We start from the raw sequence: 72,089 nt of genomic DNA on the forward strand, positions 1-72,089 counted from the left end.
TTCAGATATGTTTTTAATAGGCTACTGACTGCAGTCATTTGATTTTTTATGTCGAAGTGTGAACATATTCAAATAATGTTGGATGAATTTAGAAAAAAAGTACTTTGAATTTCAATATGTGAGAAGTCCTAATATTTTATGTATGCCCAAAATATTATGCACTATAACAGTTTATTTTATTTTATGTTGAATTTAAAAATGTGTACCTTTATTATAAAAAATTTAAACGTTCTCACTTAATGCTTTTACAGCCAGAGTAAAACACATTGCTCATTAAGTCAAGATGTGCTTTCACATTTAATAAGCTTCAGTGGCTCACAAAAATGAGTTGACATGATCAAATCATACTATCTATCTAGATCTAGATCTATCTATCTATATATATATATATTAATTTTATGAGTATTTAGCAGGGATTCTCATGGTTATTGTGAGCCTGAGAATCCTGCTCTTTCTCAGCCCAATATAATTTGTGCATGTGTAATTCTAGAAGTTATTCGCAGTTGCAGTCACAAGTGCTGTCTCTCACATTTAGATAGAACAAACTCAAACTGCAATGTACACAATTCTTATAGAAACCTATAAAACCTTTTCTTTAACAATCAAACATTCTCATTAATTGCAAAAATTGATGAGTGATGAGTTTTTTTTGTGAACATTTTTAGATGGACAAGCGACAAATGAACCAGTGCTCCGGAACTATCCATAGTGATCCCAAATTTTCTAGCTTCATTTAGTCAAAATCTACGCAACAAGACTGACTAAGTGTCAGGTCAGTGTCTGTCAGGTCCAGATTACTGTATGTGTCATACAGCTTATTCAATAAGTCATGATACAAAATCATAAAGCTCCCTATTAAAACAAATTTTACAAGCGTCAATCATTTACATAAACACAAAGGCGCCTCAAAAGAGTGTGGTTTACATAAGAATAAATAATGGCATGATCTGCATTTCCTGTCAGAATGAATACATTTAAATGAAATCCTTTTGAAAGATTCTTTAAATAAATAAAAAGGACATCTGAAGATATTGACAATTTGTCACATAGAAAGACCTGCAGCTCAGTAATTGTATTTGTTTTTTGTATTGTGTGAGATGTGCATGTAATCCTTTCACCTGAAAATATGTCCTTCAGATCAGAGTGAAGTGAATAAAAGACTTAAAGCTTCTCAGAAAAGTTATTTTATTCAGTCAAAATCATCATATTATTTACAATGATGTTCCCTTTCCCAATGGTCACATAAAACCATTTCTTTCATGTTTCTCATTTAGAACAAAGTACTTTACATCTGTTGCTCTGAAGTGATCATTGCTGACATATGTGGCTAACTGCACTGCATATGACCAAGGAAAAACAAGGAATTTAGTACAACCCCAAATCATGAAACGGTGGGACATTTTGTAAAATGCTAAATTTTCTTAATTGTCTTTTACATTTATTTAACAAGTACAAAGAAAAGATTTCCTATTGTTTTCACAGAAGGAAGCGCCCGCGGCCTCAGATCACTTGGACATGGCTGTGTTACAAGAGGTAAAAACGATATAAATACTGTTCGTTTTCTCACACAAACCGCTCGTTTCGTGTCTTAGGCCATCAATGTGTACTTACATTTACGAGTCATTAAATCATGTTTAATTTGGACTTCTCTGTGCATGCTCTTTGAGGTGGACCCCAAAGACCTGTATGATATGACTGTCAGACAAGAACGGTTTGACCTAAAAATATCAAAATTGAAAATACTGTGGTATGAAATGTGCTATATAAATAAACTTGCCTTGCCTTGTGGTAACAAAGACACCTACATCTTGGATGCCCTTGAGGTAAGCTAAAACATATCAAAAATTAATTTCAAAGTGAACTATCCCTTTAAGTTGTTTCAAACCTGTATGAATTTCTTTCCTCTGCTGAACACAAAGGAAGATATTTAGAAGAATGTCAGTAACCAGACAGTTTCTGGTTCCCATTGACTTCCATAGTAGGACTGACATTCTTCTAAATATCTTCCTTTGTGTTCAGCAGAGGAAAGAAATTCACACAGGTTTGAAACAACTTAAGGGTGAGTATATGATGACAGAATTTTCATTTTAAAGTGAACTATTCCTTTAATATAATTTTTCAGACCATGGATGAGTGAAGTCATAAAATTTAACAAAAGCTACTGTGTGCCCAATAATGAATGTGTCAGGAGGGCACTGTTTATGCAGCTTTAGACTTACATCAAAGGTGTATGTAATACAAATTCCATTTTCTCTATAAAAACAGCTGCTGGTTTGCCTATGATGTCAGTTACTTGAGTTATGCTTCTACTGTTAAATGTTGTTATTTTAAGTAGCCACAGCTGTACATTGTTCCGCCCTTCAGCCTTCAATTATGTTAAGTTAAAGATGTAGCAATGCTCCGTATGTCCAGACCAAACGAATCAACTCAGCTGGAATTCTAGAGTTAACTGGTAACAGCCGAATTCTTCCGAGTCCCTTTCGAATCAATCGCTGCCTAGTTCTAGTGTTTCTCTGAAACAGAGGCCGAATTTGAGCCAGTATAGGTTCAGGAGACACTTTGATTTCAAAAGCAGCTCTGAAAATGCTCTGAAAAATGTTTTTAGACACTGGGTTTGACAGCCACTGAGAAACTCAAAAGCATGTTCGGCAGTATGAGAAACGGTATGTTCTGTTCCTTCAGTTGTTTGGACATAATAATTAGTAAACACAAGCACGCTTCTGTGTAATGTCATCTGTAATTGGTCATTTCGGTTATCTCAGCTCTCCTCGTTTGAGACATCATTATCTGCCTCGTTATGAGATTGTTAGAACACATCTGACCGTGACCTCTGAGGGGTCGTCGCCACGGTAACTAGAGTCCAGAGTGAATGGAGAGGCTCTGACGTCTCTCAATTTCCTGTGTTTTAAGAAGCTTATCTGGTTTCACACTCTGGGTAAAAGGGTTTGATAGAGGACACGATTTTACCCAACAGTTAAGAGGCAGAACCTCAAAACTCTCGTGAGACCAGCGACCAGCACTTTCATTAGCTGGAATGCAGAAAATGTACATTAGAAAGAACAGAATTACAGACATTTGCATGTTTATTCACTGCGAAAGATGATAAAACATTACTACAGCACATATAAACACTACTGTGGCACATCTGTCTTTCATTTTTCAGGTCATTATATTTGTGTGCGTAATGCTGGAGTGTTTCTTCCTGGTTATGTTTGCAGTCTTCCTTCTCTCTCTCTTTCTGCATTTACCAAAATGAAGAAAAAAACACTTCTTCGTCTTCATCTTCTTCTTCTTCTTGTTCTTGTTCTTGTTCTTGTTCTTATTCTTATTCTCTCTCTCTCTCTCTCTCTCTCTCTCTCTCTCTCTCTCTCTCTCTCTCTCTCTCTCTCTCTCTCTCTCTCTCTCTCTCTCTCTCTCTCTCTCTCTTTCTCTCTCCCTCTCTCCCCCTACAACATCCTTCTCCACCCTCCTTTTCCCAGTGGACAAACGTGGACGTAAAAACTATTTGAACAAACCCTACATCTGGTTGGCTGTTTACTCCCTCATATACTTACACACGCAGAGAATAAACTCCAAAATGGAAAAGTCTACTGGGGGCTAAGCTTTCTTTGGCTCGTTTTTCAGCGTGAAACGTGTGCCAGGAGTTTATCGACACCTCGGAGGGAGTCTTCAGACTTCTCTAACTTTGCACCGGAAACTGAAAGGTATGTTAAGCTGCAGAGTGCTGTGGTCATATTTTAACCTTGAAATAGAGTCATCATGCAAGAAAAATTACTAAGTTACCTTAAGTTAACTTCTTAAGATCCTGAATGTACAATTAGAAGTAGGCTATATCTGGAAAATATGTAAGGATGCATTAGCCAGTGGGATGAATTTCCTGGTGCTATTGCTATTATGATCATGTTAGATTTTTATCAAACTATTAATCTCATTATCTATCAAACTATTAATCTCATTTTCTCTTTCATAATTCCAATTCCAGCACAAAAACTGTCAAATCAGTTAATGAAATCGATATGATGTTAGCGCAGTCTATTTATCTTGGTACATGTTTTGCACTGTGGCGTCACGTTATTTCCTTTTCTTTACAGTAATGTATTCGAAATTAGGAAGTCTCAGTTTACTTATAAATTGTGAGTTTGAGTGTCATTTTTCTTTGGACTTGTAATATGAACCAAAAATGAGAGAAATAGTTTAGTGGTTAATCTATTACTGCATCATTCTAAAATGACATTTTTCATTTATTATATTAGATAACTAAGCTTTCCAACGACTTAAACTTGACAGGCGTATCATTCTGATTAAGAACATGTGCACCATTTGAAATATGACAGTACAGTGAATTATTTTCAACAGCTGTGAACATTATTTAGGGCTCAGAGTGTGTAATGTTAATCTTCATAAATGAATTATCATGGCAGTGGTGAGCGGATATAAATGATGAGAAACTTGTTCACTTTGTATATCCTATAACACAGGCGGATTCCTAATATATTCAACATATTAAAACTTAAAGATATTTTTAATATAAGGAATATGTTACTTGATGTGATTGGGATTTTTTTTTTCAAGGCCGGTGTGTGATTATATGTTGTGCAATTATGCATACATTACTTGAGCTCATTGGTAAAATATGAAAAGAATGACTGGGCACCTATTTTGTGTTACACGGTACATATTGGGGAGCAGGACTGAATCTTGTTCGTACTCGTACTCTACACCCCCCAAACTCCACAACTGATTTCCTAGCCAATCAAATATCTGCATGCGCCCCCCGCCTATGTTAACAGTAACCAGATGTGTTGTGAGCAGCCTACTGAGAGCTATAAAACACATCTGCGCTGGACCCAAACTCACCAGAGCTATGGTTACACACATTCACACACTCGCTTTCTCACGTTTCTTTCTCTCACTCACAGATTCTCTTTCTCACACTGACAAGATGTAAAGGAGAGGATGCAGCAACATCAGTCCCAGTGGACTGTCGATGGTCAGTATGGTGGGATTGTTTCCCTCTGGTTTATAGCTCTAATCACGTAACAGACAGACAATGAGGCTGTCCACAACCGTGGGACAAGTGCTTTAGGACTCAAAGTGTTTTCCTGTGAAATTCAGCCTGTGACTTATAGCTGTTTTATGACTTTTTCTTTGCTTTTGGGCGAAACGTTCAGGAGTTTCACAATCTTGTATTTTCTACTTGAGGGGATCAAGAAGTTTTAGTGAAGGAGTATGATAGATGATTTTGCATTTTATCACAAGGCTACAATAACATGTTTCATCATTTCTGCTTCACATGAGAACTTTTTTTTTCATTACAGAACTTCAGAATCATCTGCATAATCAGCAGTGACGCCATGGAGACAGACTCCGCCCATAACCTGACTTCACCCGATCTGTCATTGCTGCAGCATAATATGACGAATTCATGTGACTACATGTCCTCCTCAACTTCGCAGTACCAGAAGAAAGTGATCCCCGCCTTCTACAGCCTCATCTTCTTGCTGGGTTTTCTTGGTAACATGCTGGTGTTGTGCGTGCTGTATCACAGTTCAGGCCGAAGAACCGTAGCCAACACGTATCTGACGAATCTAGCCATGTCGGACTTGCTGTTCCTGAGCTCTTTGCCATTCTGGGCTGTGTATTATTCGCTGGATTACAACTGGGTTTTTGGGAAGGTTATGTGTAAGCTGTGTGGGGGTTTGGTCACTATAAACGTCTATGCTAGTATCTTTTTCATCACCTGTATGAGTGTGGATCGATATCACGCCATTGTCTACCCCCTGCACTCTCAGAGCAGTAGGAGCATAAACCAGGCCAGATGTGTCAGCGCCATCATTTGGGTCGTTGCGGCTCTGACCACGCTGCCAACAGTTGTGTTCCGTGACATACACACTCTTCCCAGTTACAACGTCACGGCTTGTGTCATTTATTACCCCAGCTCCATCTGGCACACTGGGTTAACTCTTGCAAAGAACATCCTTGGATTCTTCTTGCCGTTTGTTGTCATAGCTACTTGCTACAGCCTAATAGCCGTGCACCTTTTGGCCACCCCGAACCACCTGGAGCAAGACTCTGGCCGATTGGTCCACGTGTTGCGTTTGGTGGCCGCCGTGGTAATGGCGTTTTTCTTTTGCTGGTTCCCATTCCACGTGCTGGCATTTCTCGGAGCTCTGGTAGACCTGGGGGTGGAGTGGGATTGTTGGATGCTCCAAGTAATCCATAAACTCCTGCCATTCTTCCTCTGCCTCGGCTTTTCCAACTCTGCCATAAACCCTTTCCTGTACTGTTTTGTGGGGAATCACTTCCGGGAGAAGCTGTGGCAGCTTTACGGGGGTATGCTGACACAGAAAAGAGATTCTATCAGCACAAGACTGTCTTCCTTCTCCAGGAAACTGAGTGACTTCAAAGAAACCGTACCTATGGAGATTCTTGAGCAGCAGAGCAGCCCGTAGTGAAGTCTCGCTGTAACCTTTAAATGCTATCAATACAATCTACTGGGGACCATGGCCCTGTCCCAAATGGCACACTTCATATCGTGAGCACCCCCTTTGTGGTCGATATGCGTCCTCGATGAGCACTTTTTTTGAGCGAACGTTTTTAGGGTGCCATTTGGGACAGGGCCTATGTCAACAGTCAGCATCAGTCAAGTGCATTTCCATGGCCTCCCACTTGTTCAGGATGATCAGTTCATCAGATTATGTTGTTTGTTTAATACCTTATTTCTAATTATGCAGTGGTTGTGATTAGCCCCACCTACAAATAACATTTGGTTACATAATAAAATGTAGAAATATAGCCCAAATATTATTCTTGTGTTGTTCAGACTCTATCCAGGACGAGGAACTTCCTGATTTTCCTGCACAAATCATATATGATAATTATTATTTTTTTTAATACAGCTGTACAGTCTTAATTTTTTACTAACTGGTAATATCAGAGTTCTAAATAACACTCAAATGTTAGACAGTGTTAGTCGTGTCTTTCATTATATGGGCAATATCTGCCAGAAAGACCCAACTTCTATCTTTAAGCTGTAATATAAAAATTCACTGTATTATAACATGAGCTGTTTAAATTATAAATCATTGTAAATTGAATTATAATTCTATTATAATGGAGCATCGTTAATAAATGGTGTTAACAAGTAAATAAGTATATCTATCTATCTATCTATCTATCTATCTATCTATCTATCTATCTATCTATCTATCTATCTATCTATCTATCTATCTATCTATCTATCTAGGCCCTATCTATCTATCTATCTATCTATCTATCTATCTATCTATCTATCTATCTATCTATCTATCTATCTATCTATCTATCTATCTATCTATCTATCTATCGATCGTTGGGCCTACTGTCTCAATGGTTTGTGTGTCACTTATCTTAAGAGTAGATGCTTGAGTTAACAGAACAGATGTAGATCGACACAGCTTTCAAGTCATGTTGGGTCATCTGAAACACCAGCTGGAGTAATGAACATACTTAACATCAGTTCTTCTGGAAGGAATCTGGAAGAACCCGCTTAGCATTTAGTGATAGTATTCCTTCTGTCCTTCTGAGTTTTAGCAGTAGTACAGTAGGGATTTGTAGCATACATATTTCTCATATTTTACTTAATTATTTCCATTTAATAAAGTCTGTCTTTTCCTGTAGACGCCCTTGCATTTCCTTGAAGGTCTTTTTCTCACATTTCAGGAATCCTGTTGTCTTGGTTCCCTGTTGTCATTTGTTGTTTCTAAACCTCCCGTCAATTAAATATTCGGACATCAGTTCTCCTCTGTCAGTACTTAATTCAATTTCAGTTGATTTATAGAGACAAGATCAAGATTCTGGAACTTTTTAGTTGAAGTAAAATGGATGAAAAATGTTGTAGATGCACTTCTGAGATGTGATAAGAAGTCTGAAAGTGAAACAGGCTCGCATGAAACTGTAGATTCGTCATTAATTCGTAAGAAATGGAATGCCGTATGAGCGTACATGAGGAGGATGTTTTTGATAGATAAAAATGTTGATAGGTAAGATAAACCAGGGTGTTGCACAATAGTTAAGAATCTGGACCGTTTGGTGCAAAGGTTTCAGGTTCAGATTTCAGTAAAGATTTACGGAGATAACTGTTCCATCACCACTGTGCCCTGCAGCACTGAACTGCTGATCCTCACACATACCTATTAGTGCACTTAGTTGGAAACTGCTACATGACAGTAACAGTTTCAAGTTTTCACACTCCAACCTCTAAAATCTCAAATGTTGTGACTCACTAGAGCAACATGTAAAATATCCACCTACTATATATTGTTCTTGTAAATGTGTAAAGAATCACTCCAATGTATTGTATATATTATTATTCATTTAACATCTGACTGTGGCGTTGAATGTGACTGTTAATCAAATATATACTTTTGAAAATCTGAGAATAAAAAACAGAATCTACCAGAATCTTAATTTTTCTTTCTGTGAGGTTGAATTTAGGCTAATAAGCCACAAAATATAGATACTTTCTAATTGTAACTTTGTTGTGTTGATGTATATATTTTTTTAATACATTTATTCCTGCAGGTATGTTCCAGCCAACATGCATGTTGCACATCTATGCAAATAGATGTCTGTTAACTTAAGAGGTTAGATGGTCTTTGGTGCACCCCATTTGTCTAACTTTTTTTTGTTTCATAACAGTGTCTTGGAACATTCAAACTAACTAAACTGCAGACAAAACCCATGCGCACACACAAATATGAACACAGACATCACTATCTTATCAAGGAAATAAATTCAAAGGTGTGTGAATGTGAGTTCCCAGTAAGCAGTTTTGCATTCAAAAGACGTGTAACAGCCGTCCAAACACAGCACTGATGTAGGCTTAAACAAGGCAAAATTTGGGCTGTCAGTGAAAATTTAATAGACGTCTAACCATAGCCCAAGAATAGACGCACAGGCTACGCATAGAACATGTCAAAGAAATGAAACCAAACACCTTGTAATCACTGTTGACTTTGCTTACATGATGGAATATCATACATATCGCAAGTTATTGTAATCAAATTCAAGATTATTTTGTCTAGAAGTGGGTTACTCATAGCCGGACTATATAGGTTTTGTTAACCTATGGTGAAATGACGGCTATTACTTGCTGAGTTATGTCTAGTTTTTTGTATTATTATTATTTGGTTTTCTTTTTTGGAGGTGTGTGCAGGTGCATGGGAGGTGTGTGTTGTGTGTGTCTGCGTACATATAGTGGTTGCAGTCTTAAGTTTTAAATATCTTTTTTACAGACTAAACTGCACAGATTTCTACACACAGGTAAGACACCATATCAGAGAAATCAACTGTCTTGTATGTTTAACATATTTAGGGTGCGTGTACAGTTTTGGCTGTAGGCTATCTGAGGGCCATTTTGTAAATGTCCTCTAATTATGAAGTCTGAAACCATGCTACTTTAAGTGCTCCTTATGAAAATGATTGCGTACATGAGATGTCCTTACTAATATAGGCATAGCTTTTAATGTCTTGGTGTAAGGGTGTAAAAGCTTTTCGTTGTGTGTCAAGAGTTTTTGTTTGAGTGGGTTTGGATTATGTTGTAGGGGTTCTTCCTCTGACTGTGATCAATGAAATTTCAACAAAACAAGCATTGAAGATAATTTCACTGTTCTGGGAAGTGAGGAGGACATCCTGCCATTATGTTTGAGACTTAACCAATAGTGTGTGTGTGTGATATTGTACTTTTTGATCCAGAAATGTTTTAAGAAGAGGACATGGCTTTTATTATATAATTGACTAATCTTGTGATGGCCAGAAATTAAAACCACATATAGTGAAATATGGCAAAAAAAGAAAACGACGACATTTGAAGTGAAGTGAAATACAATTTGAAAGGCTACTTTTTTTATTTATTTTTTGCTTTAAATCTAATAATGTCAAAAGTTTTTGATTAGGGTTAGGATTAGCGATAAAGCATTTACATTATATTTAATAAGACAATGTGTTGTTTTAGTCCGACTTGAAGGGATAGTTAAATAGATACATTTTGGTATGTTTTAGCTTACCTGAAAAGTGCATCCAAGATGTAGGTGTCTTTGTCTTCGCAGTAGTTTAAATTTTTATATTTTTAGGTCAAACCGTTCTTGTCTGTCAGTCATATAATGCAGGTATAGGTACCGTCTCCAAAAGCATGCAGAGATGTCTCTAATAGCATGCAGAGAAAAGTCCAAATTAGAAAATTCCCTATCGTATGCACATTGATGGCCTAAGACACGAAACAAGCGGTTTGTGTGATAAAAGAACAGTATTTATATAGTTTTTATCTCTTTTACACAACCACGTCCAAGTGATCTGTTTACTTCTGATCTGATCTGTAAGCGGCGGAATGCTCTGGAAGTGGTCTCCCGGATGAGTTCGTGCGAGCTTACGTAATTGTATTTTTTTACATCGGTTTAAACATCCCAGATAAGCGCAAACTAGTACCATTTCTATTAGCCGTCATACCTACAATCTCTGTTCTGTGCATAGGTTCTGGTTTAAACAATGCGTGACGTACACGCGCGAGAGATCACTTCCGGAGCCTTCCGGCACTCTACGGCGCTTGCGCAGACTAAGTAAACAGATCACTTGGACGTGGTTGTGCAAAAGAGATAAAAACGATATAAATACTGTTCGTTTTATCACACAAACCGCTTGTTTCGTGTCTTAGGCCATCAATGTGCACTTACGATGGGGAATTTTTTAATTTGGACTTTTCTCTGCATGCTATTAGAGACATCTCTGCATGCTTTTGGAGACGGTACCTATACCTGCATTATATGACTGACAGACAAGAACGGTTTGACCTAAAATATCAAAATTGAAACTACTGCGGAGACAAAGACACCTACATCTTGGATGCACTTCAGGTAAGCTAAAACATTCCAAAATATTATTTCAAAGTGAACTATCCCTTTAAGTCAAACCTTTAAAGTGCATGCACGCACATTATTCAAACAGCAAATGTGTAAGCAGAACAGATCATGTAGGCCTAAGTAAACTGAAATAAAAACACCAATGAGGTAAATGTGTGAATATACAATACGTGGAATATATCTAGCTTCACATTACTTTGATATCATGTAGGCTAATTAGCTAAAACAATTAAAGAAAAGAAAAAAGAAAAAAATAAACATTCCACAAACACATGAGCAAATAAACAAACAAAACACAAGGTCTTATAGACCAAATACTCATCACTTGTGTTTGTGTTGCTGTGTGTTTTATGACCTGCTCTTCCTCTTTGCCATTGTCTTCAACGTCTTCCAGCTCATTTATTTTTGGCTACTTATGTCTTCACTACTTAAGTCCTAAAGGACTAATACATCACAACTATGTCAAGTGCAACTCCAAACAGTGCATGAAGACAAAAAATATTCACCACACATTTTACTGCGACAGCATCAGAGTTTCTGTAATAGATGGTATGCGAGATAATGCACACACCGTAGACAAAAAAAAAGTGGTTGTGCAGCATTTTTGTTGTTTGTATGTGCATGCGTTTCTAGGCCTACAGGCACCAAAAAGAAAAAGAGCACATCAAACAATATACCTGGCATAGATTATAATTAAAATGCGATATAGAGAAACTGATGGATACTGTAAAATATCAGATTTTTTACTTCATGTGTTTCTAATATAGGCCTGACTGAGGAAGAGGATCTCACCATGTCCAGTGGTAAAACATGCACAAACACAAACAATAAAACATACACTTGTGAACAAAACACACTCTAACAGAGGTTTTCTGTGATTGTAGATAACAGGAAGGCTGTGTTCAAGACGACAAAAGTTCGAACCCATTTGAAAAAAGATGGATGTTGGATTCACAAATCTCAAGAGGATCTGGACACTCAGTCAGATGTAAAATGGTAAACGCACACTTACGCTGTCACCTGCTGGCTGAAAGTGGTAGTATCAACCAGTCAAAGGTCTTTCCTGTGATTCCATGAACACTGAAAAATGGATCAATGTTAACATCATTGTCTCTTTCCCTCTCACTCTCAGTTCATCTCACTCTTTTTTCTGTTCACTCTTTAACAGTAAACCAGTAAAGCTTGTAAAGCCTAAGAATGAATCATCACCTGAGAGCAGTTTGGTCACTTCCTCCATCATACCATGTTCACAGAGTGGCACCACCGCCTCCTCCAGCCTGGACAAGTCCACACCCCCTCAAAGCTCTTGTGTCAAGTCAGCCATAAGGATGTTTGAGTGAGAGCTGTTCTTATTTTCCTTGTGTGTTATTTATGTATGCAATGTTTCTGCATTCTATAAATGTTTCCATCATAATAACTCCAGCTATCTGCACTCCCTTAGGACCCTTAGCGCAACAGGAAAAAAACCAGTCAAGAGAGGGTCTCATTTGGCCAAAAGGTCTGGTGGAGCTCTCTGTACTGCATGGAGCCTTTTACCCTTTAATTTCCTCATTTGCAAAATCGAAAAACTAAAGCAGAAATTCTTAATGTTCACACTTATTAATTCATAACAGACTATTTAATATTTCATGAGGTGTAGAAGAACAATCAGATGCTTCATAATTATTCTGAATGTGTTTCAGTCCATTTACTGTCCTTGAGGACTCCAAGAGAGCACATGCAGAGGACGTAACAGTCAAACCTGTAGAAGAACCACCAAAGACACAAGCAGATGCTCTTAAAATTGACGAAGTGGATAAACCTATAGTCAAACCTGTAGTGGAACCATTGAAGACACCTACAGATGCTCTTAAAAAGGACGCAGTGGAGAAACCTATAGTCAAACCTGTAGAGGAACCGTTGAAGACACCTGCAGATGCTCTTAAAAAGGATGTAGTGGAGAAACTTGTAGTCAAACCTGTAGAGGAACCGTTGAAGACACCTGCAGATGCTGTTAAAAAGGACATAGAGGAGAAACCTAAAGTCAAACCTGTAGAAGAACAGCTGAAGACACCTACAGATGCTCTTAAAAAAGACATAGTGGAGAAACCTATAGTCAAACCTGTAGAGGAACCATTGAAGACACCTGCAGATGCTCTTAAAAAAGACATAGTGGAGAAACCTATAGTCAAACCTGTAGAGGAACCATTGAAGACACCTGCAGATGCTCTGAAAAAGGAGGTAGTGGAGAAACCTGTAGTCAAACCTGTAGAAGAACAGCTGAAGACACCTGCAGATGCTCTTAAAAAGGATGTAGTAGAGAAACCTATAGTCAAACCTGTAGAGGAACCGCTGAAGACACCTGCAGATGCTCTGAAAAAGGAGGTAGTGGAGAAACCTGTAGTCAAACCTGTAGAAGAACAGCTGAAGACACCTACAGATGCTCTTAAAAAGGACATAGTGGAGAAACCTATAGTCAAACCTGTAGAAGAACAGCTGAAGACACCTGCAGATGCTCTTAAAAAGGACGTAGTAGAGAAACCTATAGTCAAACCTGTAGAGGAACCGCTGAAGACACCTGCAGATGCTCTGAAAAAGGAGGTAGTGGAGAAACCTGTAGTCAAACCTGTAGAGGAACCATTGAAGACACCTGCAGATGCTCTTAAAATGGACGAAGTGGATAAACCTATAGTCAAACCTGTAGAGGAACCGCTGAAGACACCTGCAGATGCTCTTAAAAAGGACGTAGTAGAGAAACCTATAGTCAAACCTGTAGAGGAACCGCTGAAGACACCTGCAGATGCTCTGAAAAAGGAGGTAGTGGAGAAACCTGTAGTCAAACCTGTAGAAGAACAGCTGAAGACACCTACAGATGCTCTTAAAAAGGACATAGTGGAGAAACCTATAGTCAAACCTGTAGAAGAACAGCTGAAGACACCTGCAGATGCTCTTAAAAAGGACGGAGTAGAGAAACCTATAGTCAAACCTGTGGAGGAACCGCTGAAGACACCTGCAGATGCTCTGAAAAAGGAGGTAGTGGAGAAACCTGTAGTCAAACCTGTAGTGGAACCATTGAAGACACCTGCAGATGCTCTTAAAAAAGACATAGTGGAGAAACCTATAGTCAAACCTGTAGAGGAACCGTTGAAGACACCTGCAGATGCTCTTAAAAAAGACATAGTGGATAAACCTATAGTCAAACCTGTAGAGGAACCGTTGAAGACACCTGCAGATGCTCTTAAAAAGGACATAGTGGAGAAACCTATAGTCAAACCTGTAGAAGAACCACTGAAGACACCTGCAGATGCTCTTAAAAAGGACATAGTGGAGAAACCTATAGTCAAACCTGTAGAAGAACAGCTGAAGACACCTGCAGATGCTCTTAAAAAGGACGTAGTAGAGAAACCTATAGTCAAACCTGTAGAGGAACCGTTGAAGACACCTGCAGATGCTCTTAAAAAGGATGCAGTGGATAAACCTGTTGTCAAAGTGGTAGAGGAACTGTTGAAGACACCTGCAGATGCTCTTAAAAAGGACGTAGTGGATAAACCTGTTGTCAAACTTGTTGATGAACAGCTGAAGACACCTGCAGATGCTCTTAAAAAGGACGTAGTGGAGAAACCTATAGTCAAACCTGTAGAGGAACCGTTGAAGACACCTGCAGATACTCCTAAAAAGGACATAGTGGAGAAACCTATAGTCAAACCTGTAGAAGAACAGCTGAAGACACCTGCAGATGCTCTTAAAAAGGACGTAGTAGAGAAACCTATAGTCAAACCTGTAGAGGAACCGTTGAAGACACCTGCAGATGCTCTTAAAAAGGATGCAGTGGATAAACCTGTTGTCAAAGTGGTAGAGGAACTGTTGAAGACACCTGCAGATGCTCTTAAAAAGGACGTAGTGGATAAACCTGTTGTCAAACTTGTTGATGAACAGCTGAAGACACCTGCAGATGCTCTTAAAAAGGACGTAGTGGAGAAACCTATAGTCAAACCTGTAGAGGAACCGTTGAAGACACCTGCAGATACTCTTAAAAAGGACATAGTGGAGAAACCTATAGTCAAACCTGTAGAAGAACCGGTGAAGACACCTGCAGATGCTCTTAAAAAGGATGTAGTGGATAAACCTTTTGTCAAACCTGTAGAGGAACAGTTGAAGACACCTGCAGATGCTCTTAAAAAGGACGTAGTGGAGAAACCTATAGTCAAACCTGTAGAGGAACCGTTGAAGACACCTGCAGATGCTCTTAAAAAGGACGTAGTGGAGAAACCTATAGTCAAACCTGTAGAGGAACAGTTGAAGACACCTGCAGATGCTCTTAAAAAGGACGTAGTGGAGAAACCTGTAGTCAAACTTGTAGAGGAACAGTTGAAGACACCTACAGATGCTCTTAAAAAGGACGTAGTGGAAAAACCTATAGCCAAACCTGTAGAGGAACTGTTGAAGACACCTGCAGATGCTGTTAAAAAGGACGTAGTGGATAAACCTGTTGTCAAACATGTTGAGGAACCGTTGAAGACATTTGCAGATGCTCTTAAAAAGGACACAGTGCAGAAACCTATAGTCAAACATTTAGAGGAACCGTTGAAGACACCTGCAGATGCTCTTAAAAAGGACGCAGTGGATAAACCTGTTGTCAAACTTGTAGAGGAACTGTTGAAGACACCTGTAGATGCTCTTAAAAAGGAAGTAGTGGAGAAACCTATAGTCAAACCTGTAGAGGAACAGTTGAAGACACCTGCAGATGCTCTTAAAAAGGACGTAGTGGAGAAACCTATAATCAAACCTGTAGATGAACCATTGAAGACACCTGCAGATGCTCTTAAAAAGGACGTAGTGGAGAAACCTATAGTCAAACCTGTAGAAGAACCGCTGAAGACACCTGCAGATGCTCCTAAAAAGGACGTAGTGGAGAAACCTATAGTCAAACCTGTAGAAGAACCGGTGAAGACACCTGCAGATGCACTTAAAAAGGACACAGTAAATAAACCTGTTGTCAAACTTGTAGAGGAACCGTTGAAGACACCTGCAGATGCTCTTAAAAAGGACACAGTGGATAAACCTATTGTTGTCAAACTTGTAGAGGAACCGTTGAAGACACCTGCAGGTGCTCTTAAAAAGGACGTAGTGGAGAAACCTATAGTCAAACCTGTAGAAGAACCGCTGAAGACACCTACAGATGCTCTTAAAAAGGACACAGTGGATAAACCTATTGTTGTCAAACTTGTAGAGGAACCGTTGAAGATACCTGCAGATGCTCTTAAAAAAGACGTAGTGGAGAAACCTATTGTCAAACCTGTAGAGGAACCGTTGAAGACACCTCTAGATGCTCTTAAAAAGGATGTAGTGGAGAAACCTATAGTCAAACCTGTAGAGGAACCGTTGAAGACACCTGCAGATGCTCTTCAAAAGGACGTAGTGGATGAACCTGTTGTCAAACTTGTAGAGGAACCATTGAAGACACCTACAGATGCTCTTCAAAAGGACGTGGTGGAGAAACCTATAGTCAAACCTGTAGAGGAACCGTTGAAGACACTTGCAGATGCTCTTAAAAAGGACGTAATGGAGAAACCTATAGTCAAACCTGTAGAGGAACCATTGAAGACACCTGCAGATGCTCTTAAAAAGGACGTAGTGGAGAAACCTATTGTGAAACCTGTAGAGGAACCGTTGAAGACACCTGCAGATGCTCTTAAAAAGGACGTAGTGGATAAACCTATAGTCAAACCTGTAGAAGAACCACTGAAGACACCTGCAGATGCTCCTAAAAAGGACGTAGTGGAGAAACCTATAGTCAAACCTGTAGAGGAACCGTTGAAGACACCTGCAGATGCTCTTAAAAAGGACGTAGTGGAGAAACCTGTTGTCAAACCTGTAGAGGAACCGTTGAAGACACCTGCAGATGCTCTTAAAAAGGACGTAGTGGAGAAACCTGTTGTCAAACCTGTAGAAGAACCGCTGAAGACACCTGCAGATGCTCCTAAAAAGGACGTAGTGGAGAAACCTATAGTCAAACCTGTAGAGGAACCGTTGAAGACACCTGCAGATGCTCTTAAAAAGGACGTAGTGGAGAAACCTATAGTCAAACCTGTAGAAGAACCGGTGAAGACACCTGCAGATGCTCTTAAAAAGGACGTAGTGGAGAAACCTATGGTCAAACCTGTAGAGGAACCGTTGAAGACACCTGCAGATGCTCTTAAAAAGGACGTAGTGGAGAAACCTATAGTCAAACCTGTAGAAGAACCGCTGAAGACACCTGCAGATGCTCCTAAAAAGGACGTAGTGGAGAAACCTATAGTCAAACTTGTAGAGGAACCGTTGAAGACACCTGCAGATGCTCTTAAAAAGGACGTAGTGGAGAACTCTATAGTCAAACCTGTAGAGGAACCGTTGAAGACACCTACAGATGCTCTTAAAAAGGACGTAGTTGATAAACCTGTAGTCAAACCTGTAGAGGAACCGTTGAAGACACCTACAGATGCTCTTAAAAAGGACGTAGTGGATAAACCTGTAGTCAAACCTGTAGAGGAACCGTTGAAGACACCTACAAATGCTCTTAAAACGGACGTAGTGGAGAAACCTGTAGTCAAACCTGTAGAGGAACCGTTGAAGACACCTGCAGATGCTCTTAATAAGGACGTAGTGGATAAACCTATAGTCAAACCTGTAGAGGAACCGTTGAAGACACCTGCAGATGCTCTTAAAAAGGAAGTAGTGGAGAAACCTATAGTCAAACCTGTAGAAGAACCGCTGAAGACACCTGCAGATGCTCTTAAAAAGGACGTAGTGGAGAAACCTATAGTCAAACCTGTAGAGGAACCGTTGAAGACACCTGCAGATGCTCTTAAAAAGGAAGTAGTGGAGAAACCTATAGTCAAACCTGTAGAAGAACCGCTGAAGACACCTGCAGATGCTCCTAAAAAGGACGTAGTGGAGAAACCTATAGTCAAACCTGTAGAGGAACCGTTGAAGACACCTGCAGATGCTCTTAAAAAGGACGTAGTGGAGAAACCTGTTGTTAAACCTGTAGAGGAACCGTTGAAGGCACCTGCAGATGCTCTTAAAAAGGACGTAGTGGAGAAACCTGTAGTTAAACCTGTAGAGGAACCGTTGAAGACACCTGCAGATGCTCTTAAAAAGGATGTAGTGGAGAAACCTATAGTCAAACCTGTAGAAAAACTGGTGAAGACACCTGCAGATGCTCTTAAAAAGGACGTAGTGGAGAAACCTATAGTCAAACCTGTAGAGGAACTGCTGAAGACACCTGCAGATGCTCTTAAAAAGGACGTAGTGGAGAAACCTATAGTCAAACCTGTAGAGGAACAGTTGAAGACACCTGCAGATGCTCTTAGAAAGGACGTAGTGGAGAAACCTATAGTCAAACCTGTAGAGGAACCGTTGAAGACACCTGCAGACACTACTGAAGCTGGATTAAAGTAAGTCAGTCGTTTATGCAACACCTTCATTTGATATGACATTTGTTAGGCAGACTCATAGGCAGTGCCTAGAAAAGTGTAAGATAAGTTAATAATAGTCTGTGTATCTGTGTATGTCTCCCTTTGCAGTGTGGAAGGTAAAACCATGTGTTCCCTCTGCAAGCTGCCCTTAAATGGAAGTGTGAAAATTATCATCAACATTCCTGACATTTGCTGCCATCCGGATTGTTTCAAGGTTTACTTTTTAAATATCTTTTTCCTCTGTACTGAACCAGTCAGTGTCTCAACCTTTTTTAAAGTTGTTTTCATCTGAGCCTTGTCTATATATTTCCAACTGGTATTAAAGGTGCAGTAAGCAATTTCTAAGAAAAGCTGTTGAAAGTCGATCGTACCAAACTCTAAAACACACTTGTAGCCAATCAGCAGTAGAGGGCGTGAACACTCATGATGGGTGAGGAGAGAGAGTGAGCAAGAGGGAGATTTGAAGAAAGACTGTAGAAAAAGAGATGGCTGATTGACATTACAAAAGGGAAAAGGTCATTGAAAATAAGAAAGGTTATGATCAGGCAAGAGCCTTAGAACCCACGTTCCTAAGCACTCGAGACCTAAGCGAGAAGGCCTAAAAACGGACACTGAGGTTGAGTTGTTTCTGCATCACGAAATAAGAGGAGTGTCTGCAAAATCCGAACACAAGTTGTCACAGCAGACACACGTTAAAGGGTTTGTTCACTCAAAAATAAATATTCTGTCATTAATTACTCACCCTTAAGACCTTCATTTATCTTCAGAACACAAATGAAGATGTTTTTTAATGAAATCCGAGAGCTTTCTGACCCCCCATATACTGCAACGTTATAACTTTCAAGGCCCAGAAAGGTAGTGATAACATTTTTTAAAGTCCATGTGACTACACTATAAAAAAATTATCTTATTTACTCAACTTGATACTGTCCCAGACTTTCTTCAGATGAACAAACAAATATTTTTTGAAAAATAATCCATCTCTATGAGTCCATTTAATGAAAGTGTATGGGACCTCCAAAGTTGACGCTTCAAAAACCACACAAAGTGAACATGATGGTAATCTACACAACCACAGTGGATTAATAATATTCTGAAGCAGAACGAGATTTTTTAAACTACCGATATAAACTCTTGCTTCCAGCCAAGTGTCATATTCTGGTTCGAGTTCACACTTGGCATAAACGGCCAAAGACAATTTATCAACTGTGGTTGTGTAGATTCGGCCTCTCATGGTTTTTAAAGAGTACACTTGCTTTATATGGACGCAGAGATGGAATTTTAATTTGTTTGTGTTTGTCTGAAGAAAGAAAGTCATATACATCTGGGACAGCATGATTGTGAGTAAATGAAGTAAATTAATAAATGAAGAGAATTTTCATCAAGTATCCCCTTCATTTATTTTTCCTATGACAATCCACAGCTATAAGATGTGCTAAAGTGTGATCAGTGATGCTTTGTCTCTTGTGTGTTTTAGTGTGATGGCTGCAGCATTCCTCTGGGTGATCTCTCCTTATCTATATACCACTATGCTGGGAAAGTCCTCTGTGAGAGTTGCTTTGATGAAGCCTTCCAGCTCTGATGATTCATCCCCACATCCACCTACTGGACTACAACTTACAACACAGCTCATCTCAGAGTCTGCCTCTAAGTTTGCTTTAATTCAGCACTAATTTAAAATAAACGTTATCAGCGATGGAAATGCTGTCTAGAGAAATGGTTTAGAGCACATGAAAACAACACCATTTTCTGTAAATGATCATTGCTATGTGTGCATGTCTTCATATATAGTATATACAATTTCCTCTTGGGGGTTAATGAAGTATCTCTCTCTGTGTCTGATCAACATGTTCCTCATGTTCTTCTAACAATTCAGTTTCAATTGTATTTTAATATCCTCTTTAAATGTGATCTGTAGAATCTGAAGAATTGACAACACTGATCGTCATCTTTCATTAAAGTTTATTGCATGAGTTTCTATGAATTCAACACACAATTTTATGTAAATTCATGTTAGTTTGCATTATTTGTATGAATCATTTACAATTATCAATCTGACTGTAGATTTGTTTTTAGTTTTCTAAAATGAGCCAGAACAATAAAAAAAACATTAGTTCCTTTGATCGAGCACCATCATTGAACAGGTTCAGCATATTGCCACAGTTAGTCAAAATATACAACAAATACACACTGACACTAAGAGTGAAATTCAAAGTGACACAGAGAAACAGAGAAAGATTTCTTTGTGTGTCTCAGAAATATAAACTGACAACTGACTGAGGAAAAAAGTAAAACTCTCTCAAAAAGATGAAACGTTAGAGAGAGAAGCTAAAATCCTAGCAAACTGCAAGGCATTAATATGACCATGAGGCACACTGAATACAATCATTAAAATGAATAAATGGCCGTGAGAGAAAGGAGAGAGCGGTATGATAATGTGTGTGTGAATAAGACACAGAGAGAAGAGACAAATGAAGAAATAGAGAAGCTAGATTCCACTCCTCCAGAGATCAACAGTACAGTAGTTTGTGGTTTTATTTGTTGAGCTTCAATCTTTTATTTTTTATTTTTTTATCAGTGTTCTTTAGTGTAGTTTGTACTTATTTGTCTCATGAAACTAGTGTGTGTTGTGCTCTGTATGATAGACCTCTGCAGGGGCTTCATGGCACTCTCTTGCGTTTCCTCACGGGCCACAGTGATGACACCACTGATGCCGCTGCAACAGGAAAGCAGGCCTAGCAACACCGAACCTAGCAACGGATTCCCTTCCTTCCGAGAAACCTTAGAATAGCGTAGTTGTAGGTGGTGGCAACCACGTAAATGAACTAGAAAAAAGAAGAAAAGGAAAGAACAACCCATATGTCTGATCAGAAGGTGTCACTGACCTGTTCCTCTGCAAAAGAAGAAAATCTGAAGTTTCGTGACATTAGTGTTTATATGCTTTTGACACTCACTGTACTATAAACATCAGACCAGGCATGTGATTCTAATGATACCTCATCATTTATTTACAATCTAGTCCGTAGCAGAGTACAGTACTAATATTTTAGAGGAACAATCACTTTAGAGCAACTGAATTTAAGTCCTTTGCTCAAGGTAAATACAGGACTTGATTCTTTGAACAGGTTGTGAAAGTTAGTTAATGCAGTTATTATTTTTTACCATCTATAGCTAATAATTAAATATTATATATCATAAAGGCACATATTTAACAAACATTTAATAAAATAAATGTGCATTTGTTTGCAGATGACACATATCTAAAGGAGAATGTAAGTGTAGCTTAAGTGTCTAAATACTTTTGGGGGCCATTGAAACTTTTTACTTATTACATTGTTATTACATGTTTGCATCAATCTCACTGTGATCCTCAGCAGGACAGAGGGCTGTCCCGATAGTTAGTGCTCTATGATTCTCATTAGATAAAGCCTGAGAAATAACTACTGCCAAATACACAGGAAAGGGAGTAGAGACGCTGGGGATCTGCCAGTAGCAGAGAGGACAGTTACTGATTGTAAACTAAACATTCCCTTGCTGTACTTCCGTTATGAACTTCATGCTGTTTGACAGCTCTGCACTCTGACCTCAAAGAATCCAGTCCAAATTCAATGGCATTGGAAGTTTGTCAATAGACATAAATAAATGTGTAAATATAATAATCAAAATATGTGTAAATTACCTAATTTTGGTTCTCAGTAAGCGTCAAGATTGACCAATCATTATCATTGTTGTGATTCTTAATCTTAAAATCATGTCATAAAGATTTCTGAGGTGGATTTACCAATTAATAATGGATGCTTTCCAAAATGCAAAGCAAGGAGGCCGTTGAAGAAGGAACCAGTTAACCACTATGACCTCGCACAAAACATCTTCTACAGTAAATATAAAGAACTTTAAAGTTCACATGTGTAGAATATGAGATCACTAACCAGGGCAAGAAGGGTGATTCCTGCTCCAGCAAATGCACAGATGTAAAGGTCATAGGTCATGTGGAACTGGAAACATGAAGAGGGATATAAGTGATATGATCTCTTGAAACTCTTGAGTATGTGTGTGTGTCCAGGACTATAACCATCTAACCTCTGGTGTTTTGCAGATGTTGGCCAGTGTATTTCCACAAACAATCCCCGGCACAGCATTCCAGGGAAGAAACCCTACATAGAAAAAATAGACATCATGCTCATGAACACACACACAGATTCACACACACATGGGCGCCGACGTACCATACATCCGTGCGTCCATGCAGACTCTTGATTGCTGGTTGAACAAGGTGGTTTCCGACAGAATGTTGACTTTGTGACAGGAGCTTTTCATATTAATGAAGAAGAGCACGGGAACGGCAGTGAAGCCAAAGATAACCAGCCAGATCACCGCGAGAATGTACGTCAGGATTATCAGCTGGACGAGAGACAGATATTCAGATCATTGCAACATACCAAGCATGAACAAAAGCAAGTAAATCTTGATTTATATAGCACCTAAACAGTGTTTAGACTAAATCAACTGCTCATAGGTTATCAGGGAGTTTAGATACAACAATCAAGTTGCAGTTGGATGAAATAGTGATCTAGCTGGTGTGTATTTTAGTGTTCCCACACTTTCTGACCTAAGATGTTTTGCAAATCATTTTATAGATATCACATTTTCAAAATGTAATTTTAAGCTGAAAGAAAGGACTGAGCATAACTGAACATAGAACACTAAATACAGAAATTCCTCTGGGTTAAATAAAAATAATAAATATATAAAAAATTATAAATAATTTATGTTATACAAAATGTTATACACATGCATTCTTTATTTATTTATTTTCCATACCCTAATATTTCATTTTCAAGAAAGATGCAAAGGGACCATTGACCCAAAAACTATCTCACGCACACACACACACATGCGCACACACACTCACACTCACACACACACACACACACACACACACACACACACACACACACACACACACACACACACACACGCACACACACACACACACACACACACACACACACACACACACACACACACTCACAGTCAGGCTGAGGCCGCGCCCGAACTGGGTGCTCCTGAACTCTCCGAACGTCTGCTTTACTGCACTCGTGGTGTAAAAACCTTCAGCCAACAGCAACAATCCATAGAGGAAAAAGAAGGAGGCCAGACCGTAGATCACATACTGGAAATATTTTATACTGAAACACAAAATATGGAACAATGACACAAACAATCAAAAACAGACCCACAATCACAATGACAAAAAGAAAGAGAAAGACAATCACTCACAAGTCTGCCAGCACAATGAAATCCTGGACGTCCCTTGCGAAGTTGAGTTCTATGAATGTGTGTGTGTGAGTGAGCGCCTCATGCCCTCCCCCACAGAAGAGTGCCACACCGGTGTAGCAGAGCAGGGTGGCCAGCAGGCTGGCGTAGGGCACGGCGCCCAGGCAGCGGATGCAGCAGTCATAGCAACCTGTAGGTGAGTGATATATCAACACACACACTGCACATGCAGCACACACAATACACACACACATTTACACACACACTCTATTCTAACACTACACAAGCGCACTCATGATCATCTAGAAAAGCACACCGCTGACCTATAAATGAGCATGCACACTTAATACAAACACCGCTAATGTGCTTTTAAGAGTTAGTTGGCCTACTACAGTAAGTCAAGGACACACAAAAACATGCACACACATACACGATGCGCTCTATCTGACTGACACATTCACACACACTTTTAAACAGTCAGTGTATCATGGAATCACAAACGAACAAGCCAAACTGCAGGCGATCAAAAAGCCCTGCTCGAAATCTCGAACCACAAAAAGAAACCCGCAAGTAAAAAAGCAAACTTCCCGAAAAAAAAAAAGACGAATATGCGCAAAAAATATGCGCTATATGCACCAAACCATTTAACAGGCAAAATAACTATCAATAATAAAGCAACTTAACCAAAAGAAGCCAAACAATAAGCGGCAGAAGGCTCAGCTATGAAGTTCTGCCGTCCCCAGCGTGTGAGAGAAGATGATGCGCCTCAGGTCACCTAGCGCTTTACACAACCACGGCTGTTTCACTGGAAACATGGACACTGCTGAGCCGAACCCACACCAGGAGAGAGCCGTGAAGACGCTTGTCCACTCACTCCACAGAGAATTCTGTTCTCTGTTGCTCTAATTTCTCTTTCTTTCTTCAGATACACTCCACCGTCCACCTCAAGGAAGAAGAAAAAAACGCATCGCTTAAGCTGCTCCTCTCCCTCCCTCGCTTCTTTCTCTCCTTCTTTCTCTCCCTCCCTCGCTCTTTCTCTCTTGCCTGAGTAGCCTGGTGTCAGGGTGAGATTTGGAGGGGGGGGGGGGGGGGGGGTCGTTTTCATGTGTGTTTGAGGTTTTGTGGTCAGAAAAAGAAGCACTTGTGACAATCATAATGGCTTTTGTTTTAACAACAAAACGCATCATTGTTAACAAACACACACACTCACAGGCCTCAGCAGTGGATTGCGTCATTGCATTTCCACCCATGGCGGCACAGACAGACACATACTGACACCACTGGGGTTACAATTGGGATCATGGCAGGTCATCCAGCCTTTTACACTCTTTTTAGACTGTTTTTCTAGCTTATCTTCTCAACAAGCGTCAAAAATGCCTGACACTCACAATAATCTGATAACTATACGAAAGACACATATTCATCACACCCTCTGTTTGAGAATGTTGAAATGCATTTGGGTCTTGAATGAACTTAAAAGGTATAGTTTACCCAAAAATTTACATTCTGTCATAGTTTTCTCACCCTCATGTCGTTCCAAACCTGTATACCTCATTTCTTCTGTGGAACACAAAAGAACATACTTTGAAATTCAGTGTTTTTTGCACGCAGTGAAATTCAGCGTCACTTTTTGACGATACAAAGAAAAGTCGTTGGGGTCCAATGTTGTTTGGACACCAGTGTTCCTTTGTGTTTTGGAGAAGAAAGAACAACAAGTTTGGAAGAACTATCCCTAGTTTTGAGCAGAAAATGACACATTTGCTGTAACAGCTCAAATTGAAAATGAGATTCTGCAGAAGGCTGATAAGCTCTTGTCCATCTAATCTACTGTCAGCCACTGCAAAAAAAAAAAGAAAAAAAAAGACCCACTACAAATTAATACAATGCATACACGTAAATCCTTCATTCCTATTTTTAGACTGGCACTGGGTCGTACAGGAGTCGCCCACAGAGAAGAGAATATTTGACCTAAAGACCTGATGTGACCTCTGGCCGGAGTCTCCTGAGGTTACTGCTCGTCTCATCCACAACTCTGAGGCGTCGTAGTAACTGTCTTACCCAATCAAAAGCGGAGCCAGCTGGTTAATCAATCAAAACAACCTTTTTAATGAATTAGGATCCATTAAATACCGTATATCCCCTCCATAAGTACAGGAGTGATGCTTATACCCTTCTTCTGACCAATCAGAAGCCATCTTAATCTTACACACTACATAAAAAAGGATAATTAAAACACTTCTATGCATTTATCTAAACAACTAATATCACATGCAAATCACAGACAAAACAATCAATTCAAATTCTGCCAGTAAATATGAGAAAGAAAAATTATGGAAATCATAGCCGTGGTTAAAAATGGGTTCAGGTGAGTTCAGGTAGACTTACCCATGTGAGTATGTGTGTGCGTATCGCGCATATCGTCTCTCTGATGTGCCGTGTAGTTTAATCTCTCGATGCTTTTATGATTCTCACTCACGCTTTTGTCCCTGGAACAATAAACAAACCCCTTTGCTCTCTCTCACAAACAAACACACTCACACACACTGGGGCAGATCTTAAAGATGCAGCGCCCTCTTTCACTGCCATGATAAATAAAGAGTAAGTGTGTTTGTGTGTGTCAGTGCAATGAATCCTAAATGTTCTCATGCGAATGCATGATAAAAGATTAACAAATGGGCCAAAACACTCATGCATAAACGCTAGTATCACTTACGTTTGGCCTCTTCACAAGTTCTACATAAACATCCGCGTACACACAAACTAACACATTTGCTCAACTTTCTGCATTTTTGCAGTTATTGCTATTTAATTTTATTATGTTTTTTACAAATGAGGATGTACCCAAAAAAAGGTTAAGGGTCAGATTTAACTCACTTCTAGGTACAAATTTGTTTCCAAAATATGGTTAAGTTTGTACACACAGAAAAATGAGGGTGGTGCACCCTAAGCAAAACTGAGGGTGGTGTGACTGAATCAGTTTGGGACAAAAGACCATTCAATACAATACTACAGTTGTCCGAATTAGAAACACACAGACAATACTCTCTTTCAGTAACACACACACACACACACACACACACACACACACACACACACACACACACACACACACACACACACACACACACACACACACACACACACACACACACACACACACACACACTTATGTGTGATTTGAAATAAATTTTGTGATTTTGTGCGCTCCATTAAAAGTATGTCAAAGACCCATTCTAAAAAGTGTTACAACAAATTTAAACACACACAGGTGTAATTTACTAAGTGTTATCATATTAGTCAGAAAACCTAAAATAGGCGATGGTTTTATAGGCAAGTGTTGATATTATCTAAACTGCTAACTTTCACAAAAACCTGCTTATATCAGAAGATTTATAGCAAAACATTGTTTGGCTCATTTATGCGAGGACCACTGAATTTTTAATTTTTTTTTCCATAAATGTTGACCTTATAATAGGCAAACCTTGGGCGGGATGCATGAATTGCTTTGACTAGTCTTACATAACTTTTTTTTTTTTTTTTTTTTTTTTTTTACATAAAAAAGTGTTTTTAATTTGTATCCAAAAAGTAAGTCAGATTTCCCCTCGGCTCACTGCTAGTTAGTTCTTAAGATACAGTCTTACAGTTTTTTACAATCACTAGGACAATACTCTCAATACTTTCAAAACTCTCCATACAGTGATCACAACATCAGTCTATGTGGGCTAAACTGTGGATCATTTAACAGTGCTTTGGCACAAAATGCTTTCAGTGACTACATATTTCAAGTTACATAAATTATTCTCTCACTCAGAGTCAGACACAACAAGCATTACTCAACAACTTTTCAAAACTATTAAACTAAAGTTCAAAACCTAAATGAATAAGACAGAAATTTGCCACATTTCTATAGTAATGCCATATTGAAATATATTCTGAATCTTTCAACTTAAACACTATCAATTTGATGTAGCTGATCACCTACACAAATTTTAGTCTTTCAATTTCTTTACCATCTATACAAAAGGGTAAACTTAGGAATAATTTTGTACTGTAATGTAAACATGGAATATGTAAAATACTACTGCAGTGATGAATTTTAAGCAGTAGAGTGTGTCATTCTTGTTTTGTAAGAATTATTTTACAAAAGCAATGTTGTTAATTTGTGTTTTTTAGGTCAAGGTGAAGTGTGTTTGTTGGTTGAAAACCTTTGATATTGTGTTTAATGTGTTATGGAAAAATGTGAAATGAACTGCTGTGCCACGTTAAAAGTTGGTTAGGAGAACAGTGTGGTCTCCTAAAAAAATGTCCTAAGTATTGAGAAATGTGTCCTAGCGATTGTAAAAACTGCAACTTACTGTTTATGCCACTGGCCCATTAGGCCTATTGCACAGTCGTATGGAAAAGCGCTGCCCTAGAGGTAAGTATATAGATTTTAAATTTTATGAAATATTCCAATACAAATATTTTGTTGTAGACCTAGTTAAGATTTTCCTGTAGCTCTAAGGTTTTCTCAGGTTCAGTTCCCATGGAATGCAAAAAAAGTCTGACAGAAAGAATGTGCCCCGAATGCGCTGTAAAAGGCTTTGCGTCACAGATTCAGACTCCAAATCAATCTTGATAAACAAGGAGCAGGAATTTTAGGCAAACTCAATATTTACTGCAAATTTGAGGCAGAAATGTACAGAGTATAAAAGAACAGACTTCTGCAAGCCGTTGAATCGACAGACCTGAGCAGCTGCACACCAGGTCACCCTCATCCAGGAGAGACACACTGCTGTTTCCAACACATGCATCCAATGCCATTGTCTTTCCTCTTCAAAGTCCAGATGAACTCAAATGGTGGTAAATACTGCAAATTCTTTTATAAAGCTGTTGAACTTTCACACAAACACGTTAACAGACAAACGTTCTGCTGGTTACCAAGGAAACTATCGCAAATTTGGCACAAAAATCATGGCAGGGGTGGTTAGCATGGGTAACATAGATAGAGAATCTAACCATCTGACAGGATATGACACCATGACTACACGATTGTACCCCTGTGCAAACTCTGTGCAGCTCCGTAGTAAACATGATATTTTAGAACGTCCTTCTTCAGAGAAGCCCAGTGTTAAGTGCAAATCACCACATTCATGTTTCACGGGAAATATTAACATTTTAAGTTCTCAGCAAAAGCCTGTATGTCATATCACAGCGTGAGTGATGTCATATTACTGTATGAGTGATGTCATATCACTGATAAATACTGAAAAAACTCAATGGTTTCAAATTGAGTTCGAACATTTTCACAAAACATATCAAACAAACTCAGATACAATACAGATTTAAGATGATTGAAAAGCATTTTCACAAAATGATAACATAGCAAGACACAAAAGTATCTAAAGATGCTTAACTTGAAAATTACACACCCACTCTCTCTCACGAATAATCTTCACACACGCCGTTCTTTAAAATACTCGACGTGATGTGTTCGTGTAATCTACAACTAAATGAATCGATTACACCAAAAAGTAAAATAGCTATCACAATTCACCCGTTCATAGAGAGAGAGAGAGAGAGAGAGAGAGAGAGAGAGAGAGAGAGAGAGAGAGAGAGAGAGAGAGAGAGAGAGAGAGGGAGGTGGTATAAAATAGTATTTTTTTGCGATTATAAATAAAGAAAAAAAATGTTTAGGATTTAAAATCATTCTGGGCTTCAAATGACCTTCTTTGCTATGGATATAATCTGATCTTAAAAACAATTAGAAATCATTTTTTTCTGACACATTCAAAAAAGCTGTCTGTACATTGACGTTAATATATGTTATACTGTACAATAGCCATTAATATGTTTGTTATTACAGGTTATTATTATTACATATCTTAGAATAAGTGCTTGCTTGGTTCATAATGGCGAACCACTGATGGGACTCCAGCGCCCCCTACTGTTCTTGCGGATCAAACCACCTGCAGGGTTTTTAGAGTCTTGCAGCACCACCTAGAGGCAGCAGCGGTACTACAGCTCACCCTCCAGGCAATCTGCTCGTTCTTTCGGTCTTATTCCACAGAGAAGTTTCTTAACTGCTCATATAACGTGAATATTGTCTGTATAGACATAGGTCAGACGTGAAGCGGTGCGTTCATACTGAGCCGTGCTAGTGTGCTCCAGTGACACTTCCTTCTGGCTTATATTGTTCATTTCCTTCTGGTTTATATGATTGTTTCTGATGGGTCGTACTGTTTTTCATAGTGCCCTAAATCAGAGGTGATTGTGCTCATGTTATTATTAGTTTCACCTGCTATTGTACTTTCGAATACTGCTAAACAGTTTGCACCGGATTGATCTGGTTTACAGTAATCAGTCGCTGTGATTTTTTTGTACGGATTTGTGGGATGTGAGTGTTGTGTGTTGCCATGTGGAGTTTCTGTTGCATGTTATACACGTGTTGTTGAGTGTGGGTGGGGCAGGCTGGTGGAGTTGTATCCATGTGTGAAGGTGTTGTAAGGGTGCATGCTGGGATACCCCATCAAAGAATTAGGTGACATGGTAATGGTGTTGGGCGTCATGGTAACACTATTGGGCGTCAAGCTAACTGTGTTGGGTGTCATAGTGCCGCTATTCGGAGTCATGGCGACAGAACTGGGCGTCATGAGTGGAATGTCATCCGGTGAGCGGCGGAGTGTGAGGGCGTAATCCCGTGGAGATGACGCCGGGGTCAAACGTAGGGGGTCGCACAGTGAGCCCTCTTCTGGGTTACCCCCAGAGATGGAGGTGGGTGTGTAGCTGAGGTCATTGGGCGGGGTCTGGCGCTGAGGTGCGGACTGAGGGGGCGTGTCCTGCCGACTGCGTTTGTCCTTGCGGTAGTAGAGCGCAGCAAAGGCCAGGACGTTGAGGAAGAGGAGCGACGCTCCTACAGCGATCGTGACACTCAGCTCCGTGGAGTAATCGCGCGGATTGGCAATGACCAGCGGTCCGCTGCGTGCTGTGGACTGGGGGGTCTGTTTACCAGGGGTACGAGCCTTGTTGCCTGGCCGCGGCGTAGCACTGTGAGAGCTGTGTGTGGTCAGAAGAGGTGGAACCCGCGTGGTGGTGGACGTGTAGTGGAACATGTCATGCAGGTTGTACAGGTGAGGTACCAGGTGCTTCCAGAAGGCCACTTTAGTGGCTCGATAATGATCCCGAACACGAGGCTTCAGCCCAATATGAAGATACAGCTGGTCGTGAGGACCGTACTTGGCCCATGTCACTTCTTCAAAACGGTTTGCCTTCGTGTGGATGAACTTCGTGTCCTGAGGAACTGGCTTGTTCGGATCCCTAAAACAAACAGATTCACAAAAACAGTTCATTAATTACATCTGAACTATATATGAACTATATATATATATATATATATATATATATATATATATATATATATATATATATATATATATATATATATATATTGTTTTAGTACATTTTAAAATTAATTTATATTTTATCTTAAAATATTCAGTTTAGTCCATTTTGTATAATGGCATTAAAATTTATTCAGCAAAATTAACATTTTAATTTCTGAAAATGTATATCAAACTGTAACCGCAAACTTAGAACAAATGGTGCATTAAATAGAGCAAAAGTGACAGACATTTATAATTTTACAAAATATTTCTACAAAAAGATTAAACAGCACTACTGTTTTTAACATAGATAATAAGAAGAAATATTTCTTGAGCTGCAAAACAGCAAATTAGAATAATTTTTGGGAGGATCATGTAACACACGATTGAAGTAATGATGTTGAAAATTCAACTTTGCCTTCACAGGAATAAATTATTTTAGAAATATAAAGTTAGGCTAAACTAATAATATTTCACAATATTACTGTTTTCACTGGTGAGCATAAGAGACTCAAAATATCCTACTGACCCCAAACTTTTGAACAGTATTTAGTAAATGAATATGTACGCTATAATTTGAAGCCCATATCAAACATATACGAGATTTATCAACACAAACAAATGGTGAATAACAACATATTATGAAAGTATCCCTGTTGTGAGCTGATGTATGTGTACAGCATGTATCTACAGGTGCATTGTTTTAATGCCACTTTCTTTCCACCAGAAGGCACTGTTTCATTGATTTAAATGCTGATGCCCTGTTTTACATTGTAATTTACTTATAGCATTGCTCCTCCCACAGTTTCTAGCTATGCTCGCTGTGACCTACTTCAAGGTCACTGTGACTGTTTACTAGTTTACCAGTCACACTTGTTTTACCATTCCCTGGTGGCTGGGAAAGATGGAAGATGGGACCTAGTTGTATTGTGACCATGTGCTATGGTGTAAATACTATTATATAATGGCTTTTTACTGCACTTTTTCACGCACTGGACTGTGAACAAAATGGATTTTTTTAATGATTGCATAATTGACTACAGAGCAAATGTTTGAGTCCAGATATTTTATAGTTGTATTGTCAATGATAACATTTCACTTTGTGTTGCTTAATTGTGCACATTTCTTTGATTGGTTGCTTGTGCTATTTTAGAGAGTGTTCTGTTTTACCCGGTCTTTGCAAAGTTGGTCCAGTAGGTCATAACGACGGCACTCAGCATGATATCATTTCGGGAGAAGTTGCAGGGAAAGAGTTCAGTGGGACCAATAAGCGGAATGCCGAACACATAGGGGAGCTCATCACCGTGTGCCGAGTCCGCCCATGGAGGCTTCATGGGGCTCTGGCAGTGATGGTAGAAAGCATAGAAGAAGGTCGGAGAACCGTAACGTGCATGCAGGTCGGCCGTCACCACAGCTGGCTCCACCCACTGGTGATCCGTAAACATGGCCACGAGGGTTTTGCGGCGGGTCTCGGGATTGTCTCGATCGGCCCAGTCAGTGTACATAAACTTTATGGTCTCTCGGAGAGTGTCCTTCCCTTCTGGATAACCGTAGAGACCGTCCACAAAATCCGATACTGTGAAGTCAAAATCCGAGCCAGAAACTCCGCCCTCTTCTGGTTCCACCACACCCTCTACGAAGCGGAAGCCCTCGCCCTGGTTAACGCCCAACATGATGTCATAGTTAAGGAACTCCCCCTGCTCCATGAGCACTTCCGGGTCATCCGGGATGAGGTCACCATCGATGACGGGGCCAAAGGCCACGTGGAAGCGCGCTGGCTGAATTTCCTGCTCCACCAGTTCCTTGTAGCTACGCTTCTGCATGCAGAGGACAAGGTCCTGCAAAAAACACACAACCATTATATCTGCCTCCTCACCTACACAAGACAGTAAAATAAAGTTACAAATAAATGATTACACTGGTAACCAATCAAATTTTACAACTGCATTGTCACCCCCTCCTTAATTACTCAAAATACTTTTAAAATGAAAACAATCATCTTACTTGTGTGTCAAGGACATTACAGCCGACACGCTCTGCGAGGAGACGTGTGTATTTCACAGGCTGATAGTTCACTGACCAACTGGACAGTGCTGAGCCGCTCTGAATGATTGCTCTGTGGAACAAACCTGGAGAGAGAACAGGAAATATCTGAAGAAAATAAAACCGTATAAATGCCATGCCAATATTCCAGATCAGTAATTGCATTGGTATCCTCAAAGGGCAGAGTTGCTTTATCTTTCATCTGTCATGAAAGACGGGTCCATCCACATCCTGGTCTTACTCTGTGTATGTGACCCTTACATCCTTCAACCACATTATTATATTTTTCTTATCCACTCTCAATTATTAAATGAGATGCTTTTATACAGTATCAGTACATGCTGGACAGGTTATTTCTTCTTACATGTGCCAAATAATCAGTTTGGTCCATTGCTAGAAATTAACTTTTTTTTATTAAGGAGCAATTGATCCTCAGGGTCATTTTTGCTTTTATGGTGCCATTTTATCCTGACCATATACAGTTTCTGTCATATGTTCCAATTTAATTAATTCTGTCTGTTTCTTAAGTTTGACGCTTCATATTCAACTGCACACACAGTTTTGTAATCAGTTAGATAATATAATATTAGTTGGCTAACTCCCATCTGGTCGGGGGTGGGCTTTTTTTTATCATTTAATATTTCACATTCAACTATCTCCTCTGAGACAGCAATTACAGATATCGGACAGCTAACATGTCTATAGAGACACTAATCCCAAACTTGATAGGCCTAGAATACAATATCATGACAGTCAAATATCATCAGATGTTCTCTGCAAAGCACAAGCCATGAGTCATCACTATTGTGGCCTTCAGCAAAACACGTTTAACCCCTGATTCCTCCAGCAGGACGGTTGCTGTGATGAGCTCGTACGAAAGTAGTGTAAAAAGTTTCACCAACCTTGATCAGGTGACTAAAACTTTTCTGCTCGAATCAATTCTACCACCTCATTTCACAAGACTTCCATAATTAGCACATGCATTTCTGACTTGTGCAAATGACTCTACAAGGAAACAGTGAAGAGAAACTACTTCAACAGCTACATCCTACTGGGATGCTCTACTGGGTGTAAAACATGCCAATCACCCCCCAGATGGGAGCTGAATTTTCCTGAATTTCGGGGATTGAAGCTCAAGTCAGCTATTATCAGAATCAGAAAGAGCTATAAGTGTGCTTGCACACACAAGGAATAAACCCTGCTGAAGCTTCCAGTGTAAACTTAACGTATCAAGCTGAATAAAAAAAGTCTTAGATCAAAGGTTTTCACTTTTATTTTGCAAATGACTACCGCATGGAAAAAATTAGGTGTGATAACGTGCTGTTCTTAAAAATAAATAATTTGAATATATTATTATAAATTATTGATTTATTATATAGTATTTTTTTTTATTTTTTTTTAAGTTTTTAGGTCACCTGATGGAGTTTTTCGTTTCCTTGCCACTGTTGCCTTTGGCTTGATCAGTTGGGGATAATCAATTTAATTAATCAATGAATAATACTATTGATTAGCATTACCAAACATGGACGTTTTATTATTATTTTATTTTAATACTGTGAAGCTGCTTTGATACAATCTGTATTGTGAAAAGCGCTATACAAATATTCTTGACTTGACTATTCTTGACTTAAAGCCTTTATTGTGTCACAGTAAAAACAAAGCTAATTTAAATATTATTTGGAAATTTTTACCAGTTTTAAGTAAGACAGTATATATTTTTCTACTCACTATTAGAATAATTTAATGTGTAAACCTTAAAATGTGTTGAAAAAAACATATTAAAACCCAATCTTTGGTATCATAGTTTAAAAAAACCCTGCTTTAGTGCGACTTATGTTAGCATAGTACAAGGAGTATCAAAAAATATCACATAAATTACTCTTCTTTGATCGAGTGGATGAATGAATAAGTGTCACATAATGCTCCCATCAGATAATAAACCAAAAAATGAAATAAATACATAAAAAGAAGAGTTTTTTCCCTGAAATTTCCTCTATCACTGTCATGTAGAAAATATTATTGTACTCAATCGAACGTTCAGGCATTCGAAATGAAACGGAATCTACATGCAGATTTATCCTTTTTATCCTTGTCTGCAGAAGAGGCTTTCTAGTGAACAGTAAAATTGATTTTTGATTGTTTGAAGTCATACTGCATATTTCCCTCGGTCTGGAACAGTCAGAATAATTTAAGGAGAGCTTAAATCTTAATGACTTAGTATCAGTGTATTTCAGAGAAGCAACAAAACTGTTGAAACCACAGTTAAATGTAAGGAGTGTAGAGAGAACGGGATGCAGCTCAAATCCAATCATTTTGAACATCTCCATACATGATAGCAACAGTAGCGGTGCAGTCTGCCACCCCTGAACTCACTATACACACACTGAAAAATAATGTCCGCTCAATGGGGATGACCTGTTCTGCGGTCCCCACAAAAAAGGACGCTCTCTTCTGGAGCAATAACTGCAAAAATTGGTAGTGACAGTCAATTTAGACAAAAAAAGAGATGTGGTTTTCCGTAAGAAAGCAGGATTTCTGGGAAACGGATACCAGTTTTGGTGGAGGTGTCCTAAAATACACAACCACCTAGAAGTGCAGCTGGGTTTTATTCTGGCTGTACATGCATTCGGTGAGAAAATAGCTATAAAATTATACAATATGTACAAAATCATGGTTTACTAAACCATATGTATCAGCAAATGCATGCAGAAATTACCATATGGATATGAAATAAGGGGATCAGCGTCAAATTTTCAAAAACTGACATAAAGAGAATACAAAACAGTGAGAGAAAGAGATGAAAAGGTAGAGGAGTTATCAGTACTGTACACCGAAGCAAAACGATGATGTAGGATCAATATCCCTGCAGGCGTGTGAGATTGACTCTGATCTCTGTCAAACACTCTTTGCACACACGCCTTGCAGTGACAGACACACCTACACACACTTGAGGCCCACAACAGAGGGATAAGGCTGATGAGGCAGCAGACAAGTTACCATGGTTACAGCAGAGATTACCGTGGTAACGGAAACTCGGATGTGACAGTGGTCATGGTTGCAGAGGCAGCTGTCTCAGCAGTTACGGACTGCAAAAATACACTAGGTAATAGGTAATACGCCTTTAACTGATTACCATAAGGCCTTACAGAGGGTATAATTAAATAAGCATAATTATAGAAAATTACTTTTAATTTATATATTTATATACATATTAAATTACCAGGATTTCAATGAGGAGGTTTTAAAAGGACATATTTTTGTCCATTATCTCTGTTTTCCAAACAATTCATTGATATTTAAATGTATGATTGTATTATTATTATTATTATTTCATAATATTTTGATATTATTTTTATCGTACTCACTGTCAGGTCCCTCTGTTTCAACGTATGTTCATGAATGATGTTGATCTGAATATATAAACATTTGAAACAGTAGCGAGGATAATTGTATTGCATCTGTGACATTATATGTTTATATGGTCACACTTTAGTTTAGGGTCCAAGTCTCACAAATAACTAACTATTAACTACGACTTTTACCTCAATAAACTCTTAATTACTGCGTATTAAAAGTTAGTAAGGTTAAGGTTGTTAAGTTTAGGTATTGGGTAGGATTAAGGGATGTAGAATATGGTCATGAATTAGGAATTAATGTGCTTTATAAGTACTAATAAACAGCCATATCCTAGTTATATGCTAATAAGCAACTAGTTAATAGTGAGAATTGGACCCTAAACTAAAGTGTTACCATTTATATGTTGAATTAAACATTAATATTATTTGAGGTGTCTGATCTCTGACCTTCAGAATGGTGTGAAAGAGTGAGCAAACTGACACAGGATGCTCCGATTCCTGAGCCAAACACAGTCACGCGGCCTGGATCACCACCGAAATATCCAATATTCTTATTGATCCAGCGGAGAGCCTGAATCTGATCCAAGAGACCATAATTCCCTTTAGCGGCCTGGTCACCCGTGCTTAAAAACCCTGGTAGAGAAATGAAGAGAGAGGACAGAAAGATTTGAAAACCAATATTTTTTTACTGTTTTTTGGCAGCTGAAAACAGGATGAATTTACTGAAGCTTAGAGAAACAGAAACAGATGTCTCACTGAGATTATAGGTATTATTTTTTTGTAATCATGCATACAAAAAATCCTTAAACCCTGAAAATTGTCGCACAACCTTGAAATGGCCGGAAACTTTATAAAAATAGATGCAGGTCTCCACCAAAGAGGTCTATACCAAATGCCTGCTACCGACTGCAATTTCAGCAATCCTATAAGTATAGGTATATAACTTGGGTACGACATGTATGTAGACTGTACGATGATGACACCTATTGAATCATAAGCAATGACGCAAGTTAGTATGGAAGAATAAAATGTCATCAGCATGAGCAATTGGTAAACAAATAGGGCAATTGGGTTTTTTATGTGCGCTGAAAAAAATTAGGAAGCGAAAGAGGAGAATATAGACTCGGTCATGGCTAGGGAAAAGAAGCCAACTTGCCAATTTTGCAAATGGAGCTTGAGGTAAGTAGTTTTAAGTTTGTCGCGTTGATCAATGCGGCATTTCATGTTTCTGGGACAACCCAAAATCGTACAATGTGTACCAGACATAAAGAAAGCCATTCATTAGATTCTCAGTCATTCATTGGCAGTTGTTCAGGTTGTGTAGTTATGACATCTACTAGCAGGGGCTAACTGGGTCATGCTAAGCAACCCAAACTAGAGCAAGCCATTGGGATTGGCTGTGTTCTTTAGGAGCTGTATACAGCCTTACCAGTAATATTTAGGACACTTTTGTCCAAGATGTACAAAAGAGCTTTGATAAGTTTATCTACTGTTGTACTGTAACTGATGTAAAGTCAGGATTTGGGTACAGGATCTCTGCCTATTAAAGACACAGTCTTTGCGATAGTGATTGAGAACTCTTCTGAGTATGTTTCTTTCATTCAGAGGTTTTATTGCAACCGTCAGGTTATCAGTGATGGTAAATGTAAGGTAATGAGGATGCCTGTTTGCTTTCAGAGATGACTGCTGTTTTATGGGGTTCAGCCTTATCAGAGCTTCTTCATTCCTAAAGATGGGAGCATTCTTCACTCGAACTCTCTTCTCTTCCTTTCATTGTAGGTCATTTTCTGTCTGATAACATCTGAGTAGGAAATGTGCGTTGTTTTGATGTTTTTCTCGCTGAGATTTAACAGTATCAGAGCTCTTTAGAAAAGAAGCACACTAACAGCACTCTCTCTGAATGAGGCTGTAATGGACATATCTGCTCTCCAAAGCATTTATAAAACATTATTGAGGTCTTCTAAAGACTTGGGTGCTTTTATAATGGCTGACATGTTTAATTTGGAATGACTGTATTTTATCTTGTGCATGTAGATCTTGCCTCCAAAACATGAAAATGTTTTTGTTAATATTCATAAATGACTTATTAAGCCATAATAAACAGATTTGACCAAATTTCAAAGCTTAAAATCATTTTCCCATGTGGTACATACCTAATATTCCCACCCTGTAGTTGAGGGTTATGACGATGACATTGCCGTAGCTGGCCAGCACACTACCATCCATAATGTTCCCCGTGCCCTCCATGTACGAGCCACCATGTATAAACAACATCACAGGACGGGGGTCATCTCGAGAATCCCTCAGACCTGCGCGCGCACACACACACACAAACACACACACACACACACACGCAAACACACACACGCACGCGCACACACACACAAAAACATGAAGCTCTCTGTGTTCTGAAGTGTTTTTTCACAGCTGCTCAAAATTTCCACAGAGATCTTCTGCACCACTGACAGACTTCAGGTTTAAATAATCTATTTAACTTATCAACATTCAGAGCACAAGTGGCTAAAAATAACAATGTAAGCAGCCAAGATCTGCCTCAGAGACTTCCTTTAAATTACTCAATTTCTTTGAGTTTCATTTATTATAGTGATTATAGTCATTTGTGAAGTGTTGACTTCAAATGCAGTGTTCACAAATAACGGTAGGCAAGTGAATAATGTCTATTCATTAGATGCATTTGTAAATGATCGGTTTGAATTACTGTTCAAACGTTATAACGGGAAAGTGGCAAAATGTAGTAATACAGACTATGGATTTGAAATACTATAGAAACAGTGTAAAATAATTGCACATCTAGAAGTGATCAAAAATATGATATCTATAACCACCCAAAGCCACAGCAAAACACGGGCCAAACACACTGGACCACCTTATAAAATCATCCTGAAAATGATGCAACATTGTGTAAATATCATCCAGATTATGCTCTCCTGCATTAACCACGATGGGATAAAAAATGAAAAGGAAAAAACATAAAAAATGGATTCAACTGAAAGAATGATGAAAACGGGACATACCATCATCCTCTGAACGCTCTGTGTCAGCTGACATGTCGCCTGTTCTCTTTGTACCTAGAGAGAGAGAAAGAGAGAGAGATGATAAATTAGAAGAGCAGATAGAAACTAGACCGCAGAGAAACATGTGGGTGTGTTTGTGTGTGTTGTGGGTTCTGTGTAAGTGTGTAAGTGGGGAATGTATAAAAGCTCAGTGGATTCCTCTCTAAATTACTGTGTGAAACCAACAGGGGTTCACTTTGCCGAACCCTGCAATAATAAAGCTTTCAAAATTTTTACCAGGAGAAATCTGTTATTTCCTCCAAATGAGGCCAAAACAGTGCTCTAAACGTTCACTCCAGTGGACACAGATACTGCTTCAGCTCAACTTAAAGACTGCAAGGAAAGCACAGAGTGGATTCTGGCCATAGGCACTGAACTGGATATCAGAGAAGCTTCTGATGTAGCGGCTGAGGAAGACAGGAACTGAGATGATCTGTGGAGGATTGTAGTGCTTTTAAGCTAACATAACAGGGCTAAAGTGGAATATTTTATTTTTATTTCTGACATCCAATATTACAATAAAAATTCTGTCTCGGTGCATTATGTGTGTTGCAGTGTTGGGGAAGCTTTGAAACTGTAGCTTACAAGGCTTCAAGCTACTCTTTATCTACTGTTAAACTACAGTCAAGCTATACCGATCAAACATTTAAAAAATATGTTAACAATTTTATTTAGTAAGGATGCATTCAATTGATCATAAGTGACAGTAAAGACATTTACATTGTATTTATATATATATATATATATATATATATATATATATATGTATTAATATAAATATATATATATATAAATACAATGTAAATGTCTTTACTGTATATATATATATATGTATTAATATATATATATATATATATATAGCCTATATATATATTTTTTTTTTATATATTTTTTTATAAATGCTCTTTTAAATTTGTAAAAATTCTGAACAAACACACACACAAAAACTATATCATGGTTTTCACAAAAACAGCACAACTGTTTCCAACATTGATAATAATAAGAAATGTTTCTTGAGCAGCAAATCCGCATATTAGAATGATTTCTTAAGGATCATCATGTGACAATGAAGACTGGAATAATGATGCTGAAAATTCAGCTTTGCCATCACAGGAATAAAATACATTTTAAAATATTTCACAATATTACTGATTTTACTGTATTTTTGGTCAGATAAATGCAACATCTGTGATCATTAGAGCCTTTTAACTTAGAAAGTTACAACACCCCTAAGTGGCAAGTAAAATCTACTACAAGTAGATGAGGAAGAAACTAGGAACCAAGAACCAAAACCAGTAATGTTCTGTGTATATTATAAGGAATGTGTGTGTGCAGTTTTACGTTTGTACTCACCACTTTTTGTGGGTACGTATATATTCAGGTACAGACAGTCCTCACTCTGCTCCTGCAGGTACGTAGCGACCGTGTCAAGGTTGTAGGTGGCCCAGACGGGCATCATGATGTCGGGCACTGCATTGCGAATGTTCTGTGGGCAGACAGGAGGAAAGCGGGTGGCGTTCCGTACACCGGACCAGGCCGATGGAGCATCGGGCGGCATGAAGCGCTTCTCTCCTACAGGTGGGGAAGCGTACGGCACACCCAGATACTGATCCACAGGGCCCAGACCCTCCGTTGCCACAGCAACCCGCATCCCCCTTAGTCTGCCAAGTGCTGTGTTTACTGTGGGCTGGTAGGTCAGTGCTGTTGCCATGGAGACTGACCACATCAACCACACTAGTAGCCAACACAGAGCAAAGTTCAGAGGTCGGCAGAGCAGGTGGGGAAGCGGCAGGTAAGTTGCTGACTGTGTGTGCCACATGGTCCCTCTTGACAGCACGCACACGTTCACACTGAAAAATCTCTGTCCGTAGCTTAATGACACTCTCCGCTTTGACACAATCACACTCTAGCACTCAAAAACAAACGCCACACACTCAGGAAGATCCAGTGGGAATCTCCGCAGCCAGGTGTGCGCCACCAAATGCTCCATATTGGTTGTTGATTTCAGCAGGTGAAGCTGTTCATTTTTCCAGCACGCAAATCCTTTCAGAAACCTGAGATACATACAAACAGGATGTAAGAGCCAGGGCCGGGTTTCCCGATAACGATGTATCTTTGCTCTTAAGAGCGCTTTCTACGTGCAAGGCTACGAACGCTCGCGGCAATTCCACGAGCGTTTCCCAAAAATGCACTTAACATGAACGCGCGAGAACGCGCTCTACGTGCTACTTAAGAGTCGCTGTCCATTCGCAAAGTGCTGAAATATAACCTTATATTCCTATTCTGAACGTTTAACCTAATAATCGTCATCTGTTGTGGATTAGCAATCAAGACAATCAAGTCTAGGCTATATAAAGCACCTAAAGGCGGAGGCACTGACAAAATGGCTAAAAAAAAAAAAAAAAAAACTTTCAAAAAGATTACATTCAAGAGTGCCCTTACTTAACAGGGAGGAAGATGAAGAGGTGGATGAGGAGGACGACGACTAAGATGGCATGGGACCACAAGGCCAACCAAGAAATCGCCAATACATGGCTGGTTTTCGTGCACGTCATTGACAGATGTTTTTGAATTCATCCCTATTTTGCCTAGTATTTGAAGTGTATTTTCCACATTACTTCTTTTATATATTTTTTTGTTAATTCATTTAATTTAGGTGTGTATTTCTATATTTTTCTTCCCTTTTTAATAATTTCATTTATAAATTCATGTAAACAAAAAACGAGTACAATAAAGTACAATCAAAACATATTACTCACGTTGCAGTGTGTTAAATCTAGATAAAAGTGTAATCTGCCGGTTGTCCTGCAGATGACCTCATAAATCTGTCTTCTTACGATGCACTTGGGGATGTACGATTACTCCAGAGCACTCGTAGTTCTACGAAGATTTTCAAGTGCTACTTAAGCTACGATGCTTTTGGGAAACAGACCATAATATTAAGATCAGTCGTACGATCGTTTTCACGATCAACTTAGGCTTACGATGCTTTTGGGAAACGCAGCCCTGAACCCCTCATCACACCGCTCAGAATATGAACCATATTAATAATCCCTCAGAAAATGCAGTTTGTCACATCTTACAGTGGCCTCATAAAGGGACACTTAATGTCAAACTTAAAATGCATGAATGTCATAGCATTAGATAGATAAATATCAAACCACATGGCATTTATTTTAAAGAAAGAACACTTTTCAAGCGTAAAAATAAGTTAAAATGAACTTTGGAATGCAAAAACAATAGTTCTGTCATGTCAGCTCTAAGAGTGTGTGGTATGGTAATGAATGTGACAATGTTAACGTGTTCGGTTTTGGTGGGACACACAGTAGATCTGCAACACTGCTGCTGCAGAGCAAGTACAAGACATGCTACTGCCAATTCATACACGACACGCTGCTGTGAGCAAGTAAGACATGCTGCTTCTGTAAACTGCAGACGCTGACCAAGTATTTGAAGGTTGATCAGCAAGCACATTGGCTACTGCAGGAACAGTATCAGCTGTGGCCTATAGAGCCGATGTGTTTGCAAGCGGATTGAGTTAAAGACATCAACATGCACCATGTAGAGTTTGATGACAGAACTTTGTAGAATACAGTAAGTATACACTGACGTTCAATAGTTTGGAGTCAATAAAAATTTTTTTGTTAAATTCAGTTACGTAGGATGTATTACATTGACATTTGTAATTTCACAAAAGATTTGTATTTCAAATAAATTATGTTCTTTTGAAGATTCTATTCATCAAAGAATCCTTAAAAACATGACCAGTTTCCGAAAAAATATTAAGTTAAGAAATAATAATAATAATAATAATAAGAAGAAATGTTTCTTGAGCACCAATCAGCATATTAGAATGATTTCTGGAGGATCATGTGACACTGAACGTAGTAACGTAATTCTGCTGAAAATTTTGCTCATGCCATTATAGGAATAAATTACACATAAAACATATTAAAATAGAAATTTTTTAATTGAAATGATACTTTAAAATATAAAAAAATGTTAAAACATATTTTTTTAACTTCTTTCAAAAACATTTTTTAAAATCTTATCGACCCCAAACCTTTAAATGATTGTGCATATGAATGTTATACAAAGGTGTACTTTAGAGAGAGAGAGAAAGCAAGCAGAAACACTCAATTGCAGATGCACACACAATCTCTGGTTCATATCACATTTACACATCGCCACCTTGGAATTATAAGGTTCTATCTGCATTCTGACTGGTTTTGAGATATTGAGCTTTAAAGTTTTTGCATTCCATTCGACTGTGTAGAAAGAACCTTTTTATTTTCTAAATAAAAAGTTCCAAAATGTACACAACTTAAAAAAACAACATCACATAATGTAAAAAAGTGGTCACAGAATAGGAATATGTGAATAACTCAATTTTTACAAAAATGTCAGATAGAACCTTATAATTCCAAGGGGATGACATGCACTAAGGGGCAATTATGAACTCTTTAACCCTGGACCCTTGCGCAGCTCCAGCGCTGTAGGTTCAGTCTCATGAGGGATCAGACATGGACAGCAGGCGGATCTCTAATGTTCTGAGGGGAGGAGCTACTGTAAAGTCTCATAGTCCAGGGCTTGGCTTGGCTTGTGTTCAGAATGTATGTTGTGCGAGTGGATCGATACGCAACGCTTCAGCCACAAACACGCAGAGCAGCTGCTTTATCTGAAATCAATGTGCATGCATGACGCTGTGGGATGGCAGCATGTAGAGCCTATGGGCCGAAACCCACAGCATTCATTAACCAGCACTGCGGTGATGAGGACTAACCACAAAATGAGTTCACATCTACATCCTTCCTTTCAAAAACCTGGCCAAAGATCAGACCTGGAGGTCTGACAGTCTACGACTGCGATTCTGCGATTCCCCATTGTATCGTTAAGACGGCTCAATTTCTAGGATCTTCACTGACAATAGAATCAATATGTAGCAACAATGCTAAACAAAACCCAAAATTAACATAACTGACCAAGAAAATTAAAATGAATATTCTGCCATGTCTGGTTGAGAGTCACATTCACTTCTTGTCCAGAGACATATCAACTACTGACTAAAAATAAATGAATAATCAAATGCTGTCTATATTGAGGAAATTTAGCTGTTTTCTGGCCGAAGACATGTTGCATTGGACAGTGGTGTGTTATATCATGTATGAAGATACATGGAGCGTTTTATGTGCATTTTTTCATTGGCCACTAATTGAGAAGTTGATGAGAAGAGATGAGAGATGGACTATCTAGGATAAATAAAACATGGCCACAGTGTCATTAATCATTAACGCATTGACTTTTAATCTGTCACAAGGAACCTTTAAAGAAAGCATCAAAGTTTCAACAGTGAATACTTTTTTGTCCAGTTTACCAAGTCTTTTCTGTTGATACTAGGGGTGGGACAAAATATTGATAGGGCAATACAGTATATTGTTGTCCTTCTTTGTGCGATACGATAATCGATACAGTGGCGCCAAATATCAATATTTTAATTAATAAAATAAGGTGCTCTAAATAGATTTCCCTGCTCCCAGCATCGCTACTTCATGGCTCCCTGAGGTGGCGCTCAACACATGAATGAGGGAAACGTGAACATAAATGAACTAGTCCAAGAAAAAGAGGTTTATAAAGGGGATGGTAGTCCCCAGGTAGTAGTTTTGTTTTCATAGTTAGACATATATCGTGATGTATCATTAAAGGATTGTCTAGCAATATATTGATTATCGCAGAATTGCTGTCTCGTGATATTATCAGTATTGTGAGACATGTATCATATCGTGAGGTACCTTCCACACCCTAGTCCCACCCCTGGAAAAATAGGCTTTAAGTAAAACTTGGCTGCCTATGCAGTAGGAAATCGGTGCAACCTGACTAGAGAAAAAAAAAGAAAAAAGGCTCCAGTCTTTCCTTTTGCCAAATAGGTAGGAAAACTTCAACACCCATAATGCACTGGGCACGATACCATCAGGCCACTCCCACCAGTCTGCTATGATTACGCTTGACCAGAGTTAAATACCGCCTTGCTTAAGTAGGAAATACTTCTTCGTAAACTTTTTGTTATAATGGTGTTGACTTGTATTGTTCCCGGGTACAATAATACAATACAAAGAGTAAACGTTTAGCGAGAGTGAGTTACTTTCGGTTTGCAGTAAAGGATCTAGTGCGTTGTTGGCAGTGGCTGGATGACTATACGAATACAGTGTTTAAGGCCAAACGGAGGGGGGAAAACAAAGAAACTGGCGTTTTCATGAAAGCACTGGAGCTGTGAAAACTCACCAAGACTTTTGCTGACAAATAATCATGAATTTCTCTGTCCAGGTAACACAGAGAACGACTAAAAATGTTAAATTTACATATACTACTGACATTGTAACAATATAAAGCGGGTTGAAAAACGGCACAGTTACACTTTAAGCCGTTACATTTTTAAAGACAAAAAAAGTGACATCAGGCTCAATAATCCCCATTTCCTAACTCACTGCCCCAGAAGCACTGTTTACAGATCATGCAAATACCAAATCTGTAAGCCTTCCTAAGGCTTTGACAGAAATGCACACTTTCTGATAAAAAAGGACTGATTTGCAACCATTTACAGCCTGAGATGTAAACAAGAGTAAATAATCAAATAATTCTGTATCAGAGCTTTGATCTTATAGACATTACAGAAATAAAAGTGAATATCAAGATATTCCAAATGTATATAAAACCCCCTAAAATGTCTATTTCAGGAAAATTATATGAGCAAAACACTATGCAATGCAAAATAATGAACAACTTCCAGTACAGAACCTAAAATACCTGATTTCTCCATGCCTGGCACTCTTAGAGGCGTGAAACGACTTCGTTCACAGTGGTGTAAAACACTGGTTGAGTGTTGAGCAGGTGCTGATACGACCTATTTTATATAATTGCGTTTCCAGTAAATTCAACTTTAGAACTGCAAACAACACAAAATTAAATAATAAAAAAAAAAAAATCCCATGTACATGACAAACTGATCTCAACCTAACCAAAACCAACTGCAATGCAGACTCATCATAGCATTATTATGCCTTAAAATAGCAACCTACAGGATCAAATAATTACAATTATTCAGTGTGCAATTAACTGGGTCATTCCCATTATGAAGCACCTCTTGAACTCTGAAAAGTATTTCGATTAAAGGTACACCAGACCTTCAGAAATATATGCTGGTCAAGTTCAGGCATCAAAACCATCCATTATAATTTGATGAATTACAATGGTAAGAGAATTTCCCATCATGCCTGTAAAACTGAACAGTGAAATTAACTTAATGAAATTAGTTCATTTCACTCAAATATTGCAGATCAAATATGACTAAGTTCGTTGTACTTAATAGAAAAAAGTCATGTGAACTCAGTAATTGATTATATTAAGCTGAACTAACTATATTATATTAAACTGAAGAACAGATTTTTTAAATCCCATTATTGCATCAGACTGTAAAAGGAGAATGTTGGAATGAAGTGTTATTTTGTGTGTTGTAGCACAAGATTAGGGAGAGATGTGTTCGTGTATAATGTTTATGTATAGGCTACATGTAAGACAGTCTCCATGCTTGTTTCATAACCACTTGCAAGCAGTTAACATGATGTTTAGTCAATCAAACTGAGCGAGTTAGCATAGTCGATATTTAAATTATAATGAACTTCTTTGTGTAATACAAAATCAAAATTGAAGTGTTGCTTACTCAGCCTAATCTTCGAGTATGTCAACTTAAAATAATGTAACTGATTACCTCAAAAAAAAAATTGTAACTTCTGCTGACTTAGAAATAAGCCTAAACTAAAATTTCCATCTTTTAAAATGTTGAATTTAATAAGCCATCCGCCAAAGCCATCCAGCGCTTAAGTGTACCCACGGGCTCTTTTGTGGATATTTGACTGTTGTTCACCCCGGTCGCTGTCCATGGTGCTGATGAGATTCACTACCTGTAGAATATCAGTATAATAAGCGTTTCTGTAATATATATATTTTTTTTAGCTCTGGGTTCCTTCGCCCTTGTAATGTGGGTCAGTTAATCTGAATCATGGGGGCCCATCGAGAAAATACTGGGAGTCCGTTTATTCCAGTGCCCATTTTCCAATAGCGAGCGGACAGGGGAGGACGGCGAATCAGGTCAGATGTATTGGTAGAAATGTTTCAAAATTGGGGTCCTTGATATTTAACCCACATAACTGTGCGAGAAATGAAATGATAAAGACTGCTTTCATTGAACTGACGAATTCAGCTCTGTTTACATGAAACTGGTGCTATTGCCTATTCAGGTTTAATGATAGGGTAAACTGCTTCTTTTCTGCATTCATTAGGAATGGGGAATGGGGAGTATGTGTGTGTTCCCCGGACTCACGGCGGGGACGGTGAAAGAGACTACCATACGAGAGATGAATACCAATAGTCTTTTCCCTCCCCCTTCTCCTCCTCCTCCTCCTCCGTAGCTCCGGCTGAACGGTGCAGTGGCGGGATGGCGCGCGGATAATAAACTATGCGGGGGCATTCATTATGAAAACTCTAGCGAGGTTCAGTATTCACTGCACATCTGATAACAAGTAGCTCGTGAAACGAGCTGTGGTGTCACGACCCTTCCCTCGAATCGGCTAATGCCAGTGTTTGGTAACGTAAACATACAACATAACGCCTAGACACACACGCACACACGTGCGCGCGCTGGCAAAGCTTTAAGCAAACCAAGCCAGCAGATGGTAAAATCACTATGACAACTTGGACTCGGTACCGGTCTCGCTTCCTGGATTCATCCACACGGACGGTCGCGAGGCTGGCTCCTGACTGGCACTCCCGCGTGCGCTGCCGTTACCTTTCCAACAGGTGACGAACTGCGCTTTAATTCACACGCGCGCAGCGTCACGCGCCGCCCGTGATTAATATACCAGCGGGTATTGAGCATGCACGCGGAGAACAACTCGACCCCCGAGTGTCCCTCGCGCAGACAGGCCTGTAGAACAGCTAAATAACGGTGCTGGCAGACGTGTTTTCAAACAGATGCGAATAAGTTTATATAGTCTGACAACGAGTAGAACTACAAAGCCGACTGTTTACGACCATATAACGACTATATGATTAACGAGACCCCACAGCCCAGATGCAGCAAATCAAGGCTTTGAGGTTATTCGAATGATAATTCTCTATCTCTCTCTATCAATTCTCTCTCTCTCTCTCTCTCTCTCTCTCTCTCTCTCCTGCTATTGCAAGCTTTCGTGCTGCAGATGAGAATAAAAATGCCGTTAAAATCATATCAAATCAATTGAAATAAGGAAAATGAAAACATTTCCTTTACAAAACCCACATCCTTTTATCGTTGCCATTTCCCAAACACAAGCAATGCGGCGCATTCATTAGACCATCGTTCATTGTTCAATCAAAACGCGTTCCACATACACTCATACACAATCCAATTCACGCCTTTTTCATAGCTACCCATATTTTTTTTTTATTCACCAGCATCGAAAAATTGCTCTTATTACTCGGGATCGTTCGTTCTCACCGCTGGCTGATATTGAGAACCGACGGCGCGCATCAGATCAGCCATAAATAAGAAAATTTTGGGCTCACCTGCCGAATCGCTCAGCCGGTATCGCATCCGAGCGTGCACTGTAATATTCTCATATCTCATCGTTCCCACCATCCAACATGCCCCCTTTTTCCCCGTCGAGCCGTATGAACGGCGCTCGGCTCTTCTTGCGTTTTTCTTATTTTCAATTAACGTCAATCTCCCCGGGTCTATTTTAAGCGCGCGCGCTGTGCGCGGTCGCGGACGCAAGGTCAGGAGCGCCCACTGCCACGCGCGTTGCCAGGCAACCGAAGGGACACGAGCAATCTTACAAACCGGCAGCGAAACAAAATAAATAAATAAATAAGTAAGTAAATAAGGCGGATGTAGGCAGAAAAAGCTCGTCTAATCCAAACCAGACACGAAGCTTATAAATGAAAACAAACACCACTGAGGGGGAAATGAGAGCGTATAATGCATTGGTGGGGTGTGGCGGGTGCATCACCATTTATTATCTGAATAAAACTCGCAAGAACAGTTTGCAGAGCTGCTGCAATGGGAATACATACTGAACCCTCTACAAGAACAGAATAATAGTGTCTTTTTGACGTGTACAATTATTCATGTGTTTTTAGAAACACATTTAGGCTAGGCTAACGTTACTCTAAGGCAAAAAAGACGTAATTTCGCTTACGCTTTTATCCACTCATTCACACTTACAGATACAGGCCTCCTGAATGATGATGTTTCAATGGATCGAACCAACAACCCTCCTATGATCAGCCCAGGACTTTTGCCGCTACGCCACACCAGCCTTATTAGTAAATCTTCAGAAGAATTAAGCAGGACTACACTGGTCATAAAGCTCTAAAAACAGTTTCAGTAAAGCACTTTTCCATTAACCTCTTATTACACAAACCTGTCCGCTGCTGCTGTGCAACATGTACTATATTTGCATGCACAGCAGCAGGCGCCTATTTGCTCAGCAGGTGGCATGTATTGCAATAGTGATGAGGCTTATTTGTAAGTGAGTTATTATAAATAAGATCATCTCTTCATTTTACTGTAATCTAGAATGCAAAGCTTCTGACATGATCTCATGGTCTTCTTGTGGTTTAGTGGAACATGTCAATCAGCAGTGGGAAGCTGTCGGACCTGATAAAAGATGACATCAAATTAATGAGGTGTTTTTTCAACGTAACAATAGTTTCTCCTATGAGCATAATGTGCACAGACAACCATAAGAAAGACAGACTGAAATCCCTTGGAGAATGTAGTCTAAGCATCAATCAATGACAAAAAAAAAAAATGTTTAAGATAATACATATACACGAGTAGCTACAAACTCATTGGTTCTGAAGCACAAATCACACATTAGTCAGTAGAAATTTGTCTTAAATCTGTCTTTATTTACAAAATATACTTAAATGTTTAAGTGGGATGCAGTCATGCAGCGGGACAGACTATTGTTTTCGTCAGGATGTATCTAGATCATTTCATTATTTTCTATTCATTATTTTATTATTATTATTAACCAGGAATGGAGGAGGATATGGGAAGAGGGGCATGTCAAGGGAGGCTTTACTGAGGGGAAAGCAGTTTTCATCCTTACTGTACATGCAAGTTCACTTAGAAATCATACAGAAATCAGTTATATAAAATCTTCAAAATAAATATGCATTTTAACATCTAAACAAATGTTAAGAATTACAACAGAGTGGCTTTATCTGGATTTATAAAATCAAAGATCCATGTGTTTTCTTTTCTCTCTTTTTTTAAAATCGGTTTAACAGATATCATACCTCTGTGACAATCACAGTTTATTGAAGTATTTTTTAAAACCAAAGTATACAAACTATTAGACATTTTGCTGTTGTTTCCTAAATTTGACTTAAAGAACTTATCTATGATAGTGATGAATGTGATTTTTTGTTGCAGATGCTATATGAATGTCTTGTCATTATTTATCTCCTATGTTTAAGAAAAAAGTAATATGTCAATAACAATTCAGCATCTTCCACCCTTGTTGGGTTTTGAGTACAGAAAACAGAAATATTCACTCTCTCACACAAACTTCACTCTTCCGCTAAAGTAAATGCACTATGAAATAAAAAATCTAAATAAACTGTAAATTGTAAAAGGAAAACAATATTGACATTAGTACTCTGTTGCCATTATGTATCTGAAATTATTATTTAAATTATTCATAACATAAGTTGATGAGGACAGATTCACAGCACACATTTTTTAAACAAATGAATGAGCAGAATCCTTCAAAAACATTTACTACAGTTTGCATAATATGTTTGTTTGCAGAAACCCTTTTGGTGTGAGTTTTCATGAAGACAAGCTGACTGTCGCTCATTAAACACTTGTCATCACTGATCAGGAGATCAAACCTCTCTATGGTGTGTGTGTGTGTGTGTCTATCTCTCCCTCCCTCCTTCACCCTCTTTCCCCTTCATAATAAGAATACGTTTTAAATATGGTTTGAGACCCAGCACCCAGCAGGACATCTCCAGGACTTTGGTGGGATGGCCTGCATGTTTTGTTGTTTTGCCACTGGTTCAGTAAGGCACTGCGAGAGGGTGGGCGGGTGTTTGGTCCATCCGATAGTCTGTCGCGTGATTGGTTCAGGTTGTGGTCAGAGCCGAGAAGACAAATGTTCCGGTGAGATGGGTTTTGGTTGGGTGCGTGTCCACTTTCTAAAGGGAATCACAGTCGCCTCAAAGAGACGGAGAGTCTATCCCATGCCGCATACGACATGATCAGCAAGGGACAGGCTTCCAATCTGAGAATAAGAAAAGACAGCAGCCCAACCCATTTGAGACTTGCAGGAAGATAGTTTCTTTTGACAATAACACAATTCACCGACGCCAAAGGCACTGAACTAAAAGCAGGAAGTTTGAAGAGATGGAGCCTCTGATTCATGGCACCAACTTAAAGCTGCTGTAAGTACCACCAGACTAAAAGTGAGGTCACATTAGTGAAATATCAGCAAAGTTGTTAAGGTAAAAGGTCCATTATCTATTGTCAATATTGTATGAAGCACAGCTCACAGAGAAGTCACTTTCAAATCAAGCAGCTTTCAAGCAAGTTTGCTTGACCAACTTGAACCCGATGCAAAATATGTGTGGGGAAATATTTCGCTTCCGTGCAACATTCCTGATCGGACAGATTCCTATTGAAAATTCCCTGAACAATGGTAAATGTGACCGCACTTTAAGCACTGAATTAGAAAGCACCTCCTATGTGATAGGTTGAGAGGCACCTTCAAGTTTTATGATTGGCCAAATTCTCTAACTGGCAAACTGCCACTATTTCAAATTACACAAATCACTATTTATTTTGTAGTTATTTATTTTATATATGGTTCCTTTTTAATAGAAGTAACTATTTATTTTATATACATTATCATTCAAAAGTTCAAGGTCAGTAAATTAATGGATGGATTAAAATAATCAAAAGTGACAATAAAGACATGTATTATGTTACAAAAGATTTCCATTTCAAATAAATGCTGTTCTTTTGAACTTTCTATTCATCAAGGAATCCTGAAAAATCACAGCTTCCAAGAAAGATTAAGTATCACTGTTTTCAATCTTGATAAAGTAATGTCTTGAGCACCAAATCAGCATATGAGAAGGGTTTCTAAAGAATGATTGATGTGACACTGAAGACTGAAGCAATGGCTGCAGAAAGTACAGCTTTGCATCACACGAATACATTACATTTTAAACATTAAATTAGAAAACGGCTATTGTAAATTGTAATAATATTGATTATTTTTTACAGCATTTTTGAGAAGATAAACGCAGCCATGGTGTGTATAAGAGACGCAAGTCTAAGTCTTGCTGACTTCTTTAGAGTATAAGACTTCTCCTTGAAGACCGACCTTAAACTTTTGAGCGGTAGTATAATTCATTACAAAATAACACGCTCCAACTCTGCTGACTGGGCCATGCTTGGATTTTTTTTTTTATGTTTACAGCGCCTAGGGCAGTTAAAGAGACAAGTGTGATTTCTCAGAACAACTGCTATTCTAAAAACAAATAGCTAACAGCAGCTTTAACACAGTGGAAAACTTTACTTACCTCAGAATTGAACACCAACTCTGATATCATCACTCATCAGAAGTAGACCTCCCATCATTAATACCTTTTTTTAAGAAATGGTATCACCAGTAACAAACATTCAAAACATACACATAAAACATCCTTAGACGAACCATTATATTTTGACGCTCTCTGTTCCGTAGACGTTATAGCCTTCTCTGTATGTGGTGAAACTCTGTGCAGTGGACGGAGGAGCTGGTTTGAAGTTCTGGGCATTTTTGGCAAGTTTGAGTCGTTTGGTCTCCTGGTGCGACTTATAGCAGAACTCCACCAGAGCCACAGTCATAGCCAGACCCAGACCCCCCACCAGGATATAGAACACGCCGGCCACGTTACTGAGACTCAGCGCGCTGGTCTTATCCTGTGGGGGGGAGACACAGTTAGTACAAAAGTATACTACTTGGATGCACACCAGACTACTATATAATAACTAATAAAGGACCTTAAACATACGCATGCAAGCTTTCACAACCCAGCATGCACTTATTTGCACACATCAGCGTATCCTCACATTCGATCTCAGGGGTTGCACGACTAGTCAACTCATTGGGTCTGCGCCAACTTGTCATTGACTGCGCCAATTCTACATACATCGGACGACAGGAGGATAATTTTTGTGGGTATGCTCAAATCATCTGGAAATTATTTAAAGGTGCACTATGTAACTTTTTTTTTCTAAATGAGGTCAATACACCATTAATCTTCCAAAACGTGTTTTTATCTTACCCTAATTCAATATGGTAAGCCTGTTAAAAGTGTTTTTTATTTTAGACCTAGTGGTATGCTTTTCACACGAAATTGAGTACTTGCGTCACTCTATTCCGTGCGCGTTTCGTCATATCCGGAAATAGAGAAAAGTTGCTCTGGCTACTTTGACGCATGTGGGAGTGGCATCGGTTAGTTGTCACAACAAGTGAGAAAGGTTGACATGGAGCAGCTAAATCTCAAATCTCCAGGGAATCACGTTTAAAAACAACGCCAAACAGGAACTTCTGCGACAGAGAAAATAAAATAATTAAAACGAGAATCAAGATTGGCTTGGCTTTCAGAGATGGTGAAAACTGAGGGATTTGAAATGTTGTAAAAGCAACACGGAGATGGCAGGTAAGGTACAGGCAAAGGTAAGGTATTTTATTGAACAGATAAATGGCCATATGTAGCTCTCTAACAGAGTTCATTGCAAAGTATTATCTATTATGAAGGGTCATTTCTTTTTGGTTGTTGTAGCACTGTGCTGGAATTTTTAGAGGAGGTACCGAGTCAATCTTAACATCTTCAGCTAGTCATGATCCTTTCCATCTAAACTGGTTATATCTCTTAAGCATAGTAGTGAATATTTTATGAGCAGTAGGATAACATTATTCATCCGCAGTCACTGGGAACTGAAGCACAACCAAAACAATGTTCTTCCGCAAAATGCATGCAGTTTTGTTTTGTAACCGCTAGAGGGCCAAAGGTTAGTGTACCTTAAAATCATACAGGTACGAGAACTTATAATAAACTTTAATTTAATTTAACTTTAATTTAAATTATTAAAATGTTATTCACAGTAATATAAAAATGGTTGTTTTAGAATGCGTGTACTGAAAGGTTCTGTGGGGAACCCAAAATGGTTCTTCAATGGCTTGTTGAAAAAAAGAAAGAAAAAAAACAACCTTTTTGGGCCCTTTGTTAAGAGTGTATGCTCAAATAATCTGCAATTTATTCAAACCAACATAGAGCGGTTTACTTTCACAAAGCAGGTAATGTGCGAACGTTACATAAGTGCTGCGGATATCCGAGATGGTTCATTTTTGAGTTCAAATAAAGCCAAATTTATAGCAAAGCTTTGTGAAACTACGTGAACTTAAATTAAGTGGCACTCAAAGCCAGACAGAAACCGATTAAGAATTAAAAAATAATAATTAATCTGTAAATGGCAATTTCTCACCTTTCTTTGCACTCGCAACTCCAGCATTAATGCAGAATTAGACTTGCCGGAAACAGCAAATACTGCTGATGTGGAGTTATATAAACAACGTAAACAGTGATTCGCTGACTACGCCTGGTAAAAAACAAAAAAGAGTAGCCGTGCAAGCCCTGTAACACACATACCATACGCAACTTGCTTGGGAGGGGGGAAAGTAGATGAACTAAATAAAAGGGGTACTTGAGGGCTGTATTCAAAAGGGCATCAAATCATTATGAGGTGTGCCCAGAGGTCAAAGGTTAATGGATTAAAAGCTCAGGCAGCTCAAGAGAGGAAGAATTTATTCCCTCTCTCCTCTCATACCTTCACTCTACTGGCCAGAGAGACAGTGAAACACTGCCCTCGAACAGAATGCGCGCGCGCACACACACACACACACACACACACACACACACACACACACACACACACACACACACACACACACACACACACACACACACACACACACACACACAAAGAGCCAGCTCTGAGCCTGTTGCCCCCTCTAGAGGTGAAGTTGAGTCAGTACAGAAACATGACAAATAAGCTGCCAACAGAGAGCTACAGTCGGATCCTCTGGCTTCTTCGGTCTGCCATCTTAACAGAGGAAGTAAGGAAGAGGAGAAGGAGGGGGGAAGAATATTGATGTTACTATGGCAATTCCCCTCTCTGAACTACTTCTGCAAGCTTCACAGCCTTCAAAACTCATTAACAGACACCTGCATGCGACCATCGCCACACCTCAAAACACAGACAAGCCTCAACAGGACTCGGTTCTGCTGCTGTGACCACCAGCCTGGATGTCTACGAAACACTCTGACACACACAAACATGGTCTGTCTTCACTAGAAGCCTGTGAAAGGGCACCATAGCAACCGAGGACTGGGGTAGCATTACGGTCTTGAATGCAAAGCTAGAGACCTGTATTCCCCGAATACGGTTACCATGGTTACAGGCCCATATAGTCGGTGGTATAGCCTCGTAACGGATCTGCTGTGCTTATGCACATGGGACATGTTTTCAGAGTTAATTAACTTTCCTATCAGACTGGATTACATTGAGAATTGGGATAAAAGAATTGCAGCTAGAGTCTCCAGGCAAACACGCTTTCCTGCACGTGGTCTTTATTAAACCGATGCCACTGGCTAATACAGGGGGCGCTGTGCAGTTCTATAAACTCAATCAGGACTTGAAATAAAATGACCACGGATATGTCCCTGGTATGTACATTCACTTGAACAGAATGTATTAATCTTCACATGCTATATGGCATTCAGTCTTCCTCCATCTGGCCAATTATAAATACTTTCAGAGTGACTGTGCTTCTTTTAAGTTTTCATTCTGATTATTCATATCTATGAATGTTGCCTGGAGACAATTTATAAACGAATTAGTTAACAAAATACCAACAATATTGAGAATGAGGCCATGTCACAGCAGCAGAAGAGGAAATATTGAATGAAATACTTAATTGCTAAATCACTGTTATGAATGCTTACTACAAAATACTTTTATGTAACACTTAATTACTACATCATTAAAATAATGAATCTCGAACACTGGTAAGAGCTTCCTTAATATGCCATTTCTCCTTGTGTGTGTGTGTGTGTGTGTGTGTGTGGGTGGGTGGATCTGTTGTGTTGTCTCATTAACGCTAAAGGCTTTGATATTTGCTACATTTGTAAAGAGGCTTTCAAAAGAAGGGGCCAAAATGAAGTGAATCCAGCTGGAGCCAAATCCACTAAATCCATTAAAACCAGTAAGGCTTGTTATGATGTTTGTAGAATATGAATTATGTTTGTTGGCAAATGAGTGAGCAGACTAACCTTACTCCCAGAGTCTTTGGTCCCACATTCACCCTTATCGTACCACCACTTGTTTTTCAGCTTGTCTAAGATGCCTTGTTCACTGAGTTTCAACACTGCAAGGTTTACAGGAGTTCTTCACGAGGGGAAATAACATAAATAACATGGCACCATTATGTTATTTTATGTTATTAAAACTTAAACCTACCGAATATCTGTTAACCAAAGCGATACTGTAGGACACCTGGCCTTGTGCTGTTGATATCGCAGACAGCGAAAGAATAAGAGAGGGAGAGATGGAGAGAGAGAGAGGGAATGCAGGCAGGGCTAGCCTCAGTGTTACCTTCGACCTTTGACCTGGCAGTGCTACCTACTGTTATCGCTTTGAGTAATCGGCACTCACTGTTCCAACAGAGGCAGAGAGAGTAACCATGGTAACACAGCCAAACAGAGCATAATTACAAAGAGCATTGGGCAGATGAGTTTGGTTATTGTAATTCTGGTGTGAATGCAGCTTTTCTAACCCAGTATTCAGCAAGCCGGATCCATCGGGAGAAAAAACCCTTACTTGACTAACAGATAAACAGGACCCAGCAGTCAGAAGGGGAACCGGTCTGTGGTGGGTGAGGGCTGAAGCCAAACATCTTACAAACGAAAACACCAAGCCCATATGAAAGTCAGCACATAAATAATAAACAGAATATTCATATTCGCGGGGCATTCGTAGATATTTGCATAACGCATCCTATGGCAAATTTTATTTAAAAAAAAAACAAAAAAACATTTGTTTAAACGAAAGCAGACAAAATAATGGAAACGAAGATGTTACTATTCCATCTGGACATTTCCGTTTGTAAGATGTTAGTATGTCATCAGCAGGACTGCTGGGAAACTCAGTTTATTTTCCTTCTGCTAAATGATGAGAGTTGTAATCCAGCAAAGCAAATATACCATACTTACCACCGTGACACAAGCCAGCTTCGGACCTCGAATGGTTAGACACCCGACGAATAATACCTTGAAAGAATGAGATCTGTTTATGGAGAGATGGACCTAATGTTTGAGCACATTCAATTCGTATTTACTGTATTTTTTACTTATATTATAATTGAAAATCCACACTTTTATTCAATACAACAGCACTGTACAAATATGGTTTCAATACCAATAATTTGTATATATTTTTGTACAAATTTTATTCCAAAATAAATAAATTACTAAATATTGTTCCTACTGTACTTCAACAGGGTGCTCTTGTCAGAATGAATGGTTGAATTCTGTTTTCAGCTTTCACAGGTTTGAGAGCACATGACTATGATGAGCTTCAAAGAACTCAGAAGTGTGTTAAATCGCCAACAGCTAAAAAAAAGAAGAAGGGTTTTCCGTAATCCATATGTGAAAACCGGGGCCCTGATTCCTACATTCATGAATACATCCTAATGCATTGGGGGTGGATTTTCACCACTGTTTCTGTACTGTACTGTGTGTTTGCTCTGTGTGCTCTATGTGTTGGAGTTTTCTCTATATTTGCAGTGAATCAGCTGTTTTTAATTTTGCTATGTGTGCTAATAATAGTATAATATACTTGCTAGGTTTGCTGAATTACTCCATTCATGCATTTTGGATCAGACTCAGGTCAATAAATGAGAAACATGCAGTTGTGATGTCATAACAGACAAGACACCCTCCACCCAGCATGCTCAACTTATCAATGCATGGACTAGGCGGCCATCTTCCTCTGAGTTTTTAGAGCTCAGACGCCACTCATGAGAGAGAGCCAATTACAGCAGTTAACCCGCTTTTGAAGACCAATCAGGACAAAGTGGGGCTACCTTGCCTTCATGATAGGCTGAACACAGGGTGACCATTCTGCAGGCACAGGGGCTAAAGAAAAGGTGGCCATAAATTAATTTAGAAGTGTGCGTGTGTGAGTATAATGAATTTGTACTTGTTTGTGGTTATCTGTGCATTCATATGCAGATGAAAATGTGCGTTTAGTGAGTCTACAATACGGCACCAGATCTTTCTCCACCTTTGATTTCTAGGAGTGTTTAATTAGAATTCTCACGTTTTCCTGTGATGTTTTAGTCCCTTCAGGACTGGCTGTCCCAGTGGTTTTATATTTTTTGTTTTTAATCCCACCAACAAGGGAGCTACGGCTTTTCCATGGATTACACGGCAATTCAGGGAATAATCTGAGAGAGCCAGCGGCTCCAAAAGGATTTGCATACTTGTAGCAGGGAGTTGGCCAAAGATCAAAGATGGCATCTTTAAAAAAAAAAAAATCTGTCATCTGACCAATTGATTGGAGATGTGAAGATACCAAAAGTCTTCGCACTTCTCTTTTGCCACTACCAGAAATATGACACTAACAAACAGACACTCGACATATAGTGCCCTCCGGATGTTTGGAAACACCATACTGTAGGCATAGTGATTTGGACAATATCAGCATAAATACTTGTCATTTGTGAAGACTTTGCATAGGGACAACACAAAAAAAACAAACAAAAAAAACATTTTATTTACTAAAATAAATATGATTTTAAGAACACAGAAAAATACTACACTATTTTTAAATCTCTAAACTGCTCTAATTGGTCTATTGTTCACTAATCTTAATAGGCAATCAATTGGTAAAGCTATGAAGGCATGCTGACCCAATAATCTGCAAAAAAGAAACTCGAGTTAAGTTTATCCTGTATTGAGGCCTTACAGCTGACTGTGGCGTGCATTTATTGCCATTAATATTTAAGAACAAAATAAATTCATTATTTCTGGTCTTCAATGATAACGGCAAGTTACTTGAATGCATTTACAGCAAAAAAAAAATTACATTCATGTTGATATTGTCCAAAAATGCCACTTTACCTAGGGCATTTCCACATTTTTAGAGGGTATTGTAAACTGCAACCTAAACACGTCATCATAACTACGCTAAACTACAGCTCCAAACCTAGAGATCATTTACCTAGAAATGAAAATTCTGTCATCACTTACTCTCCCTCGTGTCATTCCAAACCTGTATGACTTACTTTCTTCTGCAGAAAGTATGTTCCACAGAAGAAAGAAAGTCACATGTTTGGAGCACACTAGTACACTAAACAATGACATAATTAACATTTTTGGGTGAACTATCCCTTAAACATAATAATAAACATCAAATAGGCTCAGCCAATTCTCTGTGCTACAGACATCCATTTTCCAGAGCAGTTTTGGTCTTGTTTGCACTGTCTATTAGATCCCCATTCATCTCTATTTTTTCTTTCTGTTGATAGCCATTAAATCCTGGAGCCTTGGGATACACAAACAACACTACATTTTGTGATGATCTGATGTTACAGATCAGAGGAGAGCCAGAGAGGGCCTAGCCTATTCTACCTAGAACAAGCTGCTTGTTTTACCACACAAACAAACCCGCGAAGCAGGTTCGCAAGAACCTAACCATCCTAATAAGCTGCGCTCTCAGTGACCCTGACCTCGCTCTACACATCCACCCACCCGAGTCTTTATTCCTCTCCTCCTCTGCTCCCTTTCCTCCATTAGCCAAGTAAAGGGTCACATCTGATCACAGTTTGCCTTATTACGTAATCTCCAAAAAACATTACATTAGCAGCGCTGACAGTAACTGCGGCCGTCGCAGTGGTGCTAATGTCCTCAGATCATTAAGCTCAGTTTGCTCGTGTCCACCCCTGAGGGTCACGGTACTGTTGCCGGAGGTCATAGGTCACAGCCTTGCCGATTACTCGTAGCTATGAAATGGTTGTTTGGGTGAGATTGAGGCTGACCTTCGAGTCCCCTCCCCCGCTGCCGCACTCTCCCTTGTCGTACCACCATTTATTTTTCAGCTTGTCCAGCAGGCCCTGCTCATTCAGCTTTAACACCGCCAGGTTTACAGCGCTTCTTCAAACGATAAACACATAGCTCATAAGAAAAGGGACAGGTTCGTGAGAAATCTAATGAGACTGCAGCAACTGGCAGTTGCTCTTTTGTTAGGGGTCAATACAAAGGAGAGACCGGTTAACTGGTGAAGTGGTTGGACCGTTTGATTGGTTAATTGCGTCGGCTACTGGGTACAGACAGAAGCGTGTATGCAAGTAAGGTGTGTGTAGTGCCGAGTGGAGAGAGAAAAACAGAAAGAAGTGAGAGAAAGAAAAAGAGGTTGAGTGCTAGTGAGTGATGGGAAGGATGCAAGGACAGTCCGTTTGCCAGGAGGACAAGAAACAAGTTTATGGCATGACATGCATGAGAGCAGCCAGTGCAGAGAAAAAAAAAAAATCCAACCACACAAATATTACAGAACTGCAATCACAGCACAAAGCGAAGGACAGAGAAGATATAAAAGGAGGAGGAGGACAGGAGAAAAGGGTGTAGGAAATCAACAGCAACAGGCATCACACTGTAAAAATGGACTGTAAATTAACAAGTTAAATTACATTTCTGTAGAGAGAAACACGGTAAAACAACACAACAGACATAACTAAAAAAAATTAAAAAAAACTTGACACACAAGACACGGTTACCTTGTCATTTACCGCAAGAGAAAGAGAGACAAGTAGAGTGATAAACAAAAAAGAATGAAAAGAGTTTGAGGTAGAGAGATTAAGAAAAGGTAGAAGGGTGAGAGAATAAGAATGAAAAACAAAACATGAAGACAGAGAGAAGAGAGAGATGGTGGAATCAGGGTAGGTGGAATACTATAACAACAGAGGGAATTGTTATATTATTCCACCCACCTTAATGCCGACCCTTTGGGCGTGGCCACACCGTAGCCCTTGGAGTCCAGGTTCCCTCCCACCTTCATAGTGTCGCAAGGCTTTCTCTGCTCGATGTATTCGTTCATCGTGGACTCGAGCAGGAACGCAAACTTCCCCTTTGACTTGCGCACGCGAGCCACTCCGTCGGGGGTGGTCTTAACGAACACGGACGGCTCGGCGGACTTCATGTAGGACCACATCTTCTCGTAGACGGCGATCTTTGAACGCTGAAAGAAAAAAGAAAGGAAATGAATGGAAAGGTTAGGAAAGATAGAAATGTGTTCTATGGAGGTTCAGAGATATAAATGGGTTTTATGACATTTTACAGGCTAAAATGTCTTCTCAGCAAGCGATGGACTGGGACCTACACCGGCCCATCACAAGCCACCAATGATCATTCTCCACTATATTATTAAAAAATAGCTAATTTTTGTTACATGTATATCCTGTATTCCAGGAGCATTTCTAGCTTTTCATCAGTACACATGCAGCACCCTGCCATATGCTATGGTCTGCCATTTAAATGCTAATTATATTGAAAACCAAAAAAACAATTTAAATCAAGAAACATTGATTTAAACTTGACCTACAAACATCTGGTGTATAAATGCATGTGTAAATGTTTATTTTTTTTGAGTTTCAGGTGTCTTACAACATCCCACCCCAGACACATTGTCAACTAAAGACCTCAAACGCTCCTCTCAATGAGTCTTTTTCACAAGATCCTTCAGGGACTTTTGATCTTGGAGCCTCCTTCAATAATGAGACCAAACCTGACAAGAGTAGAGTACAAAATCATAGAAGAAAAGACAGAAAATGAAGAGCTCTTGAAATAATCACTGCAAAGTTCCCTCACATTCTCTAGAGGAAGAATCATCTGCCATGCTTGCCTAAGACTTTTTCTTTCAGTGACATTACAACCAAGCCCTGTCTCTGGAGTTAAAGTACATGACTATATTAAGAAAAAACCTCAGCATTTCAACACACAGTTCTCCAACACAACATCCTCACACTCAGAATGCACAGAATGAATAAAAGAACAGATAAATTATGGTTGTACTATTACTTGTAATTCTTCTGTACTTCTGCCTTTGATGTAAATCAAAACTTAAGTTTCATAAACCAAAATATTCTGTGTCCATCTCTTGTGAGACTAGATATAAATGGCCATGTAGTGGACAGGATATCTCTGGGGTAAACACACACACCTACATTTATTAGGACAGATACACACACTCCTACTTTTATAGGACACCGTTTCACACACATACACTCACAAGTATGGTGCATGCAAGTAGGTTAACTTGACCTACACACAGCTGGTGTATGAGTGAATGTATTTTCAGGCACAAACTGTAGAATTCAAAGGGGGAAGTGTGCAATTTCTGTGCCACTGGTGACACAAAACAAACGCAAAAAATAATGACTCTTTTCAGACCTCTGACATGATAAACATATAGTCCCAATTTACACTATTAGTTGAGTGATTATTCCCAAAAATGCTTCTTTAAATAATGTATTAAGGTAACTAGATGCAATGACTACAGTCATTTAAAATTTACATAACCTTTCAGTCTTCCCTTATTTGATAAAAAAATACAATAAAATTAATGTTTAAATAACTGTTTCCTTTAATATATTTTTAAATAAAAAAAATGTGATGGCAAAGCTGAATTTTCAGCATCATTACTCTTTAGTTTCACATGATCCTTCAGATATCATTCTAATATGCTTATTTCATGATCAAGAAACATTTCTTATTAATATCAATGTTCTTATTATCAATTGTCAATGTTGTGATACTTAATATTTTTGTGTGGAAACTGATACTTGATTTTTTATTTTGAAAGTGAAGTCTAGGGATGAGCATGACCGATATGAGAATTTTGCCCAATACCAATAATTATTTATATTTGAAAGCCGATGACCGATATCTTGGGCGATAAATCTAAATCCAAATTTGTATACAATTTAAAAAAAAAACTAAAGTCTCACCATTAAAAGCCATGTCCAAAGCACAAAATTACGATGTTCTCATTTTAATTTTATGTAGCCTATATGACAGATTTTCCGCTGCACATGTTGCACTTAACTGTATTTTCCTTTTAATATATCTGCCAAATTTTCTTATTGGGGATAACAGTAAAAATTAACATATCGGCCGATACCGATATGGTGTCCGATATATCGTGCATCCCTAGTCAAGTCAAGTCACCTTTATTTATATAGCGCTTTTTACAATACAGATTGAAAGCAGCTTTACAGTGATAACAGGAAAATAATGCAACAAAGTTTTTTCCGGCTGTACAGCAGATCTAAAAGAAAATAGTAAAAGAAAATTAGTAACAATGTAAATGTCTTCAACATCACTTTTGATCAATTTAATGCATCCTTGCTAAATAAAATAGTCATATTGGCCTCTTTACAATAATTTTATGGTGTTTTTGCATCCTTTTTGAAGATTGAAAGGGTCAGACCTCACTCATTGTAATTCCATGGAAAAGAGTACCAGCAAAATAAATTCTTCGTTTGTATTCCATGGAAGAAATAAAGTAATACATTTTGGAATGATATGAGGATGATTATTCCTTTAAATCACTTTACTTGTGGGGTCCGTTTGGCTGCCACAATATGTGCACATTGTTTGTTCTACGTAAAAACCTAAACTTAAAAAAATTTACCATTACTTGCCAGTACAGAGAGGAAACAGAATTCAGATTTTTTTTTTTTGTCTGAAATAATAAGTTATGAACACAAGGTGGAGACTGTCTCCACATTACATTCAGTCCAACTCTGTGTCAGCTGCTCTCCTGTCATCTCTGATCCAGTGTGTTAGTAGATGACAACTCATGAAAGAGAGAAGAGCAGAAGGGCATCTCATTTCATGTGTTCTCTCTCTAAAACTCTGACTCCAACCACTCTATAGGGGGTCTGCGACGTGACAGTGACTGTGAGTGACTGATTAAGTGCGTGCATGAGTGTGTACACATGTATATCTGCTTTCACACACACGCATTAGCGAGTAATCATGACATTAAGGTGAAATGACAGGATGAGCTCATCAGCAGTGTTGTATCTGGGTCATCTTAAAACTGCCCTGTTCCCTGTCATCTCAAAACACATGGACAGACACGAACACACACTCTGCCCCCTGGCTACCTCACTTGAAAATGGTATATGGCAAAGATTCAGTAAAACATGTTTTCAGTCAAAGATGGTCGGATGTCTGTGGTGACATGTCTTTGTCAGATTGCCAGTAGTCTGTCATCATATTTTATTGTCAGAATTTCTTGCAGGTACCGTAAATGCACACAAATATGTGCTTTTCTTTAGATTACTTAGTTTAGTATGAAAGTTATTTAACACCGTGTCTACACCAGACGTGAGCGGCCCGATGCAAAGCGACCAAAGCAAATAGAACCCATAATACGCAATAAGAACCCATAATAATCAGTGATGCTGTCTACACTGGATCCGGCACGACACAACAAATATTTGTTTTATTTCTGATGTACAGTGCGGTGCGACAACTGTCGTGTACGATGTAGACATTAGTAGTGATGTCCAGTTCACCAACTAATTGTTTTTTTCCCCCCGTTTTTTTTTTTTTTTTTGTGAACTGGCCTAACCAGCTCAACAAATCAGACTGAACTGTCTGAAACAAGTCAGCAAGTTAATCAATCAAAACTCACTTACAGACTTGCCTGACAGTCACTCCATCTTGAAATGAGCCAATATCTAGGAGTATATGATCATATGATGCTGGTTTTTGCCAACTCATTCACAGCTCCAGTTAGTCCAACAGTACACTGAACTGAGAACAGTCTTTCGGGCATGTCCAACATGTTTCTGTTTCTGACTATTGGGTGCTTAAATAATAGAGTTGTGTATACGTGACATCATTGTGTGGTTATGTAAACAAACTGGTGAATCGTTTTTTTTTTTTTTTTTTTTAAACCAGTTTATTGAAACGAAATGCGGAAAAGAATCTAGAGACTAACTTCCCATAGGTTTTAGGCAACAATAATTTATAGTCTTGCTCCTCTAATGTGTAAAGAAAGCCAATAGAGTATGATGTTTATAAATTGTCATCGTAGCAATATCACATACTCCCTCAATCCTATATATCAGTGTTTTTCAATCCTGTAACAAAGTCCCTTCCAATACTGCACATTTTTAATGTCTCCTTTAATTGACAATTTCAGTTCAGCTACTATGGTTAATGAGTTGAATAACGTACATTAGGCTTTGTTCAGACAGGCAGAATTATTTTTGGCACATCCATTTAGTTATTTAGCAAGGATCAATTGAAGGCACAGTATGTAAGTTTCACCACTAGAGGTCGCTTATTCAAAACAATAACAAAGGCATAGATTGATGCCGTGAATGAGCCGCGACACACCGTTCTCGAGTCCCATGGAGGAGCTCCTTATGTTTATTTTACAATTAATGTTATGTTTGATGTTTGCCGGTTTGGTTCTTCTTCCCTAAACTTGAACTTTGTTACAGTTACGTTTGATCACTTAAAATCGTATTATTTTAATTAATTCTAATGAAACAGCCACCAGTGCTAAATTACTATTCAAACAGGTCCCAACTCTATTTTGGTCAAAAAAATCATACTAAAAATACATTTGAGTGTGTTGAAAGTTATGGTAATGTTACTGGCTGGTACGAGAAACTTGATGCACACTGCAGTAAGCTAGATCAATATTAGAATATCATATTATTAAAAGCTGGGTTACTTGTGTTGCAAAATGGCATGCAATTAATTTTAAAACGTATGGTGGAGAAAATGCTGTATTACTGTTACAAATAAAGCTCTTTCTGATTATGCTATGTTAGCAACTTGACAAAATAGTGTTGTCCGATTTACTTTTTGGGTACAAATATGTTACTCAGAGTAAATCAAGAAAACAAGAGATTTAAACAAAAAAACTAACTGTGTTGAACTATATAACAATGATTAGTTTTCTGTCTATAAAGAAAACTATAAAGAGTTGCTCACCTGTCTAATATAACATAATATATTAAATTGTCTTTGGTGTTTCCATGGTTTCTACGGTAGTAAAACTGGAAATCGAGGGTAACACGTCACGGATATGACAATTGACAAGCTACGCAATGACACGGGTCGTTACACTGGTTAAAATAGCTGATTCTCCGGATTTAAACATTGTTGGAAACATTTGGGATAATGCAAGTACACAAGTCAACAAAATATATAACATTGTTCTAGTGGTTTTTGGATATTTTAGTCAAAGAATCTTACATATTGTGCCTTTAAATTGATCAAAAGCGAAGTAAAAACATTTACATTCTTTAAAAAAAAGTCTATTTCAAACTTTATTTGATGAATAGAAAGAATTCTTTCTATTCATCAAAGAATCCTGAAAAAACTGTATCATGTTTTCCATAAAAATATTAAACAGCATAACGGTTTTAATTTCGACATTAATAAGAAATGTTTCTTGAGCACCAAATCAGCATATTAGAATGCTTTCTGAAGAGTGGAGCAATGATGATGAAAATTCAGCTTAGCCATCACATTGCATTTTACTGTATTTTTTGATCAACTAAATGCAGCCTTAGGGAGCATAAGAGACTTCTTTCAAAAACATTTTAAAAAATCATACCAATCCCAAACTTTTGAACGGTAGTGTAGATGTAAATAAGGTCAAGATATGGTTGGGAAACAATGGCACGGAACACTATTTTTATATATTACTATCATCAATAACCACACCAGCTTGGCTAAAAATGGTGGTAATATTGCATTTGAGAGAACATTTCTATTGCTGTCTTACCCTGAAGAACTCTTTAGTGGAACCGGAGTCCAGCGTTCCGTAGGCGATCTCAGTCTGCTTGGCCAGGTCTTCTGCGCCCTCTATAGGCGAGACCATCCTTTCCACAGTCAGGAAAGCAGCCAGATTGGCAGTGTAGGATGAAATGATGATCAGAGTGAAGAACCACCACACACCTCCAACAATACGGCCAGACAGAGACCTGAGAGAGAGGGAGTGAGGGAGAGAGACAGAGAGACAATAGGAGAGCAAACAAATCCCCTGTGATAGGTTAAAAAATTAATACAAACATATTAAAGCTATTACTGATGATAAATGATGCAAAAGTCTTCAAGCTACGGACAAAACAATCACTCAAAGTACAATTGAAGCTTCTGTTTGGGCAGGTCTCTCTAATGAAGGGCCGGAAGAAAGATGAGGATGAGAACAGGGTCACAAAGATCACCTCAAGAATGAAAGACAAATCCAAGAGGAATTTGGTGAGTAAGATGGACAGGAAAATCAAATGACTGAATAGAAGAACGATGGAATGAGTGAAGAGGGCTGACAATCCTCCACTGAAACAGTTTATAAACACCAAACTGCTGACAGTAAAATAGAGACATGCAGCAAGAACACGGTAGCCCTCCAAGAAAGAGAGAAAGAGAGTGAAAGAGAAAATCTGTACATTTTACAGTCAACACATGGTGAATATAAATTATTTTAGTTGGCGTCAAGCATCACTTAAAATTTAAAGCAATGGTTCTCAAAGCGCAAGGCAGTTCTCAAATCTTGTTTACTTACAGTATGTTTGAAACAACATGACAATGTCAATGAGTAAATCATTTTGGCGAACTAACTCTTTATCATTGCCCCTGCAAAGCAGTATCATTTGCTTATTTTTTCATTTATTTCTGGATATCATAAAATACATTTCCTGTTTTATTTAATAGATTTTTTCCAACTTTTTTCAGTGAAGACTGTAACTTTTCATAATTCAGCAAACAAACTGGATCATTACCCAGAACATGCTGTTTTAATTGTTTTTTTTTTAAATAATTTTATATTTTATTATTAAACAGCAGGAGTTTGAATAAAAACTTTATAATGTAACTGCAAATAAAACATTGATTCATGTGCATTCAATTGTTTGTTGTTTTTCCTAATTTTTAAGTTGCTTCGTACAAAAGCATCTGTTAAATGATTATATGTCATTATAAGTGCCACAACTTGGCAGCAATACTGATAGATGATTATATTATTGGCTGAATGTGGAGCGAAAGTTTTTTTTAGTTCCAAAGAAAAAAAGAGAACCACTGATTTAACACAAGCTGTATTTCAAAAGAGAAAAAGTGGAGAAAGACGGGAACAGTTGTAGTGACAATATTGTGACTTATGAGTGTTAAGTGAATGAATGAAGTGACACGATGATAGAATGAGTTAAGAAATAAGCTTTAGCTTATTGACAAGTGAAACACCTCAAGTAAAATAACATATATGCACCATGAAAGACGAGACAACCATAAACTGCAAAGATGAGGGGAGAGAGAAAGATGAGGATGGAGAGACAAGAACGGGCTAAATAATACACCAACCTTGGCGAGATATCGCATCCTTGCTGCATGAAAGCTCCAAGAGAGAACCAGAGACTGTTAAAGATGCCAAAGTCGTTGGGCGGGTCAGGTGGCGTCTGCGGATCCTTCGCCTCTTCATTCTCGTCCAGGTGCCATTCGTATGGACTGAAACGACTCACCAGGAAGAGAACCACGCTCACACCGATATATGCGAACACGATACACATCCAGATCTCATAGGCCAATGGGTCTAGGAAGGAGAAGACTCCCGGTTTGGACTTCTGTGGTTTCTTGATCATGATGGAAATGCCCAGACTCATGAAGGGCTTGGAGAAATCTATCACCTCCTCCCGGACAAGGGTTATAGTGAGAGGAGCCACAGCTATATCTGCCCTCTGGAAACATGGAACACAGTAACTCTCAGTTCATAGTATGAGAAAAACAATGTCATGGTGTGATCATGGAAATGTGATTAGATAGTTTAACATTTTCAAAGTCTAATGACAATAAAAATGCAGAATTGAGGAGTGAACCAGTTGTTTCAGTGCCAACAACACTTTTACAAGGTTCATAACAGCAAGTAATGGAGAACCTTTGGTTCACTCTTTACATTTAACTGTATGTTGTAACTGTATGTAGCAGAATGTTACCATGTACTTCTGTCCCATAATGCCTTCTTGTCTCCATCTGCTTATGAATGCAACTCAAAACTCAATTTAAAATTCAACAATAGAACTAAATAGAAATTCATAATAACATTGTGTGTAAGGATGCGCTCAATTCTGGCCAATACAGAGAGGCCAGGAATTATTTTCATGACATGGACAAATAATTGTTTACGATAAATGTCTGACAATATACATTTATATTAAATTAAATATTATATCATATATCTGCTGAACAATATCCAATATTTGTCAATATGTACATAAAAATTCCAACATTATCTGATAGCGGATATGATGAAGATACATAGTGCATTCTAGTATTGTGTATAGGATCATTCCAGTTTTAAAAAAAGACTGAATATCCAGTTAAACACCCTTCACCTGAGATTGTTAAATGATATGCATCTCATGTAGTCAGGATATGTTGAATATCACACAGAAACAAAACAAAAGCACAGAGACACACACTCTTCTGATTCTTAGAGATTATATTGTATTGTTTAACTTTAACAGCAACCAGGAACAAATTGGGCGAAGCTGTTTTTTGTTTGTTTGTTTTTTTGTAAATAAATGTGTTTTAAATGGATTTACGCATGGTGCCTCAACAACATGCAGAGAGACTACTTTGTTTGGAGCTTTATTGCGTAAAAACACTGACCATGACCAAAGACTTGGGTGATGTCAGCAACACCAGGAGACTGTAAATAATGTAAAAATCACATTACAGTGTCAAAATAAATCATGTGACACAGGAAATAAATGTTGAGAACAACTCTGACAAGCACCAAACAGCTCAGTTATATGAAAAGATTCTGTACGACACATTTTGAAACCTGCAAAGAAAAATAAACAGTGATTCTGTGACTTTTATTTTGACAGAGCGGTCAGTGATTATATATGAGGCCTCCTAAGTGTTGCTGGCTTCACACAGCCACTATCCAACCACCAAAACCTTCCCATGCAGGATAATTTTCCCAGCACTCACCCCATATACCAACTCCCCCACCATGCCGTTCCAGGTCTTGGTCTCAGGGTCGCGTGCTCCGTATTTCCCATCAGCTACAATGGACAGTTTGTACCTAATGCCGACGTGCTTCGCGATTTCTGATGCCAAGTCTACACAGTAGCCCTCATAACGATCATTTCCATCCATCTGCATATAATTCCTCTTGTACATTACATATGGAGCTTCCTGTTAACCAAATTAGAGGAGGTTGAGCTGGCTTTCAGACTGACAGCCCAGAAAACACAAAAAAATCATTAGTCTGCCATCATGCCAATACTTTTCTCTCACACACACACACACATACACATTCATTCTTACTCATTCGCACAAACACTGAAATATAAGCATGCATTTTGAGTCTTGTAACAGCAATGTGACCAACAGCCAAGCTACCAAACAAACAGCAGCTGTGAGGAAGGCTAGTTTGAATTTAAAGTGGGTTTGGGGTTTGTGGACAGTGCTATTCAGTGGAATCTAATTTCTCAAAGTGGAGAGAGAAAGACAGAGCTGACAGAAGTGAAGTTGCAGGTCCTCTCATTAGTAAACTGGAGTCATTCGTCAGTCTAAAGCAAGCAAGTTTAAGGGGGCTCCACTTAAACTTACACACATGTACGTCTAAAGTGCATGCAGGTGGGTGGGTTAAAGAGGGTGGCAGAGGTTTTCTCACATGTGTGCGTGCTTTTAACTATTTTAATCAGGCCAAACATTAACATGAATGATGATGAAACTCTAACATTAAAAGCAATCAAAATGCTGCTTTAATAGCATCAGATCAAACTCTATTTAAAAAATATATATTTTTTACAAACTGGCCCATCTAAACGCAACTGAATTTTCAGTCAGTTTATATGCGATTTCTAAACACAGGCACATCTGTCCAATCTATGCAGACTAAAACATACCTTTCACAAACTCTTATTAACCTAATCATCTAATTAACCTAAGATTTAGTTCTTCTTTCACTTTCTGTATCTACTTATGAGATCATCATAGGCAGAGTCAGAAAGAGGTCATCATCACTTTTAAATGTAACATAAGGCGAACCTTGTGGTACATTTAAATATGACTGCTTCTATGACTAACTAAATTTAGCGAAATATGTTTATGTAATTCTGACTGGTCTTATAAATGCTCACTTTTCTAATGTACCTGTATTAAAATAACTGTATTCCTCATTGACACTGTTCTGAAGTTCATTTGATGTTTTCCTCACTAGGATTTGGTTTCTGTGACCTTCAGGTTATGCATTATTCAAAAGATTAATTACCATATTCACTCTTTAATTAATATTCTTTCAGTTTCATCTCAGTCCTCGCCTCTATCCCCCCCCCTGCCCTCAAGTTCTCAGAGTTCTTCATTAAGGACGTAATTATGAAACTCGTTTAAGCCCAGCTGTAATCACTCTACAGCCCCAACCGATTCACTTCTAGCATTTGGTTCAATTAACGCATGTTTC

The 72,089-nt window shown here is 38.7% G+C and overlaps 5 protein-coding genes across 19 annotated transcripts in view; 2 read left to right on the plus strand and 3 right to left on the minus strand.

Annotated features, from left to right (window-relative positions):
* Positions 1-1,272: 1,272 nt before the first annotated feature.
* Positions 1,273-8,460, plus strand: agtr2 (angiotensin II receptor, type 2). Of its 4 annotated transcripts, XM_079606998.1 has the most exons (5): positions 1,273-1,391; positions 1,483-1,533; positions 3,625-3,704; positions 4,920-4,990; positions 5,319-8,460. In XM_079606998.1, exons 4-5 carry the CDS (start codon positions 4,988-4,990, stop codon positions 6,450-6,452), a joined length of 1,137 nt encoding a protein of 378 aa, XP_079463124.1. In that variant the 5' UTR covers positions 1,273-1,391; positions 1,483-1,533; positions 3,625-3,704; positions 4,920-4,987; the 3' UTR covers positions 6,453-8,460. The 4 variants fall into 4 exon arrangements, with proteins under 4 accessions (XP_079463124.1, XP_079463126.1, XP_079463123.1 ...); XM_079607000.1 differs by lacking the exons at positions 1,273-1,391; positions 4,920-4,990 and having other exon boundaries at positions 1,515-1,533; XM_079606997.1 differs by lacking the exons at positions 1,273-1,391; positions 1,483-1,533 and having other exon boundaries at positions 3,467-3,704.
* A 793-nt stretch (positions 8,461-9,253) lies between these two features.
* On the plus strand, positions 9,254-19,945 carry LOC306994784 (uncharacterized protein). The gene is made up of 8 exons (XM_079605587.1): positions 9,254-9,303; positions 11,663-11,698; positions 11,780-11,891; positions 12,064-12,231; positions 12,337-12,393; positions 12,578-18,310; positions 18,440-18,545; positions 19,809-19,945. Exons 2-8 carry the CDS (start codon positions 11,689-11,691, stop codon positions 19,911-19,913), a joined length of 6,291 nt encoding a protein of 2,096 aa, XP_079461713.1. The 5' UTR covers positions 9,254-9,303; positions 11,663-11,688; the 3' UTR covers positions 19,914-19,945.
* A 1,073-nt stretch (positions 19,946-21,018) lies between these two features.
* Positions 21,019-24,609, minus strand: plp1b (proteolipid protein 1b). The gene is made up of 6 exons (XM_079606901.1): positions 23,612-24,609; positions 23,364-23,520; positions 22,558-22,732; positions 22,412-22,485; positions 22,261-22,326; positions 21,019-21,156 (listed from the first exon to the last, which is right to left on the minus strand). The coding sequence occupies exons 1-6, from the start codon at positions 23,860-23,862 to the stop codon at positions 21,082-21,084; spliced, it is 798 nt and encodes a 265-aa protein (XP_079463027.1). The 5' UTR covers positions 23,863-24,609; the 3' UTR covers positions 21,019-21,081.
* On the minus strand, positions 23,662-49,122 carry nlgn3b (neuroligin 3b). Of its 3 annotated transcripts, none has more exons than XM_079606895.1 (10): positions 49,037-49,122; positions 40,796-41,496; positions 39,404-39,457; positions 38,522-38,677; positions 36,816-37,001; positions 32,974-33,098; positions 32,140-32,807; positions 28,336-30,904; positions 25,994-26,094; positions 23,662-23,798 (listed from the first exon to the last, which is right to left on the minus strand). In XM_079606895.1, the coding sequence occupies exons 2-8, from the start codon at positions 41,259-41,261 to the stop codon at positions 30,025-30,027; spliced, it is 2,535 nt and encodes an 844-aa protein (XP_079463021.1). In that variant the 5' UTR covers positions 41,262-41,496; positions 49,037-49,122; the 3' UTR covers positions 23,662-23,798; positions 25,994-26,094; positions 28,336-30,024. The 3 variants fall into 3 exon arrangements, with proteins under 3 accessions (XP_079463021.1, XP_079463022.1, XP_079463023.1); XM_079606896.1 differs by lacking the exon at positions 49,037-49,122 and adding an exon at positions 48,201-48,294; XM_079606897.1 differs by lacking the exon at positions 49,037-49,122 and adding an exon at positions 46,244-46,330.
* A 1,240-nt stretch (positions 49,123-50,362) lies between these two features.
* gria3a (glutamate receptor, ionotropic, AMPA 3a) overlaps positions 50,363-72,089 on the minus strand; it is a 41,846-nt gene continuing 20,119 nt past the window's right edge. For 2 of the 10 annotated variants that reach the window (XM_079606487.1, XM_079606485.1), the window contains 7 exons: positions 70,613-70,819; positions 68,981-69,354; positions 67,410-67,608; positions 61,582-61,829; positions 56,867-56,981; positions 53,203-53,450; positions 50,363-51,765 (listed from right to left, as the gene is read on the minus strand). In XM_079606487.1, coding sequence (XP_079462613.1) covers positions 53,205-53,450; positions 56,867-56,981; positions 61,582-61,829; positions 67,410-67,608; positions 68,981-69,354; positions 70,613-70,819 — 1,389 coding nt within the window. In that variant the 3' untranslated portion in view covers positions 50,363-51,765; positions 53,203-53,204. Of the gene's footprint in view, positions 51,766-53,202; positions 53,451-56,866; positions 56,982-57,053; positions 57,490-60,633; positions 60,749-61,581; positions 61,830-67,409; positions 67,609-68,980; positions 69,355-70,612; positions 70,820-72,089 lie in introns of those variants that run through there. The other 8 variants (XR_013796811.1, XR_013796814.1, XR_013796815.1 and 5 more) reach the window with 8 other exon arrangements.

This window comes from Phoxinus phoxinus, assembly GCF_949152265.1.
Source record: "Phoxinus phoxinus genome assembly, chromosome: 3".
Classification (NCBI taxonomy): domain Eukaryota; kingdom Metazoa; phylum Chordata; class Actinopteri; order Cypriniformes; family Leuciscidae; genus Phoxinus; species Phoxinus phoxinus.

What these genes read in the sequence shown, in the direction of transcription:
- LOC306994784 (XM_079605587.1), top strand. An exon ending in ACTCAGTCAGATGTAAAATG is followed by an intron (nt 11,892 to 12,063) that starts GTAAACGCACAC and finishes ACTCTTTAACAG; the next exon opens with TAAACCAGTAAAGCTTGTAA. An exon ending in ACTACTGAAGCTGGATTAAA is followed by an intron (nt 18,311 to 18,439) that starts GTAAGTCAGTCG and finishes CTCCCTTTGCAG; the next exon opens with TGTGGAAGGTAAAACCATGT.
- plp1b (XM_079606901.1), bottom strand. Translation starts at nt 23,862, where the DNA reads ATGTGTGTGTGTATTGTGTGTGCTGCATGTGCAGTGTGTGTGTTGATA. An exon ending in TTCATTGTGCTGGCAGACTT is followed by an intron (nt 23,521 to 23,611) that starts GTGAGTGATTGT and finishes TTTGTGTTTCAG; the next exon opens with TATAAAATATTTCCAGTATG. An exon ending in GAATCACCCTTCTTGCCCTG is followed by an intron (nt 21,157 to 22,260) that starts GTTAGTGATCTC and finishes TCTTTTTTCTAG; the next exon opens with TTCATTTACGTGGTTGCCAC.
- nlgn3b (XM_079606895.1), bottom strand. Translation starts at nt 41,261, where the DNA reads ATGTGGCACACACAGTCAGCAACTTACCTGCCGCTTCCCCACCTGCTC. An exon ending in TCTTTCACACCATTCTGAAG is followed by an intron (nt 33,099 to 36,815) that starts GTCAGAGATCAG and finishes TTCTCTCTCCAG; the next exon opens with GTTTGTTCCACAGAGCAATC. An exon ending in ACCAACTTTGCAAAGACCGG is followed by an intron (nt 30,905 to 32,139) that starts GTAAAACAGAAC and finishes TGTTTGTTTTAG; the next exon opens with GGATCCGAACAAGCCAGTTC.